Source organism: Bidens hawaiensis, unplaced genomic scaffold (assembly GCF_021521415.1).
Source record: "Bidens hawaiensis isolate Kalapana, Puna unplaced genomic scaffold, B.hawaiensis_p1.1 tig00004733_1, whole genome shotgun sequence".
NCBI classification, from domain to species: Eukaryota; Viridiplantae; Streptophyta; class Magnoliopsida; order Asterales; family Asteraceae; genus Bidens; species Bidens hawaiensis.
Window position 1 is genome coordinate 999873 of NW_027491292.1, and position 72089 is coordinate 1071961.

The window sequence follows — 72089 nt, forward strand, 5'->3', positions numbered from 1 at the left end:
AAACATTACGAGTACATGATCATATTTATAGACATTAGCTAGGCTTGATAATTTGGCTAACTAGAAAACATTATACTGGCTAGGGTTGGCTGCCCTTCCCTCTTTTCTTGATGTAAACCTGACCCAAAATGCCTGCAAAACCAACAGATACAGGGTGTATCCTTTGATGCGAGCAATAACAGAACAACAAATGTTTTAAACATGTCCAGTAATGAAAAGCGTCCTCAAAGTCATTCCATATATATCCTTGAGGTTGCTCGTTTACCACCAACCTGACCTTGTATTTGTGAACTTCCACTTTAACGCAAATGCGTTCTTTTAGTTGACAAAGTGTCATATTTGTTTGATGCCTTTCAATATTCTTCCATAGCATCGATCTTGTCACTCATTTTTACACGCTAATTTTGAATATTTAGTCAATTCCAATATAGTCACTAGATTCATAACCACTTAACTCTCTTTCAGTCGTTGTCGTATTGTGCTTAACATGAGTCGTTGCCATCACTTTTAGTACCATGCTCACTTTTATGCTCACTTTTATCATCACCTTTTTATTTTGCTTTTCAATCAAATGCTATATCACTTCTTGTGATAATAGATTCTTCTCGGGATTGGCTAACATATATGCTTTTGATTGTGAACATTATCACATGGAGGTTGTAAGGACCAAAATATGACTTATGATATAAAAAAGGCAAAAACCGTAAAATATATTCATCAATTAAAGTTGGCATGAAATCCAGATCTAAGACGAGGGCTTCGATACACGCATACATCTTCAACGGAGAGAAAGCTTATATAAGGGAATGTGTTTTGTTATGAATTGGACCTTTGTGTTTCGTTTTAGTGTGTTTTCATGGTGTAAATCAATCACCCAAGGGGAGCTTATTCCCTTGGTGGGATCAGTGTCCATTTAATATATTAATCTTTTGTACCGGTTACGAGATCGATTATCCTCTATATTACCTTTATATTATTTATTCGATCGTTTAATTTCACACACCCTCCTCGATCGTTTATCAATAGCAAATCTGTCCATTTATGTCAGATCCGGTTTTGGGAGACCTACAAAGGTTCTTTTACTCCATTTCAAGTCTAAATTCCCTCTCTGTCACCGATGTTTCAAATAATAAGCTACACCTTAAGTTTTTTAGATAACTAATGATGGTTTACGATTGTTCTGTGCTTCATGTAGACTGCTGATGAGTAAAGTCTATGTACTAGCTAGACAAATTTAACAAATATAAGTTGCCACTATTTCTCCAAAAAACTGATGTTATTTTTTTTTCTTTTGTAGCATACTTCGATCCAAGCCGAGATTGCATCCATTTATAAGCAAATAGCATTGAAGCTTTATAAAAATTTTGATTACGGAAGTGGCATAACTAACTCTCGAGTTATTCATAGACACACTAAATCAACTCATTACAGCCAAAGTCATCTCTATTAATCGAGCATAGCATGTCTTCCGTGAGAATAGCCCCGATGATCAGTAGCTTTTTAGTTCATTAGCATTAACTTCATCTTCTGTAGTTTTCTAATTTAGCAAAATATTTCGCCCTTAGCTAATGTTCACTCCTAGTGAATGACTAAAACAAAATCGTTCATCCGTAGCAATCATTTCTTCGTTTGTAGCTTTCATTATCTTAGTATTTTCTGATCAACTTCGACTCATAATCTTCTCATAGACAAGCATGATAATGGACGCCACCTGAATCCAAGATACCATGATAGAGAGTACATGACAACTTGGATCAGACAACCATAGATGTGAAGATATGGCCTAAAGAGCACCACAAGATTTCAACAAGAAACAAAGATGACCGCCTACTTCGGTACGCTACTGGTATCAGGTTTGGTCCAGTATAGATATTGGGATTTTAATTTTTTTTTTAATATATAAACTGTATGGTTTTCTGTTATTTTTTGTTTCGATTCGGTTATAGTCGGGTTTTTTTTTTTCAATTTTGTGTAGACATTGCGATAAGAAAAATTAAAGCTGAAGATAATGATTTAAGCTTATAAGAGCGTATTAGAGTACCACAAATATATTGAATAAAAAAAAAAATAGTTGCGTGTTAGGTGGAACCGTACGAATACAAAGTTGTTAAAGTAGTGGAGTTTAAAACTCAAAAAAATTCTTAATCATAAAACACTAAACTTTTAGTCCCAATCCTCATTTATCATTTTGTTCATCTTCAAAGTTTAGTCTCAGTCTTAATCATCTTCATAATCTTCATCATCATCAATCGGTTCGGTTTTTTCCGGTTTTTTTAGAAATGAAAAGCCAAATCGAAACCGAAAATTCAATTTTTTTAAAAAAACAAAAAATTAACCGTCGGTTAATTCGGTTTCAGTTCGGTTAATTCGGTTTTCTGCTCACCCCTAGGTTGGGTAGACCAACCCATCATGTTGTAGCCATTATTCCTGGACTTTTGCTTTCTAAAATAGGATAGAATCTGAAGTCATCGTCCTTCAAGCAAACAACCGTTTGAAGAACATCATCATCTTTAATAGGTTACCATGACCGCACTTGTGATTTTGCCAAAACTGAAAATTTGAAGTTCAATCCCTCCATCTCATATGGAGCATTTCACTCATTTTTCAAATTACCCCCTATGACATTTCATTACTTTTTCGTTATATCGTAAGTTTGCTAAAAATGAAAGTATGGAGTTCAATCCCTCCATCTCAAATGAAGGATTTCATGTTTAGCTGCCATATGATGAGAGAGAGGAATCTTGGATACAGCCATATCAGATGGCGGATCCAGCTATCTCCAACTAACACGTGACTACTATTTTTGCATTACATTAGATCAGTTCCTCCAACTCAGATAGAGGAACACCTCAAGCCCATTAGCACTCTTTTCAGGCACCTAAAACCTACTTTAATTTTGTAAAAACCACTTTATCTATAACCAAAACCAACCCGTATTAGGCGGTTTTCAAAAATTCATTAAACCGGCCCATTGATTATGTCGGTTAGCGGTTAAAATCGGTTTGGTTATGACAGTTGTGGTTCGGTTAATGGTTATGACGGTTAAGTTGCTCACCACTAACAGAAAAGTAACTGAAAATGATCTATGTTCTCGAGTTTTTTTTTAATGGAATGTAGTGAAGAGAATAGAGAGTAAGTTTATTTAATAATCTTTCCTCCCAAAAAGGATGAATTTGAAGAGAAACGAATATTCTTATTAATCTTTTCTCCTAACTTTTTCTACCATTATCCAAAACACATAAATATTTAATTTCTTTCCATCTCTTTCAAACTCTGAAACACAAAATAACTTCATATTTTGCATTCTCTCCCTTTCTTAGCTTTAATTATATTTCCATATTTTTTCCCATTTGTTACAACTCCTGAACAAAGCATTTATAATTGTACTCTTAGATGCACATATATATGCATGAAAAAGGTTCATAAGTAATAATAGACATGATAAATCTTTCACATTAATATAGATAAGTATTAGACCATGCGTAGTTATAACTTTTCACACTTAGGCATTTTGTTACACGTAGCAGTCTACTCTGTATTAAAAAGTTTTGTAAAAAATGGTGTGGTGATAAAAATCTTATAACTCTCCTCTCTCTCTCTCTCTCTCTCACAAAACACCACCCTTCAAAGTCATGCACATAACTTAAAACCCATAACTTCGATGACGCGGTGTTCATGTTAGGATTAAACGCACACACGAAACTGAACACGACACGAAAGCAGTAAACGAACACGAGGATTTAACGTGGTTCGGTCTAAACTGACCTACGTCCACGGGTGGCAACTAGGTATATCTTTATTGAGTGACCTAATATTACAAGTACATAATGTTGTTTATATAGAGACTGAACTAGGGTTAGTAAATTATTATGCAAGAAATCTAAACCGGGCCGGGCTTGGGCCCGACCGCCCACACCCGTCTCCTCTTTTGACTTCATATAATAAACCGGGCCAACAAGGCCTACGAACCCAACAATCTCCCACTCGGAGGCCTTGAGTACTCTCGTCTGCACTCCTGATTGTACTTCTGTAATCTGAACATTAAACTTCTTCTAGTTGCCACCGCCTTCTCATCAATTAACCTGAAGGCCCGTTGAAGCTCCCCGGAGCTCCAACACGTCAGTCATGGCTGAAACTGCCCCTGACCCGTTCTCTGTCCCTACCGGCTCCCACTGTAACGAACTACCGGATCCTGAGATAACCTGAGAACAAACATTCTCCATATTCAGCAAGTAATTCATTGGAGAGACTTTTACAGCTGGAATACTGGTTTTCTTAATCCACTGTCGACCTGGAACTGTAACTGAAACACGACCTGTGCTCCCACTGTCACGATGTCCCCCAACTGATTTAACCTTCCTAGCTCGTTCATCCTGAATCTTCACTTTGGCTCTGGGTTTGTTACTTGCAAAACGAACCTTCTTCTGCCCACGAGATTCTGTGAACCGGATTTTGTCTTTCACCAAAACTGGATCCACTCCTTTCGATGACATATCGACCATATACAACGAACCCATTTTCTTGCCACGAGCAACCACGAGATTCCCTTTGACTACTTTCCACTGCCCATTCCCGAACTTAACATCGTGCCCCTGGTCATCCAACTGCCCAACTGAAACCAAACGTTTTTTCAAACTTGGAATAACCCTCACGTCTTTCAAAGTCCAAGAAGTACCGGCTGAAGTTATCAAATCAACGTCTCCCATACCCGTAACCTCTAAAATATCATCATTCGCTAGTCGAACCTTTCCAAAATCCCCAAATTTAAGATTCTTCATCGTTTCACTACAGTGAGTGGCATGAAACGATGCACCAGAATCCATCACCCAAGCATCAACGCTACTCTCAACACTACAAACCAAAACCTCATCACTACTGACCCCGTCATCTGTGTCGTCTTCTGTAACGTTCACCTCTTTCTTACCATTCGGACACTGATTCCTGAAGTGTCCTTTCTCTTTACAACCCCAACATTCAATATCCTTACGAGTCTTAGACTGACTCCTCTTCCTGCTCCCACTGCCTCGCTGTTTTCCCCTACCTCTACCTTCTGTGACTAGCATATTGCCTGATGATTCACCTGAACTTCTGCGTCTTGAATCTTCTCCCAGAATCAGATCTCGAATCCCATCGAAAGTAATATTTGTAGACGAACTACAAACTGCAGTCACTGTTTGCGACCAACTGTCGGGCAAAGAGGATAATAACAAGAGGCCTTGAACTTCATCATCAAACTTAATGTCAACTGACACTAAGCGGGACAAGATCGAATTAAGATTATTGATATGAGTTGTAACTGACCCACCCTCTTTCATTCTTGTTGTCACTAGCTCTCGGATAAGATAGACTTTATTCGCTGCCGAAGGCTTCTCATACATGTTGGATAGTGCCTCCATCATACCACGGGCTGTGGTTTCTTTCATGATGTTAAACGCCACATCTTCCGACAACGACAAAGTAATACAAGCCCTAGCTTTCTTGTCTAACTTCTTCCAATCTGCTTCTGACAGCTTTTCTGGTTTTTCATCCTCAAACACTACATCCAAGTCTTTCTGACAAAGTAGTGCCTCAATCTGCATCTTCCACCAACCGAACTTCTGTCCGTCAAACTTCTGTATCGAAACCTTTCCGTCTTCTGCCATAACAATGACTAAAACGAAAAACTGGATAAAAACAGAGACAGACACAACAATGGCACGAGCCTGAACTTAACGGCTGTTCAACTGAACTCTGTTAAACAATCAACCTATTTTAAACGTGCAGCGGAATAACGAACTGTAAATCAGAAAACAGAAACTTTAACCGAAACGATAAAACCTGACAAACGCGGTTGGCACTGGTTCTCCGTTTCTTTAACGCTTCTTCAGACTTAAAACTGTTCTTCAATGAAAATAGGAATCGATTCAACTGTTCTTAGCTCGTACTTTGCTAAACCGAAACTGATCAGAAAAAACGAACCAGCAGCTGCGGAACCCTAATCAGCGGCGGCGGTACTGTAGCAGCGGCGCGGTACTGTAGCAGCGGCGGCGGTACTGTAGCGGCGGCGGCGGTACTGTAGCGGCGGCGGCGGTACTGTAGCGGCGGCAGCGGAAGGTTTGGCGGCGACTCGGCTGGTTCCCGTGTTCTTCGTGTGATTCGAACCTAAGCTCTAGATACCACTTGTTAGGATTAAACGCACACACGAAACTGAACACGACACGAAAGCAGTAAACGAACACGAGGATTTAACGTGGTTCGGTCTAAACTGACCTACGTCCACGGGTGGCAACTAGGTATATCTTTATTGAGTGACCTAATATTACAAGTACATAATGTTGTTTATATAGAGACTGAACTAGGGTTAGTAAATTATTATGCAAGAAATCTAAACCGGGCCGGGCTTGGGCCCGACCGCCCACACCCGTCTCCTCTTTTGACTTCATATAATAAACCGGGCCAACAAGGCCTACGAACCCAACAGTTCAAAAGAATTATGGGTTATAACTTTACCCATAACTCTCTTACCACACATGTTCTTAGAATTAGAATATACTCGAACGTGTGGAATTGTTGACTTGTTGGTGCGTCATCATGGGCACCTTTAATAATAAAAGAACGTGGACCCTAGCCGCGTCATACGTTATTATAATACTAGTATAATGGTTTAGCTGGTTAACAAAGTTGGAAAAAAATTCTTTCTATCTTTTGATAAGTAAATAAAGTTTTCACACTAATGCATTTCCACCACCCTATTTAATCACATTACGCTCATCATTATCCTTGTACAAAGGATATTATCCTATGTGTCTCTCTTGATTCTTATTCTCTTCACCAAACAACTATGTCGAATTTCCTAATATCCTTGCTAAACCTTTTGAAATGTATTCTTGATTTGTTAATAAACCATCTATTTTTCCACCACCGTGAGGTCCACCTGCAGGAGAGCTACGATGGTCTTGGAATGAAGTGGTTTCGTGGCCGAAAACTAGAATATTCTAATGATGATGAAGTCGAATGTGCGGTGTGCTTAAGCAAAATTGAGGATGATGATGAGACTATAGAGTTGAGATGTGATCACCTTTTTCACAAAAATTGCTTGGATTTGTGGCTTGCACATCAACATACAACTTGTCCGTTGTGCCGGGATAATTTGGTGCCGTTGGCACCTAAGACTAACCTCTATTATGAGGTTCAAAGCCATGGAGAGCTTTACTGTGCTTGTTCTTTTGAGGGCAATGTGGTTATTATTTAATCACTGTTTCGAGGGGGGGGGGGGGGGGTGGTTCGGGCACTTTTGGTATCTCAGGTTGCTTGGCATTATTATAGGTTACTTTTGGTATCTCAGGTTGCTTGGCATTATTATAGATGTTAGACAGATTTATATGGTGATGAGTATATAGTGAATCTTAAATAAGTACAAAATTCAAATCATATATCAAGTGAGTTGATTTTTGTTACTCCTTCAGTTTAATGAACTTCTGTCATGGTTTAGAAAAGAGAAAATTACCAAAATAAATTTCTTTGACTAAAAACTTTATAAAAGAGGCATTAGGCCAATATAGGCGAATCCAATAGAATTTGCCCACATAATTTCCTTGGGTGCCAAATGAGCATAGCATGTCTTCATTTAAAAATGACTTGAGACATCTTTGATGATGATATGTGTTCATGTGCGGCCAAGTGGTTGCTTAAACTTGAGTGAGTGGGCTAGAGAGCTGCCTTGACAGACAGGGCTAGAGTGGAGCCCGGCAGGCCCTAACAAGCACTTTCTTAGCCAATGAAGATGCTTTGCAAGTCTTGTCACAGCTTGTCGGGCTCCGTTGCAGCTATGTCAGTCAACGCAGATGTCTATCCTACTATTCAAGTTTAGGCAACCCAATCACCACCGTCAACGTCATCATCGCCACCATCTGACCACTACAATTGATGTCACTATAACCGCCATCACCACCACCACCAACGTCACTATAGGAAAAAAGACATTCACGTTCTTACGACTTGCATGTGAAATGAGTTAACAACAAAAATAAACGATGTAAATGCTAAAGGATGTGACTAGTAACAAAAATGAAACATAAATGATGAATATGAAGCGGTCTAAAAATAAAGGATGTAAATAGCTACTAGGGAAAAGTTCATGTACATTTTAATCTTAACATCAGAACGTAGGAAATAATACCAACTTATAAAAAAATGTAACGTAAGAAACAACACCAACTACAATACTAATCTACATAAACAATGATTTATAATAACAAAGAATAAAACCTAAAATTACAACAAAAGAATCAAAATCAAAAACAAAAAACAGCAAATACCAGCAAATACTTATAATCAGCAAATACAAACAAAAAATAACAACAAACGCCTATAAAAATAAACCTAACAATAAAAACAAATTAGTTCTCACTGTTTTCATGATAAAAATAAAATGCATTTGATCAAGTTTCATAGTTACCAAGTGAAAGTGTGATGGTGATTCTCTTACTTTTGTCATTTTTTTTTCTAATTCTAGGGAAATTTTTTTATCTTTAAGCAGGGTTATGTTTGTCATTTGTATTTTATTTCCTTGTCTTTTGTTGTCTATCAAACAACACAAAGTAATTAATTGTAATTTTTATTTATTTCATCCTCATATATTAACCAAACATGACAATGAAATTGTAATGATCTTTTTCATTCCTTGTCCATTCTATTTTTAGTTCCACCAAACGAACCTTTAGTACTCTGTTATATCTGTTTAGCATGCAACTGATTTTCTTTTTTTTTTTCTGTGACCTTTTTTCCTCTCTTAATCTATAAGAGCATTCCTGGCAGCTTCTATATCTCTATCTCTATCTCTATAACTACACTAAAAAGATTACATTTTCTCTTTCATATACAATTAAATAATATTTTTTATATCTTTATCATTATATTTTCTTTCTCTTCCACTCACAATCACTTTCTAATATATTAAAATATAAATAGATAATGAACATTGTTCTTTCAAATTTACTCATCTTTTTAAGATTTTCTTTCTTGTTCACTCACAAACACTTACAAGCTTTACAAAAATTTAAAGATATCTCTTACATAGTTATAGAAGAGCTATTGAGAATGCTCAAACCTAGAAAACTATTTCTTAGATAACCTACATGTAGGCCCACAAACACGAACACACATCACAACGTGCATGTTCAAAACCTTGTTAAAAAAATCAATTTTAATTTTGAAACTAAAATATCTTAAATATACTTAACAAGATAATCAAACAAATTACATATTAAAATGAGCGTCTTTATTATTAACTTTTTGAAAAATAGGCACCACATGTAATACATTTTGGTTTTTTTTTCCTTTGGGAATTAAAACTTGTTACCTATGATTTATTGGTCTAATGATATTATGTTTGCCTTAATAAAATTAGTACAATTGAGGTTGTGAGTTCAAGTACAGGGAAGTGCTAGGCAAAAAGTGGAATTTTAGTTGAAAATATTTGTTTGTTAATATTTGTCTTTCGAAAAAAAATGTAAAACCAAATTATGTCAGCATTATGAACAATATTATGAATTCACGTGATATCTTATAAAACATATACATAATTAAATAATGTCAATGATTTTGACAAGTGGTTAAAACGAGACACTCAAAACCATTATTTAAAAGGAGGTTTGAGCTCAAGGCATGTATGTGGTATAAGCCTTCATTCTCCTTCTTTTTTTTTTAGACAAGTGACTTCCCCTTTTTTTCGCTAAGGAAATCTGCTAACACTCTAAACGATTCCTGAGACGACTGTTCTCTATGGCTAGAGAACAGCCTACATCCAAACTCATACCTACAAGCCTAGGGATACTGGCACCTATTCTATTTCCATTGGACTTTTGAAGTCTTACTTATTTCGCGAGACCAGGGCGGAAAGACGAGTTCCTATTTTCACGAGCTCATTTGGACTCATAAATCAAACTCCTATTGATTGGGAAATGCTCAAAGGTTCGTGTTCAAATGCCAAATCCCTTAGATGACTCACCATCCCCTGAAATACCTAATTCGGTACATTATGACAAGCTTAGCCCCCATGACTGGAATACTGCCTTTTACCTGTACAAAGCCATAAGCAGTACTCCCCCTTAAAGGCATTCGGTTGGTTTGCTATTGATATAGATTAAAGACCGAACCTTTCTGCGAAAGCGTTACGGAAATGATCTACCTTTCGAATTTTGATCTTGACATGACGGTGGTTTTTAACCGTAGCCTTCTTGCCCTAACCGAAGTCCAGGAACGGATCCTTTTGCCTGGAATGACTGAGGTCAAATGACACATTAGGCGGTAGCCATTCAAAAGCCCAAGAGACGATGCCCTAGTTCGATACCTGATGACTTGCCCTACTTTTTGTCTAAACCGGTTGATTGAATGTCTGAGGTAGGGCCTTCTTTGCCAAAGTAATGGGGCCTTCCAATAGGAAGAAGGACGTTGAGACAAGGAACTTCACTTCGACGCTGGGTAACACTTCCTCCATCTTTGGAATTGAATCACTAGTAGCAAAAGGAGGCAAGTAACTGATTAAGGAAAGGCATGAGTTTCCCTTTTCCAAATAAGTTATGGAAAAAAGTGATTATTAGCTTTCACTCTTTCTCCGCTTCAAAAGGAGCCGAAGATCTTTAAAGAACTTAATACTTTTTAGACGCCCTAAGGAAAGAAGTACAGGAGCTGAAGTCGATTCGCCAACAGAGAAGGGGGTCGGACATGAATATATAGGGTTTCAAGTTGAGCCAGGTGGTTTTTAACCTTTGGTGTGTTTCTTCGGAAGACGGCCGGCCTTCAGGGCAGGAGTGATGGGACGGATTGATTATGAGTTTCCCTTCGAATACGTGCCAGCCTAGCAATCCACTGTTCAATACTTGGATAATAGAGATAATAGGGTAGACCAATGGTCCACTATTAATCCAAATTACTGGTGAAAAAAGCATAATTAGATAACAAAAATTGGGAAAAAAAATACTTTAAATATAAGCCCCCCTACATAAATATATAGAGGGGTTTTCTCTAGACACCACCTCTTTTGGGGATATACCCCTTTTGATCTGCAAAACTCGGCTTATCGTTCAAGTCTAAGATTTTCGACTCGCGTTCGAACTCAGAAATACATAGTCTCAACACGACAATTTTTGGCTTCTACGGTGATAGTGGTACACAAAACTACGGTTTTCTTTTGTTTTTTTTTGGACCTGCTCTCTCTGGTTTTATTTTGTGTATGTGTTGCGAGTGATCTGGAGAAGAAGTCGGTGGCTTAAAAATCAAATATGACTATATGATGTCACTTATAGGGCTATACGTGACGTATATGGTACACCGACAACCTGTGCATGTCAAATTCACTGACATATGACACCAATACGTCGCGTTTCTAAACACGACGCATAAGATATAAGCAAAAAAAGACAAAAAAAAAACCCTCAATAAACGACATATAGGACTATATATACGTCGCGTATTGAATGGTGCACCCTAATTTTTGGCTGTGTTTATCGCAGGACCCATAAATAGTAATTCTATCAAAAGCCATGTAAAATCCATTTCAAAACAAATAAAAATTATCTAAAAGTAATGCAAACGAAAAACTTATATTAAATTGTGGTAGTAGTTGCACAACGTGTTCGTAAACTATTTTAGGGAAAATAAAGATAACTTTTTGAAATTATTAAATAACCTTTTTCAGCTTTCATTATAACTTTCACCGATCACAAAAGAATTAGACAGTTGATTTGATTAAAATCTCTTTTACTATAGTAAAATTTCCTACACCACGTTTAGATCACATGGGCGATGTTTTCACTTCAAAACAAAAAATCTATTATTTTTCTTTATTCGTGGGACTCATAACACAACAGATACAATTTAAAATGTCATCGGCGTTTTTGTTGCGCCAGAAAATTTTAAGTTTGTTGCGTTAAAGGATTCAATCTATTGCGCCAACTTGAAGTTCATTGAGCCAAGCACGTTTTTCGCACTTTGATTAATTGGTGAATTTTGAAAGTTAAGGTTGTTTTATTAATATTCTTCTTTAATCGATATATTTTCATAGATTTATCTTTTTCTATTAATTTTAAATTTTATTTTTGTGAGCTTTTGTTACTTTTACATGTGTTCACACTACGTATAAATTGATGGGATTGAAATTGTATCAACGTTTTTCCGTTCACATTACGTGTAAGGAGTTGGCTAGATTTGCTGCAACAAAAAGGTTAGATCTTTAATAAGAAATAAATCAATAATGTGATCATGACAATGACATGAATTTGTATTTCTAGTTGCAAAAGAACTCATATTTTACTTTACTTTTTCACTAAATACATCAACTAATCAATCATCATACCCGGTTAAAATCCCGTCAACAACAAGATTATTAACGGGGTTTGAGAATGATGAAATACAGGTAAATTGTACCTCTATCGTTAAGAATAGAAAGGTTGCTTCAGACAATCAACTCCAAAATCAAATGTATGAAGCCATATAAATGTTACAGAGGACTGAACAAAAGACTTCCAGACAACATAGGAAAAAATCGGATATATACAATAACTAATAATATTAATAATAATAGTTACAATAATAATAATAATAATAATAATAATAATAATAATAATAAAGTATAAATAACAAGTAAAATACTTAAGAATAAAAATAGAAAACTTGGAGAAACAAATGAATAACTAAATCATATTGACACGATCACAAATATAAGTTAAGAATCAGGCACCCACATATATAATTTAACAAGTTCACTCTGAGACGTACTTTGTCATAACCATCTAAATCTCAAGGAAATATGAGTTTTAGTTATTGACCTAGTCTTTTAAACTATGTGAAACTTTTACTTCATTTTTACAAATAGTCTGCTTTGTTCAGATAAATGTCCTATAAGTCCTATTTGGTCATCTTATCTATTAAAATAAATAATCAGATTATGCAACAATCAAACATCTGGTTATCCAAAAATTACATCCATAAATAGATGAAGCACATTTGGTACATTATTTAGATAATCACTTTCAAAGCGCACCCTTTATAAGCATGTTTAGGCTCCTTTTTAGGCATGTAAACCAACCGAGCATTCAACTAGATGTTCACTTATGTTCGTTCATTTAATAAACAAACGAACATGAACAAAGTTTTTTTCATGTAACTAAACGACCAAACATGAACAAATGTTGCGTTCGTTTCTATTTGTTCATTCGTGTATGAACGTTTAAATACTCATTTGAATTTATTTATCACTAATATTACTTTGAAATCAATTTGATTTTCATACTTATGTTATTTCAAACCCTTTGTTTAGATATATTTGTTTAATGAGATTTTTACATATTTTCCCTTTCTAAACCTTTGAAATTACATATTTTCTTAAAATACAAGTTTTTAATACAAAATGTACAATGCTCTTTAAACATGGTTTAGAGAAATATATAATTTCAAAGTTTTGAAATGTTTGATGTAATGATATGCAACTACTCCCATTCACAACCCAAGTTTTTATTAAAAAACTAATTTCTCTTTCTTCCATCTATACAACCCAACCAAACCCAAATTTATACTCCCATTCACAACCCAACAATTTCTTTTTATGAATATAATATAGATTATAATTAGTTTTATTGTACTAAAAATAACTTTTCAAATAAAAAAAGGCCTATTTTAAATATAAATCAAGTTCTTTATTCAACATTGTATATTATAGATATAGAAATAATTGTTATGAATTTTGACATTTTCTTTAAAAATAATTTGAATAAGAAATTTGAGATGATAAATTTTATTTAAAAAAAATGATATATAAGTAACCAAAATAGAATTACATGCGTTAAAAGGAATTATGAAAATAATAAAATAATGCCCAACCAAACCCAACCCTTGGTTGGCGGACCGACTTAGGTTGGCTTGGTTGTTTGGGTTAAATGCTTTTAGATTTTCTTTATTAAAAAACCACTGACCGAACAATGCCGATGGGAGTAGTCTGATATCATATTATAGGATTTAATTTGGACACGCACGTTACTTTAGCTCTTGTTGATTGTCCATTCGTGTTATTTATGTTCTTGAACCGTTCATTTTGAATATTAATGAACTGAACGAACACATACATTTAAAATATTAATAATAATTATATTACATTTTACCAACAAGGAAAATATGTGCCAACCCTTCTTGCATTAGCACCACTGCCAGATCAGCACTTGCAGAAGGATCTAAACTTAAAAAAAAAAATACTCAGAAAGTAACTATTGAGATATTTCAAGTGTGTAAAATTACCAAAATAATATGCCTGAGGCTTGTTGAAGTTAACTCATCACTTGATAAACAAATACGAAATTGTTTAAGTTGAAACTGAGGTATACCTTTGTTAACACAAAGGACCTATGTAATTTAAGTTTCAAGTGTATGAAACTGCCCTATCTGCAAACATAAGGCTAACAAATTAGTCTTTATAATCAACAAAATTGTTTATAAAGAAAAATCGACACGACACCTACTTGTACATGCTCGTTTCCTAGAATGTTTTTCCCACGAACTCTTAGCACAGAACCTTCTTTGTCATAATCAGCATTCTACAAACGTGTAACGACTGATAATAATAATAATAATAATAATAATAATAATAATAATAATAATAATAATAATAATAATAATAATAATAATAATAATAATTGTATCACCTATAATAATAATAATAATAATTAACTCACCTTACCCCAATTTTAAGTTCAAGTTTTAATGTCACTTGTTCTGGTTTTCTTGATCCAGAAGCTGCTTCTCTAGCAACTTTTTTACTCAACATAAATAAATATATTATTATTATTATTAATTGTAAGTGGGGTTGTAAACAAACCGAACAAAGCCTTGTTCATGTTCGCTCATTTAGTGTTAAACTTGTACACGAACGGTTCATGAACGCGAACCAAATCGAAAATCTTGTTTGTGTTTGTTCATTATGGAATAGAACTTGTTAGCGAGCTCAAACGTATACTATATATTTATGAAAAAAAACAAGAAAAGAAAAACAGCATTCTTAATCCAAGACATTGGATATAATCACCTCAATTAAATATAAAGTTAAGCACTTGAGATATTAATAATCATAAACATAATCATCCCCCAATCGGCGGTTTTATTCTATTAATGTCCACGAAACACAAGTTATTTAGTTAAATCAAGATTCTATAAAACAAAACATTAACAAAACGAACTAAACATAAACAATAAATTCATAAAATGTATATGTTAGGTTGGTTATTACAAATAAAATATTATAAAAATATAAAACAAACCTTTACTAATGACATAAACAAACTAACATAAACGAATATACACGAACACATTACCGAACGTTCAAGAATACAAATGAAAAAAATGAATGTCCGTTTCTACATGTTTTGTTTGTTGATGCTGTACCTGGTTTTCAGACAAGTACACCGCAGATATGTTGTCACAATAAACTAATGTTGTGCAAGAAACCGAAAAAACCGATCCAAAACCGAAAAATCCAAACCGAAAAAACCGAACCGAAACAAAAACCGACGGTTTGGTTTATGTTTTTGTAAAAACAGAACTAAAGGTTCGGTTTTGGTTTTGCATGTAAGAAAACCCGAAAAAACCGAACCAAACCGAATTTTTCTAGATTTTAATTTTTTTATTTTCTATTTTAAGTAATTTATAAGATTTTAATAAATATGTAACTCATATACTTTTGGTCAAATATATAATAGTCTATTAGTTACCAATTAACAAAATTGTTTATACCTAAATTCAATATTTTCGGCCAATTTTCTTTTTGGCCTAAAATTTTCAAGCTCAAAATGGTAAAAACCGAACCGAAGCTAAAACAAAAACCGAAAAAGCGAATGGTTTCAAATCCAAAAACCGAAGTTTTGGTTTTAGCCCAAAACCGCACCACGCACACCCCTACAATAAACTATATTTGTAGGAACAAATAATTCTAGTAAAAGGTTACACAACCAGCTCGTTTCAGCAACGACATTAGCAATACCTCTGTATCCGCCTCAGCACTTGAACGTGAAATTGTGGGTTGTCGTTTAGATTACCAAGAAATAATGTTCCCCAAAGTAAATAACTCAGACGTTTGCTCGGCGTAAGTATAGGCGGTAAGGTATTTGGAAGTGAGGGTCGCGTGTATGAATAAACAAATATGGACCGCGTCGGTGAGCTTCGGCTAAGTGTTGGTAAAGGGTACCACTGGGTAAAAGATTGCCACTGGTTGCAGTAAGTTTGGAAGCGGTAGCAGTGTCGTATGTGGTGGCCAATGGCTAAAATTCGCCACATTTTGCGCGGATTAAAATGTCTTTGGCATAGTGACTTTGAGATAAAATGTCAACAATTAACAACTAACATTAACGGAACTGAGAACAAAATGAATCTAAATGAATTTGATACAACCGTTTCGGGTCCTAACCAGTAACCACAAAACGGACTTTTTTAAAATCTACACACCCAACTTCTTCCTGGCTCGCTTATAATTAATAATCTTCACTTATCGGCCTCACACAACTTTCGAAATTTGCTAGAAACCAAAAGTCAATACAAAATACAGTGGAGTTTTAAGAACTTTTGGTAAAAAAATAATTCTAAAAATATGTCATTTTATGTTTTTCATGTTTTATATGATTAAATCCTACTTAAATATGTAATTTTGTAGTGTATATTGTATAACCTATGAAAGTGTACTAACCAGAATTTTGAAAACAATAATAATACAAAATTCAAAAAGATTGTTGTCCGCTTGCCTTCTGTTTCGATGTACTACTTTTCAGTTTAAGATATATAACCTTAAAACACTAGATCTCTAACCTTAAATCACAACGAGTTCGCATTGATCAATATATTCCACACAACTTCAAGGATTGTTATTAGATTTTGTAGACAGGGGTAATGCCCAAAAGATGAAAGCATTTCCTCATCATCCCTGAAGTTGCCTCACACAACAATAATCTGCTCGTCTCCTCTGCAGACCCGACAACCTGCCCAATATCCAAAACAACAACACTTTTATATAGTAAACAGCATTCTTTAAAATAAAATATATATATATATATATATATTTTTTGCATAATAATACTCCAAAATTACAATGTGTATAAAACGGTTATGTTTTAAGTATAAAGAAATGGAAAACAATGCTCATTTATCTTTTAACTTTTAAATTGTTGGCATAAAATTCCCAGCCAATTAATTTCAAGTAATGACATAAAACACGCTTGTAAACAGAACTATAAAGATTAAAAAAAGTTAAACCCGCAAAACCTGACTAGTTACCGTGTCAGGTTAAATGTGTCCGCGAGTTCAACCAGAAACTAAACCAAAGCCCGTAAATTTCATGTTAGAAATTCACACCCATAGACATACTAGTGGAAAAGAATGTATACCTTGCACTCTGAGTAGAAACTTGTAAACTTTTCAGATAAATCGTATAGATATTCACAGAGGACACTTGGTAACAAATTTGTGCAAGCCTCTTCGACCGCCTGATAAACAAATTAAATCAGATGTTTGACCGGTACTTAAAAACAAATTAAACAAAGATACTTGATTTTGGTTTCTTACCTCAGCGAACTGGAGCAAATGCAATCCCAGCTTGCGTTCATCGTCTGTCTGCAATAATATTTGCCCCCCCTGTCACAAACATTTAAATCCATTTATAAAGTTGATATTTTATTACAACTCAATATAAAAAAAATAAAATAATAATAATAATAATAATAATAATAATAATAAACTCTTACCGTTTTCAACTCCTCTATGTCTTTACCAGATTTTCTGATAATCGAACATATTCGAGCATGTGCATACTCTGCAGTATTACCCTATGTATCAAAAAATATGAGCAGGTAAGAAACAAGAACGGTGTCACGTTTCAAATTAATACTTGAACATAATAGAAATGAGAGAAAATCATTAAGCAATAAGCACACCTTGTCATTAAGCATCTGATCAAAATTGAACGTGTAATTGGTCGATCTGTTATTCTTCAGGTCTGCATACCTGTTAAGAACACAAATAATAATAATAATAATAATAATAATAATAATAATAATAATAATAATAAATGGGCACAATAACCATTAGTATAAATAATAATAATAATAATAATAATAATAATAAGAATAAGAAAAGCATAATAAACTTACTTAACAGCACCATATCCAATTGCTTCAGCAGTCTGCTCAAGCTCCTCAGCAGTCCACTCAGCTGCCTTACCTAATGAAGTTATAATTAACAAACTTTATTAATTGACTTAACATGAATAATAATTAATAAACCAATTTATGGTTATACCTCGTTCCACAAGAGCCGCTTTACAACGAGATTTAGCTTCATCGAGTAAATCAACCAACTTAACCACTTCAGTACAACGGGTTCTAAATCTCTCCATCGTCACCAAGAACAAGACCAAACCCTACATGACTTGTTTTAGGGTATTTGCTTTCATCAAGTGAAGCCACCCTGCACTTTGAGCAGCCTGAAAAAAAATATTAAATTACATCATCCTTTTTTTTCATTTTTTTATATATGTTATTGTGAAGCTGGTGACTTACGGCGAAGATCTTTTCAAAATGCTCTCTCTGACCTACATTGGTGACATATATTATCCACTAGGCTTTTTCCTCATGAAGCCGATACCTGCATATATAACAAGATAAAATAAATAAATAATTCAAACAAATCTAGCAAATAAAGATACGAGTATTTAATAAAACTAACCACAAAGCTGCAAGATCTGTTGAAGCATAGTTGTAACCACCATCTTTCTTTGTAACTATAAGAGGCACCGCCCTTTTTCCTTCAAAAATTTTAATCACTTTCGCGCTTTTGTCATCTTTAATCAAACCCTTATCATCGAGCTCCTCTAGAGCCAGAGGAATGTAGCTGTTATTAAGGCTTTCACCCTGAAAGCAACATAATTAAACTTCAACACATAAACTCGTATTTTATACCTAGAGAATGTAAAAGATTATACCATTTCTTCCAAGTAAACCGCCTGACGCTTATATGCTTTCTTGAAACCGTCTTGAGTTATTTCACAGACTTGTGCCCATGCTTTCTGGTCCTTTTCTTCCTTGCCACTCTAATTTAATATTCATTATTTTGCATATAAGATTGCAATGGTTATGTGAGACAGAAAACTGTAAAAATCACCTGGATCATGGCATATATTATCCACTTGACTTTTTTGGCATTTTCCTCATGAGACTGATTGACTTTTTCCTCATGAGACCGATCGAATTTTTCCTCAGGAAGCTGATTCCTGCATATAATTGACAAAAAGATAAATAAAAAATTCAAACAAATCTACCTTAGCAAATAAAGATATAAGCATTTATAAAAACTAACCACACTGCTGCAAGATCGGTTGAAGCATAGTTACAACCATCATCTTTCTCCGTAGCAACAACCTTTTTTCCTTCAATAATTTTTATCACCTTAGTGCCGCCGTCATTTTTAATCAAACCCTTATCTTCGAGCTCCTTTAGAGCCAGAGGGATGTGGGAGTTATAAAAGCTTTCACCCTGAAAGCAACATAATTAAACTCCAACGCATAAGCTCGTATTTTATATCAATAGAAAGAAAAAAAATATACCATTTCTTCCAAGTGAACCCCTAGATGCTGATACACTTTCTCGAATCCCTTACAACTTATTTCACAAATTTGTGCCCATGCCTTGTGGTACTTTTCTTCCCCACTCTAATTTAATATTCATAAGTTTACATGTAAGAAAACAGTTCAGGAATATATGTATATATATAGACTGAATAATATGGATGATGAATGCAATGGTTATGTGGGCACCTGGAGAGCGACTACTGCGCTTCGGGCTCTCTCTTTGAATTTAGGATTGGCATCAAATCTCTGTTTTGACTCCTTATAGTTCACCTATCAAAGTATGCAATTAGAAGCAGCATTCATATAACAATGAGATTCCACAAGTGGTGTAATTTACGAGCAACTATGCTCACCTCGAGCTCTCCAATATCCTGATCGCTAACCTGCCCATCCGGGAACTTCTCAAAAAGATACTCGATCAACATTCCAAACTATCCATGCTAGTTAGTTAGTTAGTTTAGGGCTATTCAAAAAGCTCACGGCTCGGAGCTCGCTCGGATTTTGCTTGGAAAAAGCTCGCTCACCATGGCTCGGATTAAAACTGAGCCGAGCCGGCTCGGCTTGGTTCGTAATGAGCTGGATTGGCTCGTTACGTTAGCTTGGCTCGGATTATTTTACTTTTAATACATTTTATTTATATATACATATAATATTATTAAAATAATTTAAAATAAGAGGGGGATATATTCTTCCCAATTAGACTATGTGTAGTGGAGGGCTACAACACATGGTGCCACGTCAGCAGGGGGCGATTTTTATTTTAGGGGTTTAGTGGTTTTCAAGCCCTTTTGTCGCACCCTTTTTAATTTTTTATTATTATTTTCAAGCATACACATGCGACAAAGGTATGCCCCCCACAAACTTATCGCCCAAAATTTGCCCAATAAACCACCACTTATCGCCCCATTACGTATAGCCTAATATAGACAAATTGTTAAAAACAAGCTTTTTTACTTATTTTGTATTCGATTGAACTCGTTATGTATTTTATATTCAGTTGAACACGTTATAAACTTATTATATATATAAATTTGGTTGACATTAATATTTTAACTATTTTCATAAACTAAACCAAACCAAACCGAGGTTGGATTGTTGCAAGTTTAATAAGATCGAGTTAGTTAATATACCTGTCCAACAGGTTGCGGACCTTTAAATTGTGTACCCTCGCCTTTGATTTTAGACCATAAGCTCATGGCATTGTTGCTGTCATGTAAAACATCATAATAAGGTATGCATGTTATAATAAAAGTAAATAATAATATAGAAAGAAAGAAACCATTGGTAATCAGCTAATTCTTTTTTGGAAGAGATGGCTATAAGAGGTGGCAGAGGGTGATGAGGAAGAGTAAGTTTCAATGAGACCTCAAAAGCCTTTGCTATTTCTTCTTTAACCTGTAATAATACAAAAAGATTAATCTTATTAATCTATATATTCATTCATGAATATATATGTTTTTAAGTTAAAACAAGACTTACAGGTGCCATGGAATTAATTAAGTTTCTTCTTCTTCTTCTTCTCTTCTTCTTGTTTCAAAATAGTATCTATCTATCCGAGAAACAACTATACATATATATATATATATATTACGAACACGAATTAAAGTAATAATAATCAACAAACAAAAAAAATCTAACCTTTGTTTTTCGTAAGATCAGCAGTAGGCGGTTGTACGTGTAGTCCAATACGTCATCTCATCGTGTGCTTTTTACCCTTAAATAAATTCGTTTTCGCTTGTTTAGTTACCGACTACCAACTTCATGGCCCAGCCCAATATTAAACCTAGCTAATGATCCAGCCCAAGTTCAAGTGGGTTTGGGTTTGATCAGCTATTGGAAAATCGGGTTTTTGTCATACATGGGTCTGGTTCGTGTCCGGGTATTGTATCTAAAAACCATATCACATGCATCGGGTTCAGATCAGTAAAAAAACCAGGTATTCTAAAACATGATATTTGAATACCCTATTAAAAAAAACCTATTTTTGAGGTTTTTTCTGAGTATTTTTCGTGTATACATTGGGATTTTTAAAGGCCTACACTCTTTTGGGGTATTTTCCAAGTGTTTTTGGGGTAATTTTGGGTATAGAACGGGTACTTGAGAAACCCGGTTTCGGGTACCGGAAAAACCTGTTCCAGGTATGGAACCGGTTCAGGTTTTCGAGTATTACCAAATACAAATCGGGTCCGGTTTCGGGTATGATTTTTGGTGTTGAAATGCATACCCTATCCGTACCCTACGGGTAAGATCGGGCACGGGTTCGGGTAATAAACCCCCCCCCCCCCCCCGGGTTTTTTTTTTCGGGTCTGTTTCCGGGTTCGGTTTTTCAACTCAACTCAATTGGAATCTGTCATTACTACGTCACAAATCAACATTTACATTATTTTAACGACGAACTAAATTTTTATAGCGACCAACTAGCTGTAATTGGTTATTAGTCAAATGGTCAAAACCGGTTTCGGTTAACCGGTTCCAATGTGAAAATCCCTAACCGGTCTCTAGCCTACAGTTAATATCGGTTACAAACCGGTTTCTTCTATACCGGTTAATAACTAGTTTCGCTTTCGGGTCGGTTTCAGTTAACTGGTTATGATTTACATTTACTCCTTTAGCTTTGTCCCTTAGAATTCACAGATATTATCCAATGGAAGATCCCAATACAGCCACTTGACCCCCCATTTCCCAACTTTGGCAATCCCTTACACTAATACCCAAAATAGCCATCAAGAACTATCGGATCCGATGGAAGCACATCAGTCGGATCCATCTTCAGTTCCGTCGGACCGACAAAGATGTTGACACGTGACGAGATTTTAGAGGTGCACGAGTTTCGTCGGTTGGCATTGCTAAACCGTTGATGGCTAATTACAATTTAAAAACCAACTCTAGAATCATAAACCACCCAAAATGACATCAAGAAACAAAGCAAGTTCCAATAATAATCAACACCATAAACCAAAAATTAAAGGCGCTCGAATCTGATTTCTGCTCTTGTCGATGCCCGTGGGTATCGTAACAGTTCTTTTAGCATAATTACTTCATCATGAATATCAACATTTTTTCTGATCACTATATGTACATCCTTTAGCATTGGTGACTTGGCTAACATAAGCTTTAAAAAATCCATTCCTGTTTTCTTGTTGCTGAAGTTTATTATCTTTATTACACGCAGGCGATGCAAGATAGCCCATTGTTCATCAATAAGGTTCATCATAGTTTGTTGTCTACAAAATTGGTCTTCGAAAGGATGCATCTGTTAATAAGCAAACTACATTTATTACATGAAACAAAGAGAAAAAATTTGTTATCTGCACTAGTATACCTCCATTCGAAATGTCTCTATATTTGGAGAGCTAAATGTGACCAAACAAAGAGCCGAAAATAAGTTGATGTCACGTGGAACCGACAGTCCGAGTAAATGAAGATGTTTGAGAAGGAGTATAGGGGCTGGTAGCTTTTGTGGTATAACATTTGTAGCAAAACACTGTTTCCAAAATAAAGAACTAGTCTTATATTGTTAATATAATATCTCCTTGTGTAGCAGTGGTATGAGTTATAATCTCGGAGTAATATGCATCACCTTAATGGGGTAAGAACTCGTACACAGACGGTCAACCGAAGATAAACACTCTAGTATGTTAGAATTCCAACATCCCGTTAGATGATTTTCGTCTCCCGTCTGCATTACACCCATATTAAAGTCTAGAATTTTGAAGCAAATTGTAGGTCCCGAAACCGGATCCGACAACAAACGGCTTTGCTCTTGATAAACGCTCAAGACGGGTGCGGTGAAGTCAAACGACCGAATAATATAATATAACGATAATATAGATAGAAACGATCTCGTTATCGGTTGAAAGATTTAATATATTAAGTAAACGAACCGACCCCACCCAAGGTGAACTCCCCTTGGGTGGGTGAAAACATCATACAAAACACACACATAAAAGTAAGCAAATGCTCCCTATTTATACCTAAACACAAATCTTCTAGAAGATCTCCTCCGTTGAAGCTAAACGCGCGTGCCGAAGTTCTCGTCTCGTGTCCGGATTTCACACCCACTTTATTTTCTTGACCATAAATATATAACGGGTTTCATACTTTGATATCGCAAGTCACATTTTTTGCCTTACACAAATATATCAAGGGGTTAATTGCATTTTATTTCAAAACCACCTTCAATAAAATTTTTCAAAAGTTTGAATGTTGTTCATGCAATTAACCCATTCTACAATAGTAAATATTATTATCGGGTCATACTAGAGTGAAGTCCTTAAGTAGTGGGCAACTGGAGATAAACCGTTGAAAAGCTTCCGCTGTTATGCTGACATTGTAAAAGCATAAGGTAGCCAGCTTACTAAACCCTTTAAAGGTTACTGGAGGTTGAAACACACAGTATTGGAGTTTTAGAACTGTTAAATGTTGCAGATTTAAGAAAACTGGCAGTACCTTATAGTTAATAGCTGAGCCGAATAAAAGACTAAATTCTTTCAAGGTATCAGCTTTTCGTGATAGGTGAAGTATTACCTGGTCAATCTCCCACCCGGTAATATTTTGGGGGACATAAAAAGAGAACTTGAGTATCGGACCTTGGTGTAGCAACAAGATCAGGTAAACAACATGCACGCCATTACATCGGTTTGGTAAGTATCTATCGACGGATGCATGAAAAGTATAATCAAACTTGAGTTTTGGAATATCTATACAATGATACGTCCAGTTATGTGATAGAATACTTGTTTAGAATGCATCTTTTATTGGCATAAGAGTAAGAATTGTTTTTGTTATATTCAAAGGAAGGTTGCTAATCCTATTCGAAGGTAATCCTTGATCCTCCATCTTGGAACTGTTGTAGAAAATGCTGCATCATTGTAATGACACCAATAAGTCGATAACCGATGTTTTAATATAATGATGCATATTTTTAAAAGGAAAAGACCATACTTGCAGTATACACATATTACATGAACCTTAAATTTGTTGGAGGTAATTCCCGAACTGAGTTATGGGTCGGGAAGGTGGGGCCGGTTCAAGCTAATGGATCGATCTCATTAATTAATTAATTATTATAATTAGAGATAATTATCTATTTTATTTATTAGATAGAGATGAAATTTTATTTAATAGATAAATAGGAGTTTGTGTTTTACTCTAATTATAATCGAGCTTCTATATAACCCCAAATAATTCATGTAAGGGTTATTGGAGAATTGATCAAGTTTTGAGTTATTTTTTCTTGATTAATAAAATTGGTGAGTTGTGCCAAAATATTCTTGTGTTCAATTCGTTCTGGGCCATTAATTGGTATCAGAGCGGTTAAGCTCTTGGTGTTTATCGATCAAAGTCATGATTGATAAGGAGGAGACCGAAAACTCAAGTCGTCGATCAAAGTCGTGATTGATAAGAAGGGTTCGGTTAAGTCGTGATCGGAGTTACGGCCAAGTTTAAGCGGGCGGTAAGATCAAATTTGTGGCAAAACTCGAACGTGTGTGGGTTCCAATCAAGGTTTTGTTTTTTGGTGCAAAGTATACTTATGTATTCGGATTTTTGTGAATAAGAAATTAAAAGTGATCACAAAAGTCAAGTTGGGTTTGGTTTTGCACAGTAGCTTACGAAGGAAAATAAAAAAAAACAAGAGTTTTGTTTTTTTTTCAAGGCAACAAGTTCCATTGGTTTTGCACGTGTTCGGTTTTTCGAGAGGTATTCGTTAACCGGTTTGTGAGCAAACAGGTTCGGTTCTAAAAAGTGGTTCGAGGAACGGATTGGAGCAAGGGAGTTCGACACCATTAAGTGTTTACCGACGGAAGAAAAAAAGGGTGTCAATGGCAGGTGAAGAAGAAAGGCCAATAATCCAACCCAAAGCGACCGGGGGGATATCACTGCAGGTTCCAAAGCTGAACTGAACAAATTACATCACATGGGTGATTGTGGTGGAAGCGATTTTGGACGATCAAGGGTTATGGGAAGTCGTTCAACCAGAAGAGGGTGCGACTATTGATGCGAAGTAGAATAAAACGGCAAGGTCGTTTTTGTTTCAAGTTGTAGAAGGTGATATTCTTCTTCAGATTGTTCAATACAAGAATGCACGAGAAATATGGGCGGCTTTGAAAGCACAATATGTTGGGGCCGAGCGAGTCCAAAAGGCTTGACTCCTAACGTTGAAAAGTGAATTTGAGAAACTCAAGATGGCGGAAAACGAGACTGTTGATCAGTTTGCAGGAAAAATAACCAGTATGGTTTCAACGGCAACGGGTCTTGGTTACGTATTCGAGCAAGATGCTTTAGTGAAGAAGTTACTCGACGCGGTTCCAGACAAATACTTCAACCTGGTAGCCTCAATCGAGCAAACTGTTGATCTCGGTAGTATGAGGTTTGAAGATGCTGTTGGAAGACTTAAGGCGTTTGAGGAACGTCTACAAGGAAGAGAGCGCTCAAAGTCAGTTACTTTTCAATCGATCAGAAAGTAGTTACAAAGGTAAATCGTATGATCAGTCCGATAGCTGAGGTAGAGGTGGGCCGAGTTCATGGGAACGTGGAAGAGGCCGGGAAACCGGAGGACAAGGATAGTACCAAACCGAAGGACGGGTAAGAGAAAGGAAAGACCGCTCCCAGATTAAGTGTTTTCAGTGTGGCGAGATGGGACACTTCGCGTCCTTGTGTCCGGAACTGAGACGAGCAAACCAGAAAGCAAATCTGGCTGAAACGAAAGATCAAGCCGATAGTGATCCGGTTGGTTGTTTAAATCTTCACGAGACGGTTTACTTAAACGAAGAACGAGTTAACCCGAAAAGGCTTGAAGTCGAGAAAGTGGAAGAAGGCATTTGGTATCTCGACAACGGAGCGTCGAACCACATGACAGGTAACCAATCGTATTTTTCCGAACTCAACAAAAATATAACACGTAAGGTAAAATTCGGGGACGGGTCATGTGTTGATATATGCGGTAAAGGGAAGATTTTATTAAAATCGAAAACCGGAGATGATCGGGTTTTATCCGATGTTTATTTTATACTAAGTTTGAAAGATAATATAATAAGTCTCGGTCAAGCAACGGAGAACGGGTGTGATGTTCGTATGAAGGAGAATTATTTGCTCTTGTATGATGACGGGGGTAAACTTATGATGAAGGCGTTTCGAACGAGTAACCGGTTATACACGATTAAATTAACAGTGGGAGTTCTGGGTTATGTTAAGAAATCCACGCCGATTCAGAAAAAGTTCAACGATTCGGGAACAAAAGATGATCAAGGAAAACTGTTGTTCGCTCGATTAGATGACAAGAATCGAAACCAAAGGAGCGGTTATGCGACTTCATGCGGCCGAGGGAATGGTCGGGGACATGGTCATAAAGGAGGTCGAGTTTGGGAGAGCCGAAATAACAAAGTCATGGATCAAGAGAAGTTCCAAGAGGTGTAGACCAAGATGATGAGGACCAATATGGATGTGAAAGCCGAGAAGGTCAAGATCGTGGGTCAAATCAAAAGGAACAAAAGAGACGTGTTCGAAGTTAAAGGTCCGCTTATTCTAGTTCGGAAATTAAGGGGGTGATTATTAGAGGTAATTCCCGAACTGAGTTATGGGTCGGGAAGGTGGGGCCGGTTCGAGCTAATGGATCGATCTCATTAATTAATTAATTATTATAATTAGAGATAATTATCTATTTTATTTATTAGATAGAGAAGAAATTTTATTTAATAGATAAATAGGAGTTTGTGTTTTACTCTAATTGTAATCAAGCTTCTATATAACCCCAAAGAATTCATGTAAGGGTTATTGGAGAATTGATCAAGTTTTGAGTTATTTTCTTGATTAATAAAATTGGTGAGTTGTGTCAAAATATTCTCGTGTTCAATTCGATCTGAGCCATTAAGATTCACAACACATAAGTTACAGCCTTGGAACTCTAGATCTTGTACAATGAAATGTCTAGAGCATTCAAAGCAGTAGCGTAGCCAGGATTTTTTTCCTACGGGTTTGGAAATTTTCAAGGGATAGAGGATCGATTGTCTATCACTAACGTTTGGGTTTTTCTGTCCGGTCCAGTTAAGCGTTTGGGTTGAATCACATAATAAAAATAGTAAAAATCAAATTAGTTTTAATTGAAATGTGGGTTAGGTTCTTTATCAAGATTTCTAAGAGTTTGGTGTAAACGTTTCTACGGGTTCGATGTCGAAATTTCTACAGGTGCAATGTAAAATCAGACGAATATATAGCACTAAGAAACTTTTTTGTACATGTTTGGCTGAACGCGTTCCATAAAAGCTGCCTACGCCCCTCTAACTCAAAACTTATACAAAGTTGATACTTTAAATTTTGTACCCTAAATTTTACTTAGGTCGCACAATTCAGGTTTAAAAACATTACATTACATTTCTGAGTTAAATGGAATTTCAAACCTAATGTACAACAATTGCTGCCTCAAAATATGCACACGCAAAAAAAATATATGTAAAGTTGATGATGAATTAGAAACAAACATTGAATTAGATATAATATTATGAAGTTCTAATGTACCCTTTATAGAACAAATGTAGTACATTGAAAATCATTTGATCAAATTGACTAAATAATAACAAATACCGATACCGGTACCAATTGTGTTAGGTCGGTGCTTGTTTAGTAATACCACTGAAAGCACAAAAAAAAAATACTCAATTTAAATAGTACCGATACCAAAAACACGAAAAATGAAATACCGGTACGTGTACCAATTGTGTTCGGTTGGTATCGTTACTTTGATTGCAAAAATTAATAATAAGTTATGATAACTTTACTACCTCTAGGGCTCTTTGGAAGTTGTAAGTTCTAGGAGGAGATGAACGGCTGAAGAAAGGTTTAATCACTAAACAATTAACATAAATGGCCCATAGAATCCTTAAAAATGGTAAGTAAATATCTTCATAAGTAAATCATATAAGGTTTCCTTAGAATCTTTACAAATCGATCAACAATTCTATTGTAAGAAATTTATTATACAAATCTTTTATAAAAAATATGAAAAAAGGTCAATCAAGGCCTATAAACAAATAGAACAATTAGTTAACCATATACTGTTTAACAAGAAGTTAGTTTAAGTTCGTTAATTTAATAAGCGAATGAACATGAACATAAGTTTTTGTTCATTTAGTTATACCCACGATCATGAATATTTGTCACGTTCGTTCATTTATGTTCGCGAACACTCAGTTACATTCGTTTGAATTCATTTATGTTCGATACTTTGAAATTGCTTAAGTTCGTTTGTTAATATACTAGGTTATAAACTCGTGTGTTACACGGGTTTGAAAAATTAAATCTTATTCATTATCTTATTATATGATTTTGGTTTTTCAAGTTGCAATAATCATATACAAAGCACACATCAAAACTCTTGAAAAATCACAAGAGCTAAAAAATGTAAACAAACTACTTCTATGTATATTGTTGTGTTAGTTTTGCATATCTTGCTATTGAACTAACAACTGCAAGAGTTTCTATCGGTTAAAAAAATTACCAAAGGATTTAAATTAAGGGTTTAATGATATTAAATTATCCATAACCAACAAAAAATAAACTTGTGTGGCTTACTTCATGCTTTTTTTTCTAATTCACGCCTTATGTTATAAATTCGAGGCAACGGCAACTGCATATTGTTGGGCTCGGTCTACCCAAGACACATATCATTATTGATGTGGCTAGTACGTTATGATCCAAGTCGGGTCATACCCAATAACAAGCTAGACAAACACCAATAATATTTGTTTATATATGATATGATCATAACAAACAAATATTAACACTTGAGTTATTTGGAAAGGGGTTTCTAAATATATTGTACTTGTGAAATAAATAAATCATATGGATGATTTATACTTTGAGAGAGAGCATTCCATAATGTTATCTAAGATGGTTAAATAACAATATGTGAATAATGGTTACCAAGCATGTTACCTATATTGTGTTATATTTATTTTGGGAAATAACACAATGTGAGTTTTATGATATAAAACTTATTTTAAGACAAAAATATATATAAAATTTGAAATGGGTGAGAGGGTGGCCGCCCCTCCCCCTTTACTCTCTTACACCTTTTAGTTTATATTATTATGTTTTCTTTAGTGGAGACATGCATTGGATGTGAGTGGGTGCCATGGGTGGTGCTTCCATTAACTCCCTAACTCTCTTTCATTCATTCTTACAATTTTTTGCAAGTAACAAAACATTCCTCTCTTCCTTTTCTCTCCCATTTTCGGCCACAAGGAAGAACATCAAGGAGGAGTTGGTTTTTCAAGTGAATCCTAGCTAAACAAAGGTGTATTGTCGGAGGCTTGAGGTATGCTAGCTTGAGGAGCTTCCATATTCAAGTTCTTGCCTTTCAATCACTCTTTCTTCACCCGGTTTTTGGTTTACTTGAAAGGTAGTTTAACATGCATGAACTTATAGTGACATGCATGTGTTTGATAGTATGTATTTCGTATATGGATCTGGGTTTGGGTTTTGCATGTATAAAATTGGTTTTATACACAATAAACTAACAATATTTAAAACATTTATCCGCTGCGTTTTTGGTAAAAGTAAGGTTTTATCACTTTGATAATCTTGTTAAAACCCAACACATATTTGGTAACATCGGCAAATAAGTGTAATACAATAGAGTTATAGGCATTTTATCACAAAACTTTTTTTGTTTCAAACACTTCATCCTACTAAACTTTTAATTTTAGACGATCTTGACACAATTTACCCAACTCCAAGATACAAGAAACTAAGCAGTTATAGTGAGTTTTATATTTGTGTGTAAAAGTAAAAACAATAAAGCGTAAAGAAAACATGTTCCGAACCAAAAGTCATATTTTTCTTAAAATAGCCAGTTTTGACCCTTACTTATACCGACCAAGCATTAACGAACCTGTGGGAATACCAGAACATCAAGAATGATCAAAAACCATATTTTTGGATTAAGTAAAATGGAACTTTTTATGAGAAATCCGGACAATTTGGGTAATTGTGCGCGTTTTCTCCAAACCAAACTAAATAAACGAAAACGAGCCCCGTAGCGAATCTAGACCCTAGGTTCTTATGCGTTGCGTCTATTGATACGACCTGTCCGTTTTGCTAGTTATAAGAGAACACAAGTAGCAAATTTGACCCCGTTTACTTAAAGGGTCGAATACAAGTTGAACTTGCCCCGAAGTGTTCCAAGTCATGCTAAAAGTGGGCCTGTTTCAAGTGGAACTTGTTGTGACCATTACGTAAATCAGAGTAAAAAAACTGTTAGAAAGGTTTTATTTACAACAAATAAGTATCTCACTGAAAACCAAACCATCATTCCTCCCATATATCAAACAATTTTGAGATTCTTGTATTGAAGATAGAACACAAACAAATCATAATAATAAAAAACCAACTTAAAATAAACAAATTAGTATTTTGAACACCCTGCTCATGATCTTACTTCTTACAATGATTTTGTATAAAATCGGTTTGCAGCACCCATAATTACAACCATTTTCCTATCATTTATAATAGTCAAGTATACTTTATGGCCTTAACTTGCAAGATTTGAAACTAAGAAAACGTGAGAATTGTCCTATAACTGACAACACAATGTCTTGCTTCATGGAAACAAATGGATATAAACATATCATCAAGGAAACAAAACTCACTATGACACCATTTTATTTTAGAGATCAAAACAACTCATTTTCTATATCAGCTTGACCCGAAACTCTAGTTGATACAAGTTTGTGTAGGTCCCTATTCGGGTGGATCTAACAACGTCTTTGGATCAACCTAACTTAGTGCTAGCGGAAATCACACTAAGCAACCAAGAGGTCTCGGATCTTGAGTTTATTTTCGGTCAAGGAGAGGTTAGTGAGAGAGAGAGAGAGAGAGAGATAAGAAGAGAAAGAGTGATGAAGTTTTTGCCAAAAGGTTTTCTATTGAATTATCCACACCTTACTTCTCATGGCATGCTTCCTATATATAGGGAAGCATGCATGAGAAGTAAAACAAATTTAATACCCAATGGGCTTCTTTACAATGGACCGTGGCCTAACACGTACAAAATGACCAATCGGCCTAAATACATAACTGAATCAATACAAAAGACTAAATATACAAAACGGGGCCTAACAATCTCCCTCTAGTCTTTAGTATTGAAACCCGTCGGTGTCGTATATCAGGCACTTGTCCTCGGTTAGTGGAATTTCAACAAGTCTACGTACGAACTTGTTGAAGGCTTCCACTATCCGGTCAGTATTCTGACATCCCAAATCCTCGACGGTTCCCAGCGGCTTGTTGTAGAGCTTCCTCACATCTTCAATGTGTAGTCCCATAAGCTCATGCTCGTCAAACACTCTGATCTCGTGCATATCACGGCAGTGAATGACGGCCTCACCGGTTGTGTTGTCAAACTCCCAATCGATGAAGTCTTGGAGAGTGTTGGGAAGATAGGGCTCGCCATGATAAATCTCGTGACATTCTTTTGGCGCCTTGTATCTCCACATAGTGCGAGGATCTCCGGTAGCCGGGTTTATCTCTTTTGGGTTCTTGTACTTTCGACCCTTATTCGGCTCGAAGTCCTTGTAGTTGACTCTCGATTGACGCTGTAGATAAGTCGGGACCCAACTTTCCAGCGTACTTCCAGTAGCACCATGACCAAGAGCTTTCTGTAGATAGTGCAGATCAAGCTCAGGTAGAGTCTTCAGCTCGTGATGACTGAGATAGATGAGGTCCCCGCTGTAACGTCTGATGGCCCAAATGCTATTCCGCTGATCGTACCTTCGTATACAATTAGCGAGTCGTCATGATACGGATAGTTGAGCACGCGGGCAGACGCACAGTTTGAGACAATGTGCGTCTTTCGCTTCTTCTTTGGCGGGCGAACAATGACAGGATCGGTTGCAGGAGCCTCTGAAGCTTGAGCGGGAGGAGTATCCGGATTTGGCAAGTAGTTAATGTCATTGTCTTGTTCATTTACTGCCTTCTCCGTTTCCGTTCCCTCGATGAATTCCTCAAAGCTCATACCTGCATTAATAAAGTCAACGATCACACCTGTATTGTCAGTCGGAGAGATGATATCTTTATACAAGCTGTCAAGTAACGAGTCGTCCTCTCTAACTTTGCTGGCTGAACCAGGGTTAGCAGGGTCTTGAGCACCGTGTTGAGAGTGTGGAGGTGATTGAGTGTTATCTCCACCTCCACCTCCTGCCGCCCCGGCCCCTCCATCTCCACCACCACCGTTGTCACCATCACCATCATCATCATCATCAAAGTTGTCATGAACTTCATCATCATCGTCATCGTCTTCATCATCATCTTCATCACCATCATAACCACCACCAACACCGCTAGATTGGCCGCCCTGTTGTACTAACCGACCAACAGTCGCCTCTCCTTCAGACACCACAGCCTGTACGCCTCGCATGGTCATAGAAGGACCTGCGGCAGGTTGCAAACCACCAACTTGAGAAGTCTCACCAGACTTTCTCCAAGTTCTAAACACAGCGTCAAGCCTATCCTCCAGACCATGAAATTCGTCTTCTTGAATGCCCATGAGGTCTGAGGCTGCCTGGTACTTGCTCACCATGTCTTCATTAGTCTTAAGCTGTAGCTCATTCAGACGGTCTTGTTCCTTGATTCTTTCTTTAATGGCCTCCATGTCTGCTCTGAGCGTATCGAGAGAGGTGGAGGAAGCAAGTTGATTTTCCAAATCAGCAACTCTTGAGTTAGTAGCTTCCTTCTCAACATCCCACCTTCTCGTAGCATCTTCAATCTTCTTGTTGACGCTTGATCTGAGAGCACTAGCACTTGGTAAGTCTCTTTCAAGTGTGGCTAGTCTATATCCAAGTATGTTGGTGCATGTTTTGTAACAGATGATCTTTTGTGTTTGTTAGAATTGAGAGCAACGGTCAAAGGAGAGACTGTTGGTGCATTTTGTGACCGTCGCTATGCAATTCAGACCAGCGGAGACACCATAGGTGAAGTTAGAACAACTTCTCCTTAGGCGAAGTTAGAACAACTTCGCCAACGGCGAAGTTATGACAACTTCACCTTAGGCGAAGTTATCACAACTTCGCCATAGGCGAAGTTATGAACAACTTCGCCTACTGACGCCTACTGAAGTTTATATATATATACGTGTGTCTTGTTTAGGTTAAGAATCCAGTAATTCAGAGAGTTGTGTGTTACAGTTTGAATGTCGAGAGAGAACAAACAGAGAGAGAGTGTCGTTAGGGACGACCCGAGGTAGAGCTCACCTCGGGTCGGACGTGTTTCTGTTTATGTTACGGTATGTAACGTGTTTGTTTAATTATTATTATAAAGAATCTGCAGATTTGTTTATCTCGTTCTTGTATTTGTTCGTGTATTTGTTCGTGTACGTGTTTGTGTTCTTCATCTTTACACCAATAAACGAGCCTAGGAGGATTCCGCACTCCTAGACCTCGTGCGGATCTCGTATCGATCGGTGACGCCCCGGGGGGACCTACATGTGGTATCAGAGCCTTAGGCTCTTATGCTATGGTTCGAGATCTGCGTTTTGGTGTTTCTGGCACGTTTCTGTGCGTTTCTGGCCGAACAGCGCCGCAGGCGAAGTTATTGTTCATCAGGCGAAGTTGCCGTCACTGTTCGTAGGGTTTCAGCGAAGATATAAGGTCTGGCGAAGTTATGGACAGGCGAAGTTATAGCCAGGCGAAGTTATGAACAGGCGAAGTTGACTTTAGGCGAAGTTGACTTCTCGGCGAAGTTAAAAAAAAAAAAAAAAAAAAAATTTGGTGTTTTCGTCTGTATGGCCCGGTGTACACGATTATTGTGAGACCGAAGATGTTGTTCCGTCAACGAGTGAAACTTGTTATCTCTGGGTCTTACGTGTGAACAAATACGTGTCAACTCTGAATATGGAGTTGAGTTTGAGAATGGGATATTGATTGAAACTGGATATTGACACATATTTGGGTGTTTGTGGGCAATGAAATTGTTGTTGTTCGAGGTTGACCAACTGAAGAAAGTCAAATTGAACTGAAGGTTTTCGTCATTACTGGATTGCGGTCAGAGCATATTATTTATGTTATTTTCAAGGCGTTCGAGAATTGGATCCTGAAAAGTGATGCTCATTTATTAGAGTGAAAATTCTGGAACAAGTTGGATTTAATCGGGAATTAAAGTGTTTATGTTCTTGATCGTTATCTCTGGTGATTGAAGATGCTTCAGATTAATTAATGGTCATGTGTTAGATTCTGTCAAGGTGGTTTTGTGATGAAATTGATCACTTGATGTTGAGTAGTTGAAGATTAAACCTTATCGTATGCCGACGAGTTGGTGAAGTTGTGGAGGACGCCCAACTTCACGTGTTGGTGAAGTCAGATGGACTCACGTGATTGGTTGAGATGATCTATTGGCACGAGGATGCATGCATTTCAAAGACCTCAATCATTATAGTCGGAGAAGCTTACACTGAAGGGGAGATCTGATATGGAAGACGCTGGGTGATTGGTAGATTTGTGAAGCTACAGGACAGTTTCAGACACGGCTGGTTGATGAGCAAACAGAAGATCATCAGTTAAGAGGGAGTCTGTTGGTGCATGTTTTGTAACAGATGATCTTTTGTGTTTGTTAGAATTGAGAGCAACGGTCAAAGGGGAGACTGTTGGTGCATTTTGTGACCGTCGCTATGCAATTCAGACCAGCGGAGACGCCATAGGTGAAGTTAGAACAACTTCGCCTTAGGCGAAGTTAGAAAAACTTCGCCAACGGCGAAGTTAGGACAACTTCACCTTAGGCGAAGTTATCACAACTTCGCCATAGGCGAAGTTATGAACAACTTCGCCTACTGACGCCTATTGAAGTTTATATATATATACGTGTGTCTTGTTTAGGTTAAGAATCCAGTAATTCAGAGAGTTGTGTGTTACAGTTTGAGTGTCGAGAGAGAACAAACAGAGAGAGAGAGTGTCGTTAGGGACGACCCGAGGTAGAGCTCACCTCGGTTCGGACGTGTTTCTGTTTATGTTACGGTATGTAACGTGTTTGTTTAATTATTATTATAAAGAATCTGCAGATTTGTTTATCCCGTTCTTGTATTTGTTCGTGTATTTGTTCGTGTACGTGTTTGTGTTCTTCATCTTGTACACCATTAACGAGTCTAGGAGGATTCCGCACTCCTAGACCTCGTGCGGATCTCGTATCGATCGGCAACGCCCCCGGGGGGACCTGACAAGTATAGTGTGATCGGCTCTCAGATTAGCGTTCTTAGAGGCCTCATGATTCATCAACGTTTGTAGATTCTGGATTCGGGTGTGGAAGGTGTTGGTCAATAACCGTTGATTTTAAGCAATTTCATCGCTTACTGCCTTCTGTTCTTCCAACACCCGGATCCTTTCCCTCAGTTCTGCCTTTTCCTTTTCATCCTCAAGAGCCTTTTGCTTCATATCTTTGATGAGCTTGAGGAGCGCAATCTCTCGTCGCCCGTTTGGCGTTTGATTCCTCCAGTGCGACGATCCTATCGAGGATAGGATCAACGTACACTGGAGGTGTCGAAGACATCCCTCGAGAGATGGGTTTGGGTGAGATAATGGTGGATGGTGGGGTGGTGGTTGCTATGGGTGGTGAGGTTGTTGGCAATGGTAAGGTGATGGCTTGAGTAAGGATTGGTGGAGTTATAGTGGTGGGTGGTGTTGGTCTTATTGCAGATGGTGTGACGGATTGGGTTGGGGAAGTAAGGATGGTTTTGCTCCATAGGCTTGTTGTTTGTATTGGGGAGCTTAAGACTAATGAAGTGAATATGGATGAGGTTGGTTGTGCAGGTGGTGTTGAGGCTTGAGTTGGTTCGGGTTGGGTTTGTTGTTGTGGTGGTGAGTGTGGTAAGGAAGGTATTTGGGGTAGGAATGTTGAAATTGGTTGGTCTATGGGTGAGGGTTCAGGTGAGTCATGAAGTAGGGTCTTGGTTTTCTTGGCTTTGGTTTTCTTTCTGGTTTTTGGTGGTTTGTGGACAGGGATTTGTATTTTAGTTACATCTAGGGTTTTGAGGGCTTGGGCCAAGGCTTCTTTGGTTATTTTTGGTTGGTCTGAGGGCTTGTCTTGTGAGGGAGACTTGACATGAGACTTGGTTGACTTATGGGAGTCTCCAAGTCTCCTCAAACGCTTCAGGGGCGGCTGGTTTTCGTCCTCCTCCTCAAGTTCTATCAATTTTCCTTTTTCAGCCGCCTTTCTCTTCAAATCATGCTTGACCTTTGTTCGATCTTCGGCCGTCTCATCAGATGAATCTTGATCACCTTCAACCACAGGTTCTTCATCACCTTCACCTTCACCAGACGCCTCTTCCCCAGCAGGCTCTGTCTCTTCAAACAAACCAAACTTGGGCCCAGGTCGTGGTCCAGTATACTGATGACCTCTGCCCTTGGTGCTCAACAACATACCAAAAACTGATACCTTGATCTCATGCACATGAAATGGCTCGGGGTGTGACTTCTTGTCCTTTGCCTTCTTGAATCCCGGCCTCTGAATATCTGGAATCAGATCATCTAACAACATCTGCACGAATCTCGGGTACATCAACCATGTAGCCCCGCTCTTGATGTTTGCGAGCATGCACAAAAATATCCATCTTGAGTAATTGAACTTCTCCTTGTTGGTCAATGCGGACATAATACGAACCCAGTCCGTAATCATGCTGTCAAAACCACCTCGAATGTCTGTGAAACAATGAGTGATAATGTGGAAGAGAAATCTCCAGTATGGCGACAGATGACTCTTCTCTAAGCTCTTCCATTCCATGTCGTACCCCATCTGAGTAACGAAACCTTCCAGCTTCTTTTTGTTTCCTCTCTCACACTTGTAATCGAGCTGGTCATCAATCTTTAACACCCTTCTAATGTCATCCTCGGTAATAGTTAATTCCTGTCTGGAAACGGTTGTTGTAAATGATAGAGAGTCATCTGCAACCCTGGTGAATGCCCAGTAATCTAAGACCCACTTGTAGTAAATGGCTGGATCTGCAATGATGGCATAGGCAAGGGGTGATTGCCTGAGCCCCTTGACCATAGGAGTGAACACCTTATCAGCCTTTGCCTTAGGCAACTCGAGAGCACAGAAGTTGTTATGACCCTGAAATTGAAAATCAAAAGATCATGAGAATCATCATTAAGACAAAACAAAACAAACAGGATATATACATAGACATTAAGTATTTACATGTTAGATAGATTAGATTTTATACTGTACAATTTAGATTAAATGAGTTAAAAAGTTAATTTATAAGTTAATTAGATCATACTGTACAAAGATCAGGTTCAAAACAGTCCAATGGACCAACCAGTTTATTTTAGTAAAAACATATCAGTGACACTATGTTTGAGACTCTGAAAAATTTGCTAAGTATGGGTTTTTCGCATGAGACATTGTTTCGCTTCGCATGGGGTCAAGCGAAGCGAAACAGAAAGGTGTTTCGCTTCGCATGAGTTCAAGCGAAGCGAAAAACCCTTTCATGCGAAGACATGTACTTAGTCCCTTTTAATCCTTCCCTTTCTTTACACAAGGTCGCCTATTTGCGAATTAGGTTTCTGGAAAGTTTGAACTTGAATCTCCTTTGTTTACTAGATCAAGTTGTCCTTAGAACACTCAAATAAAAAATACAAAAAACTTAAATCTACAAACTTTATACAAACAACCCTAATTCTAATAATTAACGATGATATTCAAAATCAATAAGTCCAACAACAAATTGTTCATAACATATGAATCAATTTCATACGAAGATCAGTCATGAATCAAGCCGACGGCTCATCTGAACCATCGTCTCGATCCACGAGAACCCAGAAAACATGAAGTTGAAATGATTTATGGTGTTTTTGATGTTATACCGAAGGTGGATATTCTGGATTCAATGGCATGTTTGTGATTATGAGGGCCGGATTCTTTGAAAAATGGAAGATGATCTGGGTTTGAGAGTTAGAAGATTTGAGAGAGAAGAGAGTAAAACTTTAAAAATGTTTGGTGAATAGTATAAGATATTTTAGGTTTCCCTAATATATAGGGTCAGCCTATCTCGCGATAAGGTCAAAACATCGTGAGTATTCACCGAAAATACACTCTCAGTCCTCGGTCTTTAAAACAATTAGCATTTTCAAACCCGAAAAACATTTACCCACCGAAACCACGCACTTGATTGTTTATAATATTTTCTTTTGTCAGTCCTTAACTGTTAACATTTGCACGATCGATCTCTTTTGTCAAAACAAAACATAATAAAAGAAGACACTAAATTAGAATTAAAAAAATAAATAAAATTAAGATAAAATAAAATTAAAAATATTAATTTTTAAAGTTAAAATCAATAATATTAAATTTAATTTACATAGAATTTTCTTTGGTTAATTTTCAAAGAATGATCACGATATGGAATCATATTGATTTGCAAAGCCCTAGATCGCGTTTCCATTTTGAAATTATTATGAGACAAGTTCATCATTAACTATAGATATTATCCTCCTTTTTAACTTGACAAGTGTTTTGATGCCAGAAGTGATATATTTAAAGTACAATTAGGCACGGTGCTTATGTGGTCCCCACTTAATCGAACATGTTACTGATTCCTACTTTGTGGTAACATATCACCTCAACTTAACTTAGATCTTTCTTAGTTGATCACAGTAATCTTATTAACAAACTTGACTTATTTACACTGTACACATGACACTTTGTGCTTTGCACACTTGACTCGATCTAGAAAGATTAAAATAAGGTAGAAGTTCAGGCCATAACAATCAGGTCGGATAATACCATATTATCGCGCAGAGAAAGCCCAAGGCTTGAACAAAAGAAAGAAAATAAAACAAAGCAGAAGACTCAGAGCCTTAAAAATCAGATCTTGTATGACTACAAACGTAGAAAGTCCAAGGCTTAAGTCGAAAATAAATGAAGAAATAAAGCAGAAGTTAAAATTCCTAGGACTGACTCTTTTTCTGACTTCTTTTCTTTTGTGTTTCTGACTCTTTTGTTTTCTTTTTCTTGCTTTTCTTGGCTTTTTACTTGACTCAATGAAAACGAAAATTGACAAAATTGACACTGACTTTCATAAGACGACTGTGATCAGGTAAAGAGAGCTTGGGTATGACATGTATAGTTACATTTTTGCCTTCATGAATGTGACTTTACGGAATCAAGCAACCGCTTCATAATTATATATCCACTAGTACCGACATTAGTTTAAGTTTATATCACCCGACACTTACTTGTTTGTCAAGCCTACCTACACATCAATGACTGACCTTGTAGCTTTTTGTTATATTCTTTTAACGCGCTAGAATCATTACAAACCAATGTACTATCACTTTCCATAAAGTCGGATCAAACTCTTGATTGAAAAATTTAATTATCCGACTCCCTCTAAACAGGAGCTCCCTCTAAACGGGACAATTCGTTTTGAATTTTCTTGAAATATAAAAATAAAATCTTTTTGTTAAGTCAAATGACTTGTTTTTGTTTTACTGAAAGTAAATTTAAAAAATCTTTTTGGTGAGTTAAAGTTAACTCATTTTCTCCCTCTAAAAGTGTGACATATTTGAAAAATATTTACAGTTTTAAATTAAAAGACAGACGATAAAATTTACTGAAAGGAAATCATGCCCAATGACTCAACGAGAAACAAAAATCGGGCACGATTGAAAGCTTTCGTAAATAGATCTGCAAAGTTAAAATCAGTATGGACCCGTTTTATATCGACAAGCTTGCGATCATAACAATCACGAATAAAATGTATCCGGATGTCAATGTGCTTAGTCTGTGAGTGCTGGACCGGGTTTTTGACAATAGCAACGGCCGCCTCATTATCACAATTGATCGTTGATCCATAGAATATCAAAACGTAATCCAGCAGCTGATGCTGGATCCATATCACTTGAGAGCAGCAGCTGGATGTGGCGATGTACTCGGCTTCGGTTGTGGATGTAGACATAGTAACTTGTTTCTTGCACTGCCATGAGATCAACCGATCTCCCAGGAATTGACACCCACCAGATATGGATTTTCTGTCCAAGTTGCAACCCCCATACACTATTGGTGTAAGCATGAAGTTCCAAGGGAGAATCTTTTGGATACCAAAGACCCAAACGTGGTCTCCCTTTCAAGTATCTGAAGATACGCTTGACAGCAGTCATGTGGGATTCTCTTGGGTCAGACTGATATCTGGCACACTGACAAACAGGGAACATGATGTCCGGTCTGCTTGCAGTGAGATACATCAAGGAACCAATCAATGACCTATAAAGGTGTTGATTGATTGGTTTTCCTGATGGATCAGGAGCGAGAACAGGACGTGTAGCGATTGGTGTCATGAAAGCTGTCGAGTCCTTGAACCCAAATTTCTGAACAATGTCATGAACGTACTTTTCTTGATGAATTAAAGTCTCGTCCTTCTTTTGCTCAACTTGTAAGCCCAGGAAGAAAGTCATCTCCCCTAAGGAACTCATTTCAAATCGCTTCTGCATGATCTCAGAAAACTCCTTGCACAGAGTCTCATTCGTGGACCCAAAGATAATGTCGTCAACATATACTTGAACGAGAATGAAATCATCCTTCACTTTCTTGACAAAGAGAGTTTGATCAACAATGCCTCTCTTGTAACCGTTCTTTACTAAATGATCAGCCAGTGTGGCATACCAAGCACGAGGAGCTGGTGAAGACCATAAAGTGCTTTGTCAAGACGGTAAACGTGGTCAGGTTAATTTGGGTCTTCAAAACCTGGTAGTTGGCTAACATAAATTTCTTCTTTTACTTTCCCGTACAAGAAAGCAGTCTTCACATCCATCTGATATACTTTGAAATTAATGTAAGAGGCATAGGCCAAAAAGATACGAATTGCTTCCAATCTGGCCACCGGTGCATAAACTTCATCGTAATCAAGTCCTTCTTGTTGCCAAAAACCTTGCACAACCAACCGGGATTTATTTCTTATAATCACCCCTTGTCATCTTTCTTGTTACGGAACATCCATTTTGTTCCGATTGGCTTCTTGTGATCTGGTTTCTTCACTAGCTTCCAAACGTTTAGCTTCTTGAACTGTAACAGCTCTTCCTGCATTGCTTCTACCCAAGAGTTCTCTTTCAATGCAACTTTGTAGTCCTTGGGCTCTACCTGTGAAATAAAACAAGTAAAAAGACATCTGTTAATGTTACCAGAGGTGCTTCGTGTTTGGATGCCAGCGGTCGGATCTCCAATGATGTTCTCAGTCGGATGTCGGCGATGGATTGATAACTGTGGAATTTGTTCAACACTCTCGACTGGTGTTGCCTCAAGCTCAATGGTTAAGCTCTCTATGGGATGAAAGACTGTGGTCACATCGACAGCAACATTTGGTTGGGGATCGCTTGCATCTTCTTCTTGATCAACTCCTGAGCGATGGCGCCTTCCCATAGGTTGTCGTAGAAAGGTACGACGATTGCAGGAACCAACGATGAGTCAGTGCTGCGAGAAGTTCCAATAGGAACTGTGTCATTCTGCACATTCTCTTGAATAGCTTCCTCAGCAGATCCATGGATGTCATCTTCAGAGGAAGGTGTAGGAACTGATTCAACTATACTCGGATCATCAGCTTGGGAAGTTTCCGTTTGGTGGGTTTGTTGATCCATCGCTTGATTGGTCTGATTGTTTTCCACATTGTCAGCTGACATAAATGAGTCGGTGTCTGAATCATCTGTGTCTTCGACGGCGGGTATTTCAGTAGAGTCTGCAGATGTTTGCACATTGACTGCCGGAACTGGTTGATTTGCCATGTGTGGAACATTAAGTGCGGGTGCAGGTGCAGCAATCTGAATATCTGTCAGACCTTTCACAACGGCGTGCATCAAGATTGATTGATCAACATTTGTCGGAGTTGGTGCAGAAACAACAGGAGACATTACCGGTGCAGAAGGTGGTACATACATTCCTCGAAACTGCCTGAACAAGCCTTCATAATCAAACATCCAATCAGGACCATTGTGTGCATCGGTAGGGTTTAGTTCTTGCCAATCAATGTTGAAGGACTCCAAAATCACTCGTGATTTCTTGTTGAAAACAAGATAAGCACATTTGTCAGCGGAATAACCAACAAAATAGCACTCATCTGCCTTTTCAACAAACTTTGAAGTTGTAGCAACATTTGACTGAAGCACTGTGCAAGGACATCCGAAAGTCTTAAAGAAATTAACCCTTGGCTTGTTTCCATAAAAGACTTCATAAGGTGTCTTATTCAGTCTTTTGTTCAGCAACACACGATTCTGAGTGTAGCAAGCAGTGTTAATGGCTTCCCCCCAGAAGAATAAAGGGAGTTTGGAGTATGATAGCATGGTTCTTGCGACTTCAATCAATGTTCGATTTCGTCGTTCAGCCACCCCATTTTGTTCAGGAGTGTAGGGTGCACTGAATTGACGTAGAATCCCCTTGTTGTGACAAAATTCGTTGATTACTTTGTTGCAGAATTATGTTCTATTGTCACTTCTAATGCACTTGACTCGTTTGTCCGTCTGATTATCAACCAACACGATAAATCTGATAAGAAACTGAGATGTCTCATCCTTGTGTCCTAGCAGAAAAGTCCAACTAAAATGCGAGTAATCATCAGTAATAACCAGACAATAGGCTTTTCGACCTATTGCCATTGGTTGAAAGGGACCAAAAAGATCCATATGCAACAGTTGAAGAGTGGAATTTATGGAATTGACAGTCTTAGGACGATGAGGGAGTTTGTGCTGTTTGCATTTAGAGCAAGATAAACATTTTTCAGCATAATGAAAAGATTTTACTGGCAAGCCCCTCACATGGTCACCTTTAACCAACTTATTCAAGTTCTTAAAGTTGACATGCCTTAGACGACGATGCCATGAGGATGAGTCGTTCTCCGAGGCCTTGGACATCAAGCAGGAAGCAGACCGCATAGAATAATTTCTTCTCATGTCCAGAATGTAAGCGTCATTGTGCCTTGGAATACGCAACATAATCCACTCTTCAGGGACTCTAAAGCCTGGTTTAAGAATAAGACATTCAGTTTCAGTGAAAAGAGTTGAAAATTTCTTATCACAGATCTGAGAGACGCTTAGCAGGTTGTGGTTGAGCTTTTCCACAAGATTGACTTCGTCGAAGGTCAATGTGCCATTTGAGACCTTGCCTTGTTTCGTGATTTCTCATCCTACGTCACCAGCAAAGGAAACATGTCCGCCATCGAATGGTTTAATGTCAAACAACAGGGACTCATCTCCCGTCATATGTCGGGTACAACCACTGTCCAAGTACCAAATGCTGTTGACAGGCCTTCCAGGCTGACCCTACATACATGAGCAGCTAGTTAGTAGAAGGGCCCCAAGACGAACTTGTTTCGGGAAAAGCAAACAGAAAATCACCCAATTTTATTTTATGATACTTAAAAATGTAATCTTTTGGAGAATCTGAATCTGAAGTGCAATTACTCAAGGAACTTGTGTTAAGATTTCCTCGGTTCTGAAAAGGTTTTCTTGATTGCCTTCGTTTTGGTTTGGGCTTGACTATCAAATCTTCTTTGTTTGCTTTGGTAAACGGTTTAGAGGGGATTTTAGGGTTTTCAGCTTCTGACCCCTTGGCTAACCGCTTCCTTTCTCTTTGTGTTAGCCAAAATGATTTCTTGGGTTTGTTGGGTCTTTTAATTTTTGAATCCGTCTTACTGGCTGGGGTATAAGTTTGATAAGACATTTTCTTTGATTGAACATTTAACTCAGCAAATGTCTGACCAAACTTACATTTAGCGTCTCTTTGTTACTTATGCCAGTTCTTGCAATGTCTTGCAAGATGAGACGGATTTCCACACACAAAACAACATTTTCTTTTGTTACAATCGTAGACATGTTGATCACTGAAATATGTGGGGTGAGGTGATGTGGTAGGGTTAACATTTTGATAACCTCTATCTGAGAACACATTTGAATGATTAGATGCAAAGTAATTTGATTGCCTAGGTTTCTAACCAGAGTAGTAATAGGTACTATCAAATTGATCATAAAATTGAGAACTATTACTGTAATCAGTATTTTGTGAAAATGAAGTTTTCTTTGAAGGCACATATTTACACGACGTGCTTGGTTTTTCTTTTTCAAAAGCAGTTTCTTGTTTTCTCAAGTTCTCAAAATTACGATCAGTTGACGAGCAACTAGAACTTGTCTGTTCATCAACTATAGCCTCTTTTGTTTCATCAAAAACTGTTTCACACTCAAAATCAGACGAAGAACATTCACTTTCATTACATACATCATTACAACTGTCTTCACTAGTGGTTTCACAAAATACAGTTTTTGATCCCGACATCAAACATCCTAACATGGATTCACAAACTTTATTACAGACAGGGTTGTTTATAGTTTTTGTTAGACCCACACAAGACTCAAAATGTGGTTCTAATCCTTCATTTTGCATAAAACCCTAATTAACCTTTCCACAATCAACATTGTTTATATCACCTGCTCCACAAGACACATTGACGTTAGATTTATCAAATGATTGGATTGGAGAAACAGTTTGAGATGCTGTGGGAACAAATGTCACATGTTTTGGTATCCTACCAACCCCGTACGCCATTTATTCATCAGGAGAAGTATTTTAGCTAAAGTGGGGCAAACTGGTGTAGTTATTATTGAATGGTGGTGGTACGGCAGTGTAATCGTACCCCAGCCCCGCTTTAACTTTAGTACTTCTCTGGGCTCCAATAAGATCAACTAATTTCTCAGATGATGCCTCAAATCTTTCGACTTGTTTTTCCTTTCCTTTCTTATCAGAAACTTCGAGTTTTAATTTCTTAATTTCTTCTTTTAAATCATTAATTATGTCTTTATAATAAATGACATTATGTTTTTCTCGAAAAATTTCAAGTCTAAGATTAGCTACATCATCGTGATAAGTTTTGATCTTTATAATGTAGATCTTATTAGCTTTTACATATTCAGTGTTCAACTGACGAAGTTTTGCATTTTCTTTCAAAACTTCGTCTTGTAAGTATCTATAGTATGTAACCTTGTTAACACAAGCTTCCGTGCAAAGATTTCGTTTTACCTCATCAAGGTGTGATGTACTTGAACCAGCAGTAGAAGATGAAGAGGCTTCATTGTTTGAAGTGAAAACCATGCCAGCCATATTCAATGGATTCTGCAGCTCATGAAACTGTTCGTCCCAATCTATACCAGTGTGGACCTCTGTTTGAGAGACAAGGGCTCTTGAGTTTGAACTTGAGCTACCCTTGTGTGGACGATTCCCGATTCTTGGAGCTAAGTTGTTTGGCTTTTGTTCCTCAGGCCTCTTTCCAGCAGCTTTCTCATTCTCTTCATCAGTTACTTCTGTCACATGAATATCGTTTGCTGGTTTGGGAGGATTTGTGCACTCCCTGGCAAAGTGACCCATTTCTGCACAATTGTAGCATCGAAGCTTGCTCTTGTCGAAACCAATTCCCTTTTGATCAGAATCATTAAAGCTGTCCTTCCCGTAGGTTTTGATGAAGTTGGTGGCCCTTTGCACAGCCATGGCCATCTAGTACTTGATGTCCATTTTCTCAAGATCCTTTTGATTGATGTCTTTCAAATCACCTATCTCAAACTGAGCCGGTAATAGATTCCCTTGCAATAGCTCTTCATGACAAGACAGAAAAGCTTTAACAAGTGTTACATTTGAATCATTCAGCATGGGAATGGCTTCACAATAGTTGGAGGGCTTGTTTGCTTGAGGTTTTGTTGTAGAAATTCCATGTGCCTTCAGAGCTTGAGCAACTGCACTGTCAACTGCCTTTTGAAATGAACTCGCACTGGATGGAGTTGATGGGTTGCTGGTGGAGATGAATGCTATTGATTCTGGAGTAACACTTGGTGAGTACTTTGGATTGGTTACAGGATACTTATTCTGTTGGGTTTTGCTGACAAAAGCAGTTAGCACACTTGAAGATGTAGTACTCACTCCGGCTTGATTCAGAGAATTCATGTGATTGTTCATTCTCATCTGTTCATCCATTTCAAATGATTTGATAGTGGATATCAATTCACTGTTTGTCATCCCATTCAGATTGGTGGTTCTCTTGATCGTTATTGTGTTTACACTCCAACTATAAGGCAAAGAGTTCATCAACTTGTGATTGACCTCAGTGTTGGGAATGTTAACACCTGCAGCTCTTACTTTGACCATGAGATTCTCAAACCTCTTCACTAAATCTAGCACAGCTTCACCTTGACGATGGTTGAACATGTTGAATTCTTCCTTCAATAGTGCTTTCTTGTTTTCTCTAATTTCAGCATTTCCTTCAACCATCTCAATAAGAGCTTCCCATAATCCCTTGGCACTTCTGTGTTCACGTAGAGTCTCAGTGATCTCATTTGAAAGACAAACTGTCAACAGCAGAAACGCTTTCTTGTCTTGTGCTAACTTATCCATATCATCTTGATCTTAATTTTCAGGTGCCTTAGGTTGTTCCCCAGCATTAGTGCGAGTTACCGGAACATGAGGACCCTCTTCAAAACATCTCATCAAATCAGTTTCAGTTAATGAGATAAAGTTCATGAACCTCCATTTAAAATCAATGAAGTTATCATCTAAGGTCATAAACTTAGGAGGTTTTTTAGGTGTTCCCACTTGATTTTCCAACAGCAAATAACCCTTCAATAGTTCTGAATTAGTGCTAGCCATGGTCTAAGTAGTTACAAGCCTTCAACAAGGCTTAATCTTCAAAACAGTCAGCTTTTTCGCACAAAACAGCTTCAAGCGAAGCGAAACAGCTTCAAGCGAAGCGAAAGGATTCTAAGCGAAACGAAAGAATCCAAGCGAAGCGAAAGGATTCTAAGCGAAGCGAAAGAATCCAAGCGAAGCGAAAGAGTTTTATCTTTCTGAAAGCAAATCTTCATTGGGATATGTTCCACCCACTTTTGTCAATACAAGTAAAAGGTTTGGTTCAATGCTTGAGCGAAGCGAAATTTTAACTTATCAATCCAACAAACTTGGAACCCGTAAACACCACCTTTAACACTTAAAACTTCCACCAAGAACACTTTCTAAGACATTTTATGAAGTTTTTGCCAATTCTTTTTGTATTTTTGATATTTTCTTGTTAAGAACACTTGAACACTTATTTTCTTCTTTTCAAGATCAAAACCCAAGGTTGTGATCCAAAAACCCTCAACTATTGAGCCGAAGCTCTGATACCAATTGTAGGTCCCTATTCGGGTGGATCTAACAACGTCTTTGGATCAACCTAACTTAGTGCTAGCGGAAATCACACTAAGCAACCAAGAGGTCTCGGATCTTGAGTTTATTTTCGGTCAAGGAGAGGTTAGTGAGAGAGAGAGAGAGAGAGATAAGAAGAGAAAGAGTGATGGAGTTTTTGCCAAAAGGTTTTCTATTGAATTATCCACACCTTATTTCTCATGGCATGCTTCCTATATATAGGGAAGCATGCATGAGAAGTAAAACAAATTTAATGCCCAATGGGCTTCTTTACAATGGACCGTGGCCCAACAACGTACAAAATGACCAATCGGCCCAAATACGTAACTAAATCAATACAAAAGACTAAATATACAAAACGGGGCCTAACAGTTTGTGACAATGAATAAGCACAATTAATTTCACTATAAGTTAACATGTGAAAAAAAATGCACATAATTATTAGATCTGAAAGAAAGAGTACTGATATGCACCATCATCAATCTACTATTCTACGTGAGTGCTAAATTATGTCACTTTAGCAAAAGTTATCAGTACATATAAAAAGTATATTATATAGAATTAATAGTAAAAAATAATCAAATGAGCTAAACTAGTTTCGTATTGCTCAAAGTAAAGACGAATCGTGGCACCTTCTGAACCGATCACTAAAAATCTAAAAATATGCAACACACACTAAAATGAGTTTCAAAAGTTCTACATACGCTCTTTTATTATTATTTTTTTTACTTTATTTACTATTAAAAAGTTAAAGATATATCATTAATATGAAATGTTTAAAATATTTACTAGTTGCTTTAATTAGATAGTTATGATTTTCAAAATTGAACAATAATGATATCACTTGGAAAAAAATGGGACAATTAGGTGACATGTGACGTAACAATGGTTTTTGTTTATTATAATAGTAGATTCATTGCATTTGTTAGTCCCATAACAATTAAGTGTAGTTTTAGTAACAACGCATTGCCGTTCACATTTATTTTTAATTAAGTTTTTTAATCTAATTATGCCCGTTCATCATTGTTCAGCTATATTCGTTTTGTTTATGTTCGTGAACAGTTACTATTAATCAACGAACATAAACAAACAAAAACAAATTCATTTTCTTAACGAACGAACGCAAACAAGAAAAATCCGTTCACTTGATATGGACAAGTGTATGCCACCGGTTGCCAAATGTCGCGAGCCAATTGTCATGTATCGGAAAGTGATGTGAGTCAGCACGCCACGTGTCCGATGACACGTCACACTTCACCTATTATAACTAGAAGGGTTGTTGGGCAGATTGAGGACACACCAACACCGACACAGCTCGCCACATATCACGAGACCTCGCACCATAATATAGTTCGGTTCATTCGTTTCCAACTTGCACGCTCTAGCTCCAGGTATAGTTTGGGCGCTAGGTTAATTCCGACAGTACACACTACTTCGGCTGTTGTACCACAGGAGAGAGACGGGTTCACCTGGGTGGCCTGAAATATGTTTTAAGGGACCTTTGCTAAACAGAAATCCTCATTCAACACCTGTTTTATGTTGCTTTCGTTTATTTCTATACAACTGTTTTCTTGATTCAGTTATGCAATTGTATTTTATGTAAGGTTGTTTTGGTTTCCTCCGCACTTTTATTGTAATCAATATTAATAAAAATTTAAAGTTTATTGTTATGTTTTAGTTTTACGAACGGTGGTTCTGCAACAGATTTGTACAGAAGTAGAGTCGATCAACACATCATTAACAATGTGGCCTTTAGTCTTTTTATCGTTCTAGGGTTTACCACTTTATCTTCTTGTTTGAGATTCTTCATAATCACAGATCACTTGTGAGTAGTTGTTCTGATATAGTAATCTTTTTCTTGTTGATTCTTGTAATCAAATCTTGGTTTAATGCTTAAAAAAAAAAAAAACCTCCTGGTTTAATAAATACATGGAGATCTTGATTTTATGACAAGCTACTCTTTGAACCATTGTTAAATTAATACTTAAATCTTTGGGAAAAATCTCAAAATGATCATTTTGACCAACCTCCTTCCGAGGCTAACCTTATTTTCAAAAACTTCTCAAACTGGCCACTAGTAAATCGTCGAACTGCCTGTTCTTCGCCTGCCATCCGCACAAACTTAGAACCAATAGAATCTAGCTTACATTATTTTAAAAGTTTAAATTTTTATAAGGAAAACACACAATTAGGAGGCACACGTAACTAGTGACTATCCAACGATAATGATCCATAAAATATTTTAAATAAAATTTTCAACGGTAACAATCCATACATTCGGCCGATCCTAAAACTAAAAAGCGTAAGCATTTAAGTAACAATTGCATTTTCTTATGCAGGGCTCCTTCTAGTAATATTGTTTTTTTAAGAGAGTATGAATTAGATAATATAGTTTACTATAATTTACACTTATGTGGGATGGTAAGATCACTAAGATAGCTAGGGTGTAGAATGAGAGGTTTAAAAGTTTGTTTTTTTTTTCTTTTTGAACGACTAACCTTTTACTATATATAAGATTGAACCCTTGACCTCTGCTACACACCCTAACCAGCTTATCACCCATCAAAGTGGGGTAGCACCAGAAGGTATTCAATCCCTACATTTAGTTGTTACAAAAATATATTAATATTTTTTATTTTAAATGTTAAAATATAGTAAACTTATATCGGGAACATGCCCTTCCAAAGAAAAAGTATACATGCATAAATATATTGGGAACATTGTGTTCCCGAGTTTCATTTAATGAAAGAAAGGAAAAGAAAGGGGTGGAAGAAAAGAAAGGTGTGTGTTCACAAGTTTTATCTCGGAAACAAAGGAAAGGAAAGATAAAAATATTGTGTTTCTAAGTTTTATTTAAGGTGAGAAAGGAAAATAATTTAAGAGCAAATATGATGTTTTAAAGTTGAATGCTTTCCTTCCAATTTGAAAGGAATATGATAGAAAGGAAAGATTTCATTTCCTTTTTTTTCTTTCGTTAACTAAACTCGGGAATGCTTAAAGTATTTAGTGGGAACATGTGAAGAACTTCAATCTTCTATGTTTTTATAATTTTTCTCTATTTCAAGTTTCACCCCACCACATCAGCTCTTCGAACATCCAAGGAACCGTAGAGGTAACTGTTTGCAACTTTTCTTTTAACTTGAGGAACCGTGGAGGTTTTTTTTTTTTTTTTATTACCTTATTATGTGCGTCTCCAAATTGTAGGCAATGTTGTAAAAGTAGGTCTAGAAAACTCCGAGTACTTCCCGAGTAATCGCTACACGGTAAGGCATCAAGACAACTTTCTTTAACTTCGCGTAGTTACTAAAAATTGATCAAATGTGGTCAATCTAAGCCATAATCATATCTAATCGGTTAAGTTGGAACGATTTTGACTATTAAAAAATAAAACATTATTCGTATTTCTATAATAAAGAATAAATATCATTTTTTTAATTTATGATTAGCAATTTGTAGAATATGTTAGTATTTAGAAAATTGTATTTCTTTTATTTATATAGATACTAGGTTATTTACCCGTGTAGCACACGGGTTAAAATAAGTATTTTTTTTAAATAATAAGATAATGTGAAATACAAAAAAAAGGTATCACATATAAAAAGATATACTATACGGTAAAAAAAATTACATATTACGTAATTTGGAAATAAAAAGTTGTTAGAAAATTCATAAATCATAAATTATTTCTTTGTTATTTTCTATATCAAAACTTAGGTGTAAATGACTACTTTTTTAAACTAACTCGTAGACCAAAACTCATTTTAATCTTAAACTGTTTTGACATAATAATCTTTGATACTTTAGTCAGTTAAGAAACCCACCCGTTTCGTATTGGTTACTTATAAAAATCTAATATTAATAACTAATGCAACATATTTTATATTAAACAAATTAACATATTTATGATGGTATTAATTCTTTTAAGTTAGGATGGAATTATTAAAAATTGAAAATGAAATATTAAAAAGATAAATATATTTAATATGAGAGAGAGGAGGGAAAATTTTGTAAGGATGAATATAGTGATGACATGTGACATTTAGAAAACTTTATTTATTAAATAGTATAGATACATCTATTTTGTTATAAATATTACTAAACTTATGATATTTGACACACACACACACACACACACACACACATATATATATATAATATCCAAAAATATTTTTCTTTATATTACCATGTACGTGTACTCCCTGAGTACTCCGAGTACACCTAACTCCCCAGTCTGCCGCCTAGGGTCTGCCTAACAACTTTTGCAACTTGATTGCAAGCGGACAAGTTTAGTAGAAGAGGGGCATGTATAGTTGCTTCCATCAGTGGCGGGTCTTGTATAAATAATCTGGGTGGTTGGAGGGACTTGAACAAATAATCTGGATGGGCGGAATCAATAAACTTGCATAGATACAGTAAACTCATATCATTATATTAAAACATTTCATAAATCATAGCTCCAATCTCACAAGGCTCATGGTGTTGTTTAACTTCTGCAGCGTTCTCTGGAGTCTAAAGAAATATTTCTAAGATGGATTTTCAAGAATTACCTTTGGATAAGATTAGCAATCTTCCTCCAAATACTATAATAAAAATTCTTACTTGTATGCCAATGCGAGATGCATTCAGAACAAGTATTCTATCAACGAGTTGGAGGCATCATTGTCTAAACATAAGTTACTACCGGCTTTCTTTACATTACAACAATTGATGGTCTTAATACTCAGTAATTGTGCATTTCAACCTCAGTAACCTTTAAAGGGTTTAGTATGCTCGTTAGATTAAGCTTATGTGATGTCAACATATCTGCGAAAGTTTTTCTACGACTTATCTCTTATTGCCCGCTACTTAACTACCTTAGTCTGGTATGATTTCTGCTATATATTTACAAAAGGGTGATTTACATAAATAACCTTCAAGCTTACAAAAAAAAGCATCATTATTTGAGATATAATTTGGATCAAAATTGCTTCTTTAATCTGATATTGTTTTATATATATATATTTTTTTCAGAGTGGCGACGAAAAACATTTTTTGGGATGTTGGAATTCTGACTTTGTTGTTGTTTTGAGTGTTTACCATCAATTGAGCATTTGCGTATGACTTCTTACCCCTTTAAGGTGATAATTATTACTCCAAGATCCATTAAGTTAATATTGGTGGGATATTGGTGATATATCATATATCGGTTATCAGTCCCCAAGCAAAATATCAGCTGAAATATCGGTACCATATGATCGTTGATATTAACTAATATTTTACTGATATTTTGGATTCTTTGGTTAATGACTAGGAGAAAGATTTCATGCCTTATGATTAGATCATGTTTCAAATAGTGACACTTTTAAGTTTTGGTTTCTGATATTACTACTACTATTATATATATATAAATTCTGTATGATATAAATTCCATGTTTTACCGCATTAAGTGCATGTTGCATGATTATATCTCATACCACTAACAACATTAATTGCAAAATTAGCTTTAGATCAAGGTCTTTAATTATCTAATATATATTGCAACTGAAATTAATTTATATTATGTATATATACACAAAGTGTATTTGTGTATTTACAAAACTAGATTAAATTATGATTTTTAAAATTAGGTTCCCATATAATTTGGGGATGAGAAATGGAGATCGTGTTCCTCATGTAGAATATAAGAGCATTCATAATGCAACCTTCATCCCCATCCATTTAATTAAAATACACATTATGTCATAAAATTTATTCACTTTTTGAAAACATCAGACATCTGATTTCACATATATATTCATTGTTAGTCCCATTTTGTTTTAGTTTTTTTATTGTAATTACATGTTTTAGGTTTTAGCTATTAGTTTTGGATGTAATAGGCCCAAGAAAAATAATGTTGTAAAGCCCATTAGGCATTTGATGTGACTTACTTCTCATGCATGCTTCCCTATAAATAGGAAGCATGCCATGAGAAGTAGGGTTGTTGATATTCAAAAAGAAAAACCTTTTGAAAACCTCCCTATCTCTCTTTCTCTCGGCCCTCTCTCTCTCACTCAAACCACCCGAAAATAACATCTCAAGATCCGAGACCGCTAAGGTGGCTTAGTGTGATTTCCGCTAGTACTAAGCTCGGTTAATCCAAGACTATTGTTAGATCCACCCACACGGGACCTACAATTGGTATCAGAGCTTCGGCTCACTAGTTGAAGGTGTTGGATCATAACCTTGGGTTTTGATCTTGAGGAGAAGAAAACAAGAAAATCACAAAAACAACAAAAACAAGAAAACTACAAAAAGATTCGGCTTCAAGTTCATAAAATGTCTTAGAATGTATTCTTGGTGAAAAACAACAAGTGTACAAGCCTTAGATCCAAAATTTTTGGGTTTGAAAGTGTTAAAGTTGGTGATTACGGGTTTTTCAAGGTGATAAATTAACAAGTTAAGATTTTCGCTTCTCATGGCATCAAAATCAGAGTACCAACCTTTGACCTTGTACTGACAAGTTAGGTGGAACAGATCCTGAGAAAGATTGCTTCTGGAAGCTTTAAATTTTTTCGCTTTGCATAGAACCTTTTCGCTTCGCATCATTGTTCACAACTTTTTCGCTTCGCTTCACTTTTTCGCTTCGCATCACTGTTCACTTTTTCACTTCGGTTGAAATTTTTTCACTTTGCTTGAAACTCTTTCGCTTCACTGTTCACTTTTTCGCTTCGCTTAAAATTTCCTTCTTCGTTTACAACTTTTTCGCTTCGCATAGAGTCTGTTTCGCGCGAAAAAGTTGCCTGTGTTGATTTTTAAGCTGTTTAAGGGTTGTTAAGTGTTTGAGACTACCAAGACTATGACGAGCACTGATTCTGAGTTGTTAAAGGGATATTTGTTGTTAGAAAACCAAGTTGGAACCCCTCAAAAGCCTCATAAGTTTATGACTTTAGATGACAACTTTGCCGACTTCAAATGGAGGTTCATGAACTACATCTTATTGACTGAAACTGACCTGATGAGATGTTTTGAACAAGGTCCACATATTCCTATCACTCGCACTGATGCTGGGGAACAACTTAAGACTGTTGAAAACTATGATCAAGCAGACAGAGACTTATTAGCACAAGACAAGAAAGCATATCTCATTTTAACTGTCTGTCTTTCAAATGAGATCACTGAGACTCTTCGTGAACACACAAATGCAAAGGGTTTGTGGGAAGCACTTGTTGAAAAGGTTGAAGGCAATGCTGAAATTAGGGAAAACAAGAAGGCTCTATTGAAGGAAGAGTTCAATATGTTCAACCATCGACAAGGTGAATCTGTGTTAGATTTGGTAAAGAGATTTGAGAAGCTGACGATTAGAGTCAGAGCTGCCAGTGTCAACATAACCAGCTCTGAGGTCAATCACAAGTTGATGAATTCGTTTCCCTATAGTTGGAGTACAAACACAATTACGATCAAGAGAACAACCAATCTGAATGCCATGACAAATAGTGATTTGATTTCTACTATCAAGTCATTTGAAATGGATGAGCAGATGAGAATGAACAATCATCTAAGTTCCTTGAATCAAGCTAAAGTGAGTAGTGCTTCCTCAATGCCAACTGCTTTCATAAGCAAGACTCAACAGAACGTGTATCCTGTAACCACTCCTAAGTACTCCCAAGCGTTCCATCGCAACCATCTGCTTTCATCTCAACCAGCAATCAATCAGACTCTTCAAGTACAAGTTCATTTCAGAAGGCAGTCGACAGTGCGGTTGCCCAAGCATTAAAAGCTCAAGGGATTTCCTCATCTTCAAAACCTCAACCAAGCAAACCTTCAAGTTACTGTGAAGCTCTTCCATTGTTAAATGACTCAAATGTTTCAATAGTTCATGCCTTTCTGTCATGTCATGAAGAATTATTGCAGGGAAATCTATTGCCGCCACACTTCGAGACTAGGGATTTGAAAGATATCAATCAGAAGGATCTTGAAAAGATGGATATCAAGTACCAAATGGCAATGGCTGTGCAAAGAGCCACAAACTTCATGAAGACGTATGGGAAGGATAGCTTCAATGACTCTGACAGGAAAAGGATTGGATTTGACAAGTCGAAGCTACGATGCTACAACTATGGTGAGATGGGTCACTTTTCACGAGAATGCACGAATCCCTCAAAGCCAGCAAATGATATTCGTGTGACCGATGTGACAGAGGAAGAAAACAGCAAAATTGCTGGAAAAAGACATGAAATGCAGAAGCCAAGCAGCTCAAAGAGTTGGAAATCATCCACACAAGGGTAACTCAAGTACAAACTCAAAGGCCCTTGTCTCCCAGTCGGAGGTCCAAACAGGTATGGATTTGGATGATCAATTCCAGGAGCTGCAAAATCCTCTCAACATGGCTGGCATGGCTTTCACAACAGATGGTGAAGCTTCTCCGTCTACTGTTGCAAGTTCTAATGCGTCACCCACTGATGAGGTAAAAATTTTTGCTCTCAAGCTTGTGTGAATAAATTTACATATTATAGATATCTTCATGACGAAGTTTTGAAAGAAAACGCAAAAATTCGTTAACTAAATGCTAAATATGTAAAGGCCGACAAGATCTATGTTGAAAAGATCAAAACTCATCACGATGATGTTGCAAATCACAAACTTAAAATTTTTCAAGAAAAGCACAATGTCATCTATTACAAGAACATAATTAACAACTTAAAAGATGAGATTGAAAAGTTAAAACTTGATCTTTCTGATAAACGAGAAAAGGAAAAACAAGTTGAAATATTTGAAGCATTATCTGAGCAATTAGATGATCTTATTGGAGCTCAGAGAAGTACTAATGTTAAATCGGAACTAGGTTATGATTATTCAGCGGTGCCTCCACCAATGAATGATAATTACACTTGCCTACCCCATTTTAGCTATAATACTTCTCCTAATGAAGAGATGGCCTATGGGATTGGTAAGGTACCAAAACCAGTGAAATTCGTTCCTGCCGCCTCTTCATCAAAAGCTCAAATTCCGTCATCTGATAAGTCTAACGTCAACGTGTCTTGTGTAGCAGGTGATGTAAGTGGTGATTGTGGGAAGGTTAACCAGGGTTGTAAACCAAAAGGAGAATTAGAACCACGTTTTGAATCTTGTGCGGGTCTAACAAAAACAATTAACAATCCTGTCTGTAATAAAGTGTGTGAGTCTATGTTAGGAAGTTTAATGTCCAGATCAAAGGATGTATTTTGTGAATCGTCTAGTGATGACAGTTGTACAAATGTTTGTAATGAAAGTGAATGTTTTTCATCTGATTCAGAATGTGAAACTATTTTTGATGAAACAATCGAAGCTAAGGATGGTGAAAAGAAAACCCCTAGATGTTCATCAACTGATCATCATTTTGAGAACTTAACTAAAGAGAAATCCAGTTTTGTAAATGAAAAACCTAGCACTTCCTGTAAATATGTGCCACCAAAGAAAAACACTTTTTCTCAAAATACAAATTACAACAATAGTTTTCAATATTATAATCAGTGTGATAATGCCTATTATTTTTCTCAACAGAAACCTAGGCATTCAAATTATTTTGCTTCAAAATTTTTAAATATTCATTATTATCAAACAGATACAGGTTACAGACAAGTTAACCCAACCACATCACCTTATCCCACATATCTCAGTGATCAAGATATCCATAATTGTATCAAAAGAAAATGTTACTTTGTTTGTGGCAATCCGTCTCATCTTGCAAGACATTGCAAGAACTGACATAAGCAACAAAGAGACTTAAACAGTAAGTTTGGTCAGACATTTCCTAAGTATAATAATCAAACCAAGAAAATGCCTAACCAAACTTACACTTCAGCCAGTGAGACAGATTTAAGACCCAAAAGAACCGAAAAACCCAAGAAACCATTTTGGCTAACCCAAAGAGAAAGGAAGCGGTTAGCTAAGGTATCTGAAGTTGAAAAGCCCAAGAACCCTTCAAAAGTTTTCTCAAAGGCTAATCAAGAAGATTTTGTGATTAAGTCTAAACCAAAACGAAGGCAATCAAGAAAATCATTTCAAAACCGAGGAAATCATAATTCAGGTTTCTCGAAGGATTGCTCTTCAGATTCTGACTCACCAAAGGATTACATTTTCAGAAATCATAAAATTAAACTTGGTGATTTTGTGCTTAATCTTCTCGAGACAAGCACGTCTCAAGAAACCCTCCACTAACTGGTTGTTCGTGTATGTAGGGTCAGCCAGAAGGGCCTGTCAACAGCATTTGGTACTTGGACAGTGGCTGCACCCGACACATGACATGAGACGAGACCCTGTTGTTCGACATCAAATCATACGATGGTGGACACGTTTCTTTTGTCGGCGACATTGGAGGAGAAATAACCAAACAAGGGAAAGTCTTGAATGGTACTTTAACATTCGATGAGGTTAATCTAGTGGAACAGCTCAACCACAACCTGCTCAGTGTGTCTCAAATCTGTGATAAGAAATTCTCAACCCTATTTACAAAAAATGAATGTCTCATTCTAAAACCAGGTTTTAAGGTCCCTGAAGAATGGATTATGTTGCATACTCCGAGGCATAATGATGCATACATTTTGGACATGAGAAGCAATTATTCCATGCGTTCTGCTTCTTGCTTGATGTCCTAGGCCTCGGAGAACGATTCATCTTTATGGCATCGACGTTTGGGTCATGTCAACTTTAAGAACTTGAATAAGTTAGTTAAAGGTGACCATGTGAGGGGCTTACCCCTGTAAAATCTTTCCATTGTGCTGAAAAATGTTTATCTTGCTCTAAATGCAAACAGCACAAGCTCCCTCATAGACCCAAGACCGTCAACTCCATAAACTCCACTCTTCAGTTGTTGCACATGGATCTTTTCGGTCCAATTCAACCATTGGCAATAGGTCGAAAAGCCTATTATCTGGTTATTACTGACGATTTCTCGCGTTTTAGTTGGACATTTTTGTTAGGGCACAAGGACGAGACATCACAGTTTCTGCTTAGGTTTATTGTGTTGGTTGAGAATCAAACTGATAAGAAGGTGAAGTGTATCAGAAGTGACAATGGCACAGAGTTTTGCAACAAGGTTGTGAATGAATTCTGTCACAACAAGGGAATTATTCATCAACTCAGCGCACCTTACACTCCTGAACATAATGGGGTGGCTGAAAGAAGAAACCGTACTTTGGTGGAAGCCGCTAGAACAATGCTCTCATATTCCAAACTGCCATTAATCTTCTAGGGTGAAGCCATCAACGCTGCTTGCTTTACCTAGAATCGTGTGCTTCTGAACAAAAGACTGAACAAGACTCCGTATGAAGTCTTTTATGGAACGAAGCCAAGGGTGAATTTCTTCAGAACGTTTGGATGTCCATGTACCATACTCCAAACAAATGCCGTAACAACCTCCAAGTTTGCTGAAAAGGCGGATGAGTGCTATTTTGTTGGTTATGCTGCTGACAAATGTGCTTATCGGGTCTACAACAAGAAAACTAGAGTAATCTTGGAGTCTTTTAACATTGATTGGCAAGAATTGAACCCTACTGATGCACACAATGGTCCGAACTGGATGTTTGATTATGAAAGTTTGTTCAAGCAGTTTCGTGGAATGTACATGACTCACGCTGTACCAATGGTTTTCCCTGTTGTTTCTCCACCGGTTCAACCTGCTGATGATCAGTCTATCTTGATGCATGTTGTTTTGAAAGATCTTGGACATGCTGACATAGCTGTTGCTGCACCCATACTTAATATACAACCTGTGGTGAATCAACCAGCCCTGGTTATTAATGAGCAGCCCTATGCCAACACCACTGAAATGCCAGTTGTTGAAGACATGACAGATTCAGATTCTGATTCATATGTGTCAGCCGACAACAATCAAAATGTTCAAATCAATCAAGCAGAGCCATCTACTATAGAACCAGGTGTGGTGGAGTCTGTCCCCACACCTCCCTTAGAAGATGACAATCAAGGACCTGCAATGGAGGTCAATGCATCAAATGCGCAGGTTGAACCAAGTCCGAACGATGCTTCTGATAACACCAACACTACATCTGTTCCAGCAGTAGTTGTTCCATTCTATGACAACCTATGGGAAGGTCCCATTGCTCCAGAACACTTGGTCGAACCGCAAGAAGGTGAAATTGATCGTCAACCAAGTGCTTCTGTCCCTACGACCACTGTTTTTCATCCCATAAAGAGCCTGACTATCCAGCTTGAGGCCACACCAGTCAAGCATGTCGACCAGATTCCACAGCTACCAATTCATCATCGACATCCGACTGAGAACATCATTGGAGATCCATCCACTGGCATCCAAACACGCAGTACTTCCGGTAACATTAACAGATGTCTTTTTGCTTGTTTTATTTCATAGGTAGAACCCAAAGACTATAGGGTTGCACTGAAAGAGAACTCCTGGGTTGAAGCCATGCAAGAAGAGCTGTTGCAGTTCAAGAAGCTAAATGTTTGGAGGCTAGTGGAGAAACCAGAAAATAAGAAGCCAATCGGAACGAAATGGGTGTTCCAAAACAAGAAAGATGACAAGGGGGTGATCATTAGAAATAAATCCTAGCTTGTTGTGCAAGGATTTTGGCAACGTGAAGGTCTTGATTACGATGAAGTATATGCACCGGTAGCCAGGCTAGAAGCAATTCGCATTTTTCTGGCATACGCCTCGTACATGAACTTCAAAGTGTATCAAATGGATGTGATGACTACTTTCTTGTATGGGAAAGTAAAGAAAGAGATCTACGTCAGTCAACCGCCAGGTTTTGAAGATCCAAGTCATCCTGATCACGTTTATTGACTTGACAAAGCACTTTATGGTCTTCACCAAGCACCTCGTGCATGGTATGCCACACACGCTGATCATTTAGTGAAGAATGGATACAAAAGAGGAATCGTTGATCAAACTCTCTTTGTCAAGAAGGTAAACGGTGATCTGATTCTGGTCCAAGTTTATGTTGATGACATCATCTTCCGGTCCACGAATGAGGATCTGTGCAAGGAGTTCTCTGAGGTTATGCAACAGCGATTTGAAATGAGTTCCTTAGGGGAGATGACTTTCTTCCTAGGCTTACAAGTTGAGCAAAAGAAGGACGTGACTTTGATACACCCAGAGAAGTACGTTCACGAAATCGTTCAGAAATTTGGTTTCAAGGACTCAACATATTTCATGACTCCAATCGCTACGCGACCTGTCCTCGCTCCTGATCCATCGGGAAAACCAGTCGATCAACACCTTAACCAGTCGATGATTGGTTCCCTGATGTATCTCACTGCAAGCAGACCGGACATTATGTTCCCTGTTTGTCAGTGTGCCAGATATCAGTCCGACCCGAGAGAATCCCACATGATGGCTGTCAAGCGTATTTTCAGATACTTAAAGGGTAGACCACGTTTGGGTCTTTGGTATCCAAAGGAATCTCCTTTGGAGCTTTATGCTTACACCAACAGTGATTATGGGGAATGCAACTTGGACAGAAAATCTACATCTGGTGGATGTCAATTCCTGGGAGATCGGTTGATCTCATGGCAGTGCAAGAAACAAGTCACTGTGTCCACCTCCACAGCAGAAGCCGAGTATATTGCCGCATCCAGTTGCTGCTCTCAAGTGATACGGATCCAGCATCAGCTGTTGGATTACGGTTTGAATTTCTATGGATCCACAATCAAATGTGATAATGAGGCGGCCGTTGCTATTGTTAAAAACCCGGTCCAGCACTCAAAGACTAAGCACATTGACATCCAAATACATTTTATTCGTGATTGTTATGATCGTAAGCTTGTCGACATAAAAAGGGTCCATACTGACTATAACTTTTCTGATCTCTTTACTAAAGCTTTTAGTCGTGCCCGATTTTTGTTTCTCGTAGAGTCAGTGAGCATGATCTCTTTTGAGTAAATATTTATTTTAAAATAGTAAATATTTTTCAAATATGTCACAATTTTAGAGGAGAAAATGAGTTAACTTTAACTCACCAAAAAGATTTTAAATTTACTTTTAGCAAAACAAAAATCAAGTCATTTGACTTAACAAAAAGATTTTAATTTTCATATATAATATTGTAAGGCCCCGTTACCGGTAGCCCTACTTTCGTGTTGGATTTACTCATAAACACATTTCTAAATATCAGAGTTAATTAAAACTTTACGCGGAATATAAAACTTTCATAAAACGTTACATAATTCATAACTTGTCTCAAAACATCCTTTGTCTTTCAACATTAAAGCATTAAAATTAAAATATCATAAGTCTTCAGATGCCAGACTCTTATTCTTCTGCCATGTGTCCCCACTCAAGCCAGCTGTCTCATCCTACACACCTGCGTGCATACTAAAAGTCAGCTACGCTGAGTGAGTTCTAGTTAATCATACATTATACAATACACAATAACTTATATTCTTTCATTCATACTTAACCTCTTAACTTTCTTTCATACACACATAATTGCATATACTTTCATTCTTATCTTCATACTTTCTTTACATACATAATCATACGTTTTAAAGAGCCTTTCGCCCTATAACCTCACAGATATTATAAGGGTCTGGTCCCTAACATCACAGGATATTATAAGGGTCTGGTCCCTAACATCACAGATATTATAAGGGTCTGGTCCCTAACATCACAGATATTATAAGGGTCTGGTCCCTAACATCACAGATATTATAAGGGTCTGGTCCCTCTTCGTTACCATACAACCATACATCATACCTCGAGTATTATTAGGGCTCGGTACCCTCCTTCCTCGAGTATTATTAGGGCTCGGTACCCTCCTTCCTCGAGTATTATTAGGGCTCGGTCCCTCTTTCCTCGAATATTAGTAGGGTTCGGTTCCCTAGTTCTCGAATATTAGTAGGGTTCGATTCCCTCTTCGTTACCGTACATCCATCCTTTCCTACTTTTATTAACTTTATCACATTCATACACATAAGCATACATATCATACTTACCTTATACTTAGCGTTACAACCTGACAGTACATGCAATATCCGAAGATAGTTCACGTACCGTCAAGCCATCATTCATACATATCACATCATTCACATAAGACATACACTTATCTCTTAGGATAAGCGTATTAACAAACATATCGAGTATGCACACAGCCCCGAAAACATAACACATAAATGGGGCTAGAAACTCACCTGAACACGGTTACGTTCACCGTTAATCGTAATCCCTTTCCTCAGTTGTGCACGGCTGACTGTATAACAAGTATACATATCAATTAACTATCACTACTTATATCATCTTTCTAATCTTAATTACTACCCACAACGAACGGGGGTCCGGGGGCAGTCATCAGGCGAACTTAGCTTTAGGCGAAGTTAAACCTTAGGCGAACTTAGCTTCGCAGGCGAAGTTGTCATCAGGCGAACTTAACTTTAGGCGAAGTTAAACCTTAGGCGAACTTAGCTTTAGGCGAAGTTAAACCTTAGGCGAACTTAGCTTTGCAGGCGAAGTTGTCATCAGGCGAACTTAGCTTTAGGCGAAGTTAAACCTTAGGCGAACTTAGCTTTAGGCGAAGTTGTCATCAGGCGAACTTAGCTTTGCAGGCGAAGTTCATCAGGCGAACTTAGCTTGCAGGCGAAGTTGTCGGCTGCAGCTACTGTTCGTCTTTAATCATCTTCGTTTCTTAACCAAATAACTCGATTTAGGTATCCACGGAATCGTCTGACCAGCGCCTACAAACCCCAACCATCAAATTGACCTAACATCGATGTTTAAGGGGTGCGATTTAGGCATATAGGTTACGGGTTCTTTTATCAATCGATTAACCCATCAAATCTTAACCATTTTCAGTAAGTTTAGCTTTGTAGGATTCGTTTTTACCATACAAACACAGATCTATCATTTCTATACTAATCCAAACCTAAACGAACATGTTCTCGATATAAACATACCGTAAATGAGTCGAACTACGAACACGAGCTGGTCTTGTTGCTTTGGTTCGTCACGACGATCTAGCACCAATGAGCTCGGGTCCTTGCCTTTGGATCTTGGTTCGGGTTGTGTGTTTTGGAGTGTGTATAGATTAGGATGGATAAATGGATGGAATGGAAATGATTGGGGTTTAAGGGGGTATTTATACTCCCTTAAGCCCATGGACCGAAGGCCCATATTTTCTTTTGGTCCATATCTAATCCCATCTAATTATCCTACTAAGTCTTCATATTTTGCTATTATTATTATCGTTCCACTAACTCGTTTATTTCACCCGACAAATAATATATTAAATATTACTTTAGAAATTTCGAGATGTTACAAATATTAATCTCATCCTTACTCCTATTTAAGAAAATTTTTAGAAAACTCTAAAAGCATTGTCCCGTTAAGAGGGAGCTCTTTCGTAGAGGGAGTCGGATATTTAAAATTTTCAATTAAGAATTGATCCGACCATTTGGAAAGTAATAGTACATTGGTATGTATTGATCCTAGCAAGTCAAAAGAATAGAACAAAAGGCTACAAAGTCATTCATTGATGTGTAGATAGGCTTGACAAACAAGTAAGTGTTGAGTGATATAAACCTAAATTTCTGCAGGTACTACTGGATATACGTTTATGATGCAGTTACATGATTCCGTGAAGTCATATTAATGAAGGATGGAATATAATTACACATGTCATACCCAAGCCTCTCTTTACCTGATCACGGTAGTCTTATGAAAGTCAGTGTCAATTTTAATTTTTATTTGAGTCAAGTAAAGCCTCATAGAAAGGCAAGAAAAAGAAAAACAAAAAAGTCAAGAAAAAGAAAACAAAAGAGTCAGAAAATCAAAAGAAAAAGAGTCAGAAAAGGTGTCAGTCCTAGGAATTTTAACTTCTGCTTTATTTCTTCATTTATTTTCGACTCAAGCCTTGGACTTTCTACGTTTGTAGTCATACAAGATCTGATTGTTAAGGCCCTGAGTCTTCTGCTTTGTTTTATTCTTTTTCTTTTGTTCAAGCCTTGGACTTTCTCTGCGCGATAATATGGTATTATCCGACCTAATTGTTATGGCCTGAACTTCTGCTTTATTTCAATCTTTCTAGATCGAGTCAAGTGTGCAAAGGAAAAATTGTTGTTTTTACAGTGTACAATAAGTCAAGTATGTTAATAAGAGTACTGTGATCAACTAAGAAAGGTTTAAGTCAAGTTAAGGTGATATGTTAACACAAACTAAGCCCGAGGTATGATGGAATCAGTAGCATGTCTGATGAAGTGGGGAGCACATAAGTATCGTGCCTAATTGAATCTCAAATGTATCACGTTGACATCAAAACACTTGTCAAGTTAAAAAGGTGGACAATATCTACAGTCAATGATGAATTTGAGTCAAAATAACTTCAAAATGGAGACGTGATCTAGGGCTTTGCAAATCAATATGATTTCATGTCATGATCGTACTTTGTAAATTAACTAAAAGAAAAGATCTATGTAAATTAATTAAATATTATGTTTTAAATTCAAAATATTTTAAATTTTCTTTTATTTTAGTCTATTTTGTTTTGTTTTTATTTTCTAAAATATTAAGTACCTGTATAGTATAATATTTTCAGTTTTATTTTTTATTTTTATTTTAAATTTTATTTTTGTATTTATTTTATTTTTATGCTTATGTTCAAGAGATCGTTAGTGCAAATTTTAAAAGTAACGGACCGACAAAAGAAAATCATAAAAATTAAACAAGTGCGTGGATTTGGTGAGTAAATGCTTTTCGGGTTTGAAAATGAAAATATTTTTAAAGACCGAGGACTGAGAGTGTATTTTCGGTGAATACTCGCGATGTTTTGACCTTATCGCGAGATAATCTGACCCTATATAAATGGGAAACCCAAAATATCTCTCACTATTCACCAAACCTTTCACATTTCACTCTCTCTTCTCTCTCTACACAAATCTTTCAACCCCTAAAACTTCTTCAAATCTTCATAAATCCGACCCTTCATTATCAAACATGCCTCTGAATCCTGACTATCCTCCCTTGGTATAACTTCATAAACACTTTGTTTCCTAAAATTCATCCTTGTTTCTGGGTTCTCATAGATTGAGACGGCGGTTCTAATGAACCGTCGGCTTGATCTAACACAGATCTCATAATTTTCAGTGTTCTTATGGCCAAAATATGTTCTCAGAACCTTAGATTTATGTTTATCATCATTAATTTGTTAGTTTTAGGTTTAATTGTTGAACAGTTTGTAGATCTAGACTTGTTTATATGTTCAAGGGCTAAATTGACCATGCAAACCAAAGGGGTTTGCCTTCAAACTTTACAGAAACCTAATTAAAGTCCAGGCGACTCCCAAGGAAAGGAAAAGAAATCAAAATAGGACAAGTGGAATTTTTTCGCTTGAAGATGCATTTCGCTTCGCATGACAATGCGAAGCGAAAAGGCTTTCTGTTTCGCTTCGCATGACCATGCGAAGCGAAATGGCTCTTGTTTCGCTTCACATGACCATGCGGAGCGAAACTAGATCCGATGCGAAAAAGTCACACTTGGCATATTTCTAGAAAATTGAAACTGAAGCTACTGGATGGTTTGAATAAATGGACTGTTTGGACACTTGGACTGTTTTGGAATTAATCTTTGTACTCTTTGGACTAAGTAACTTATAAATTGACAATATGTAATTTATTAACTTATTAAAACCTTAATGGACATAATATTTATAAATATGTAAATACTTAATGCATAAGTATATAACTTATCTTGTTCTAATGATGATTCTCATGATCTTATGGTTTAATTTCAGGGTCATAATAATTTTTGTGCTCTCGGGTGGCCTAAGTCTAAGGCAGATAGAGTATTCACGTCTATGGTCAAGGGGCTCAAGCAATCACCTCTTGCACATGCCATCTCAGCTGACCCGGCTATTTACTACAAGTAGGTTCTGGATTTCTGGGCTTTTGCAAAGGTTGCTGATGATTCTCTCTCATTTACAACTAAGGTTGCTAGAAGGGAATTGACCATCACTGAAGCAGATATTAGAAGGGTGTTGAAGATTGCTGACCAGCCCGATTACACGTATGAGAAGGGTGATAGAAAGAAGCTGGGTGATTTTGTTACTCAGATGGGATACGACACAGAGTGGAAGAGCCTTGAGAAGAAACATATCCCACGATACTGGAGGTTTCTTTTCCATATTGTCACCCATTGCTTCATGGACATTCGTGGAGGATTTGATAGCATGAGTACTGACTGGGTCCGTATTATGTTTGCACTGACTACTCGAGAGAAGTTCAATTATTCTCGAAGGATATTCCTATGCATGTTGGGGAATATTAGGAGTGGGGTGACATGGCTTATGTATCCAAGATTTGTACAGATGCTTCTTGATGATCTAATTCCAGATGTCCCTAGGCCAGGATCAAAGAAAGCTAAGGACAAGAAGTCTTATCCCGAGCCCTATCATGTGAATGAGATCAAGATGTCAATCTTTGGTGTATTGCTTAGCACCAAAGGAAGGGGACACCAGTATGTAGGACCAAGGCCGGGTCCTAAATTTGGATTATTTGAGGAAACAGAGCCTGCTAGGGATGAGGCAACTGTTGAAAGGGAAGAGGAGGATGAGCTAGAGGTCGAGGCAGAACAAGATTCATCTGATGAGCCTCTTGAGGATCGCACAAAGGCCAAGCACGATTTAAAGAGAAAGGAAGCTAAGAAAGGAAAGCTAATTGAGCTTGAGGAGGAAGAGGAAGACCAGCCACCCTATAAGCGTCTGAGAAAACTTGGGGACTCCCATAAGTCAACCAGGTTTCTTGTCAAGATTCCCTCAAAAGACAAACCATCCGACCAACCCATAATCACCAAAGAAGCCCTAGCCCAAGCCCTCTAAGCATTAGATGTAACCAAAATCCAAATCCCTCCCTATAAAAGGCCAAAGACAAGAAAGAAAGCCAAATCCAAGAAAACCAAAACCTTACTCCATGACTCACCTGAATCCTCACCCGAAACCACTCCAACAGACCAACCAATCTCTACCTTCCTACCCCAAATACCATCCTCACCAACCCAAGACCTACCTACAATTCCAATCAAACAACCTACCCAAACCGAACCCAAACCTTCTCAACTCACAACACCACCTACCCAACCAACCACCTCAATATTCACTTCATCAGTTTTCAGCTCACCAATACAAACAACAAGCTTATGGAGCCAGACTGTTATAACTTCCCCAACCCAAACCATAACCCCACCTATGATACAACCAACACCAACTACCACTACAACTTCACTAATCCTTACCCAACCTTTCACCCTACCTTTGCAAACAACCTCACCACCCATAATGTCCACCACCCCACCATCCACCATTATCTCACCCAAACCCATTTCCCAAGGAATGTCTTCGACACCTCCATTGTACGCGATCCTATCCTCGATAGGATCGTCGCACTGGAGGAATCCAATGCTAAAAGGGCGGAACGGGAAATCGTGCTTCTCAAATTCAATAAAGACATGAAACAGAAGGCACTTGAGGATGAGAAAGAAAAGGCGGACCTGAAAGAAAGGATTAGGGTGTTGGAAGAACAGAAGGAAGCAAGTGACACACTTGCTGAAAATCAAAGATTATTGACAAACACCTTCCACACCCGAATCGAGAATCTTCAAGTACTGATGAACCGAGAGGCTTCAGAAAATGCAAACCTGAGAGCAGATAATTCAAGACTTAGAAACAGATTGGCCACTATGGAAAGAAACTTGCCATCTGCAAGTGCTCTTAGGAAAAGTCTTAACAAGAAGATCAAGGATGCCACTCGGAAGTGGGATGTTGAGAGTGAGGCTACAAATTCAAGAGTTACAATCTTAGAGAATCAGCTCGCTTCATCCGCTTCCCTCGATTCACTCAGAGCCGAGATGGAGGCAATTCAGGAAAAGATCAAGGAACAGGACCCTCTAAACGAACTTTAACTTAGAACAAATGAAGAAATGGTGAGCAAATACCAAGCGGCCTCAGAACTTCTAGGTATTCATGAAGATGATTTTCATGGTCTGGGATAGGCTTGATACGGTTTTCGGAAGCTGGAGAAGGTCTGGTGAGACTTCTCAGGCTGGTGGTTCACAGCTTACCGCAGGTCCGAGTGTGGCCTTGCGAGGAGTTAGGGTTGAGGCGTCTGAAGGAGAGGCGACTGTTGGTCGGTTATTACAACAGGGCGGCCAATCTAGCGGTGTTGGTGGTAGTAATGAGGGTGAGAAGGAAGGTGTTGATGTTGAAAGTGACGATGGTGATGACGATGATGATGATGATGATGATGACGATGACGATGATGACATTCATGATAGCTTCGATGATGATGACGATGGTGATGATGATGGCAGGAATGGAGGAGCCGGGGCAGCAGGAGGTGGAGGTGGAGATAACACTCAATCACCTCCACACAATCAATACAAAGTTCAAGACCCTGCTGCTCACGACTCGGCTGGCAAAGTCAGGGAGCATGATACGCAGATTACTGACATGAATAAAGATTTATTTCCTGATGACTTTGCAGGTGTTATGGATGACTTTATTGAAGTGGGAAAGAACTTGGAGCAACTCATTGAACTGAATACAGAGGAGAGGGTTGAAGATGACTACATCAACTACTTGCCCAATCCCGACACTCCTCCTACTCAAGTTCAAGCCTCAGAAAATCCTGTTGCCGATCCAGTCTCCAATCCAATGGCAGACTTGACATACGAGCCATCAAAAAAGAAGAGAAAGACGCACATTGTGTCAAGTCGTGCGTGTGCCCGCTTGCTCAATTACCCTTATCATGATGATTCGCTGATCGTTTATGCGAAGTATGATAAGAGGAACAGTGTTTAGGCCATCAGAATATATAGCAGAGACCTTATTTATCTCAACCACCACGAGCTAAAGTCGCTACCAGAGCTTGACATCAATTATCTCCGAAAAGCTCTAGGTCATGGTGGAGTCGGAAGTACGCTAGAAAGTTGGGTCCCCGATTATCTTCATCGTCAATCAAAGGTCGACTACAAAGCTTTCGAGCCAAATAAGGGTCGCAAGTATAAGAAACCAATGGAGATAGACCCAGCTACCGGAGAGCCTCGCACCATGTGGAGATACAGGGCACCGAAAGACTGTCACGAGATTTATCACGGCGAGCCTTATCTTCCCAACACTCTCCGACTTTCAGTGACTGGGAGTTTGATAATAAAACCGGTGAGGCCGTCATTCACAGCCGTGATATGCACGAGATTCAAGTGTTTGACGAGCATGAGCTTATGGGTCTACACATTGAGGATGTAAAGAAGCTCTACAACAAACCACCGGGAACCGTCGAGGACTTGGGACGTCAGAATACAGATCGGATAGTTGAAGCCTTCAACAAGTTCGTGCGTAGACTTGTTGGCCGAGGACGAATGTTTGGTTTACGACACCGACGGGTTTCAATACTAAAGACTAGAGGGAGATTGTTAGTCCCATTTTGTTTTAATCTTTTTTATTGTAATTACATGTTTTGGGCTTTAGCTATTAGTTTTGGATGTAATAGGCCCAAGAGAAGTAATGTTGTAAAGCCTATTGGGCATTTGATGTGACTTACTTCTTATGCATGCTTCCCTATAAATAGGAAGCATGCCATGAGAAGTAGGGTTGTTGATATTCAAAAAGAAAAACATTTTGAAAACCTCTCTCTCTCTCTCTCGGCCCTCTCTCTCTCTCTCTCTCACTCAAACCACCCGAAAATAACATCTCAAGATCCGAGACCGCTTAGGTGGCTTAGTGTGATTTCCGCTAGCACTAAGATCGGTTGATCCAAGACTATTGTTAGATCCACCCGCACGGGACCTACATTCGTAATCAATAAAAAACAACATTTTTACTCGCAACCACATTAAAATAATGGATAGAAGATGAATAGTGATCACCAAAAGTTTTCTAATTTTTCATTTTTGTTTTGGATAAAGTGCTTTGCAATAGGTGTTATTCCAAAAAAGCTACCAACCTTGTTGGTCAACCTAAAATGTCTTTGTTTACATGGATTTGGGCTGTGCTTTGGAAGAGAAGTCGACTTGCTTTCTACTTTTTTTTTTATTACAAGCTCTCCAAACATAGAGAAAATTCATTTATAGGTAAAATAATGCACAGATGTTACATTTACTTATTTAATTATTTAATGAAATGCTACTTGTTTATTATAGATGGAACATAACCCAACCAAAGCTATGTCACAACTCACAAACCGTTATGAACTTTATTGATCATCAAGATTCAAGACTACTCACATGTTACCTTGAATCATCTCCGTGTAATTGAGATAGTAAACTTCGCCTACATGAAGATCGAAATGGATTTTGTGAAGCTTATTTTAGCCAACTCTCCGATGTTAAAGGAAGTAGTTATATGTATCAACTCTGAATTGGTTGATACTCTAGGTGAAGTGAAGATGCTAAAAGAAATGTTACAATATCCATGTGCATCGCCTAAAGAAGAAATCATGGTATAAAATGGAGAGAAGATGCAAGATGCCATGAAAAATGGAGAGAATGGTCTTGTATTAATGCAGTCATACACAACCTTTTTAAGTAATTAATTAACCTTGAAACATTGTTTTTTTCTTGTATGTTTTCCAAATCAGGAAAAACATATGTGCTTTTAGGTTCATAGTTTTTTTTACGTCCGAACTCGTTCTAAATTGAAACCAAATCAATGCACGTTATGGGCCACATTACTTGATGCATTCTCAGATCGTTTGCTATTATCTTTGACATCAAAAAAGAAGCTTGTGAGGTGTGTGTGTATGTCTTCACAAATTTTATAGGGCTGTTCACCATAGAGGGGCTTTAAAGCCCCTCCACGTCATCTCCATGTAGAAAACGGGGCTTCGAAGCTCTTCTCCATAACGCATTGCTATGGTTTAAAGTCTCTTTAACGCCCATTATATATATACACATATGTGTGTGTGTGTGTATGAGAGAGAGAGAGGGTCCACAATCCCCCACTATGACGCCGGTCCTGGTGAGGCACCCCCCCCCCCCCGGACACCCCCATTGAGAGCGCCTCTCGGCTGTGTCAACTAATTTTTTACTTTACAACAAATTTACCTTTCACAATTATCACAGTTCAAAAACCTTTTATGGGATAAAGTTCATACATGCACCTAAAACTCTAAATACGTCATATTTAAACCATTTTATAAAACTCTCCTTGATAATAATAAATACATAAATTCAATATAAACTTAGGTATTCAAACTACGTCACTGAAATCATGTCTTAATTTTTTACGCACTTGTTGAACAATAAAATCATGGGAGAACTGTGTTGGGCTCCGTTTTATATAGGGGTCTTTTGTATTGATTAAGTTATGTATTTGGGCTGATGGGTCATTTT

At 37.3% G+C, this 72089-nt stretch overlaps 3 pseudogenes; 1 reads left to right on the forward strand and 2 right to left on the reverse strand.

Annotated features, from left to right (window-relative positions):
* Positions 1–16880: 16880 nt before the first annotated feature.
* Positions 16881–21121, reverse strand: LOC143627719 (arginine--tRNA ligase, chloroplastic/mitochondrial-like; annotated as a pseudogene).
* A 1474-nt stretch (positions 21122–22595) lies between these two features.
* Positions 22596–24472, reverse strand: LOC143627720 (F-box/FBD/LRR-repeat protein At1g13570-like; annotated as a pseudogene).
* Positions 24473–48959: 24487 nt separating this feature from the next.
* On the forward strand, positions 48960–71248 carry LOC143627721 (F-box/FBD/LRR-repeat protein At1g13570-like; annotated as a pseudogene).
* Positions 71249–72089: the final 841 nt, after the last annotated feature.